The following is a 71,038-nucleotide window of genomic DNA, read 5'->3' as shown; positions in this document are numbered from 1 at the left end:
GGGTTGTGCTGCTGCATAAGGTTGGAGGTGTAATTTTCCCTCCCCGCCGCTAGGAGGCGAGTATGCCTTGAGGTGACTTTCTGTTAGTCAACATTTCCTGTTGTGGAAGCCATTACTCACGAGGCAACCGCTACTCACGAGGCAACCGCCAAATTAGCTGAAAGATCCTGGTAAGAAAAGCTGAAATAAAAGTTAAATTCGCAATTTATCTTCACATACTAGCTGTTAACAGATGGCTACTTATTAGGATCTGAGATCTGTGAAATACGGCCGTGGGAAGCTGCGTCAGCTGGACGAGCTATCTCACCACGAGCTCCGGTAAGGGATGCTACATGAATGTTAGCACCATAAAGACATGTAGTTGACTGCTGTTAATATATTTTCTGCTTTAAAAAACAAAACCAGTCAGAGTTGTGATATTCATGTTTAAAGTACTGTAAGATCACTGATGTGCAGATGTTTAATTTTAAGTGCTAAAGTATACATTAGAATGTGCCCAGCTAACCGCTAGTATTAAGCCACTGCTTAGCGATCTCTGTGTTCTAACATTACTGTGATTCATCTGAGTTTGTTAGCTTTCCAAAACGTTGGAGAAGCAGTAATATTGTCATGTAGTGCTTAAATGCACCCTTTCAGTTTTGTTGACTTAGAAGTTAATTCATTTGATGAAGATGCAAAAAGTTCATAAAATGTGATTATAAAATGTGAGGGATCTCATTACCCTGTTGATGTATTAATGTTTAAAGAAGTTGATATATTTTTCTGAGAAATAATTCAGGTTGAAATATCTTAAAAAGAAGAACAGTTAAAAGCGAGCTGTTAAAAGGATAAATATGGGAGAGTGAATCTTATAAGTTTATTTATTCCCAAAAAGGTAAATATAAGGTATATTTTCTATTGCACTAAGACCTTGTGTGATGTAACTCAAGTTATTTTATGATGGTTGAGACATTGTATAACTAAAATAATTTGTTATACTTGAGCAATACTTGACTGAAAGATGAGTGATGGAAGAAGAATAGATAAAATAGTAATGTATGCACTCTGCACTGTGTGCATAGATTGGTTTTTGACCAGGACTGGATCATTTGAGATCTGAACCCTGTGGGTTCAGTGGCGAGCCAATCCCAAGAGAGTGACTGTCGACGGACCCGAGTGCGGTGTGGCCAGCCGTGGGATCCATCTTCAGCCAACCTCAGGACTATTACTACCTTCCTTGATACAGATAAGACTAACACTTTAAAAATCTACCCGGGTAGTGTTAGAACCAATGGACAGAAACACACACACACACAAGGAACTCTAATTTCTCTTCCCAAAGAGAAGTGGACTGAGCAACGGGAGCGGAAGCTCTTTAATTGAAACTCTTTGGAGAATTTCCTTAAAGAGGATGTTGTTTTGATTTTATTTTTGGGCCCTTTAATGTGCGTTTGTGCACTGTAGGAAGCCGGCTTTAGACAGGCAGGGTTTGTAAACTTTACAACTTTCAATACAGTTTCTATTCAAATCACATCTTATCTATCATTGTGTGGTTCCTTCTCTGCTGATCCTTTCAAGGCTCCATAGTCTTACCTAGAACTTTCTGATACTGGTCCAAAGTTGTCGAGACAATAATTTAATGCATATCTCATGTTGTTTAATTGTAATACCTGTTACACAAGCATTTGCAGCACCGCAAAACGTTCATTCTCCGGTTCCAATACCTTCTTGTTTTTTCTTTGCCGCACAAAAAGGTTATGTACAAAACGAAGGAGAACAATACCGGTCCGTACAAAGACAGACTCGACGAAAAGACAAAGAAAAGACACGAGGAAAAATCAAAGGAGTGAAAGGGTCAGACCCTCACGAGCTCACAGAGTGGACAAAAGATGTTAGCGTGCTGCCCAACTTTCAACACGCTCATATTTATAATTATACGGTTCTTGGACTGACTGCATACACTCGTGAAGTTTAGTAACTTCAGGTCACTGCAACAAGCCCAGGTAGTTTACCGACGGATGGGTATGTAACCCAGTGTTAATTTGGTTATCTGATATCCATCCATCCATCCATCCATCCATTTTCATCCGCTTTATCCGGGGCCGGGTCGCGGGGGCAGCAGCCTAAGCAAAGAGGCCCAGACCTCCCTCTCCCCGGCCACCTCCTCCAGCTTATCCGGGGGAATACCAAGGCGTTCCCAGGTCAGCCGAGAGATATAATCTCTCCAGCGTGTCGTGGGTCTGCCCCGGGGCCTCCTCCCGGTGGGACATGCCTGGAACACCTCACCCAGGAGGCGCCCAGGGGGCATCCTTGTCAGATGCCCGAACCACCTCAGCTGGCTCCTTTCGATGCGGAGCAGCAGCTGCTCTACTCTGAGCCCCTCCCGGATGGCCGAACTTCTCACCCTATCTCTAAGGGAGAGGCCAGCCACCCTTCGGAGGAAGCTCATTTCTGCCGCTTGTATCCGCGATCTCGTTCTTTCGGTCACTACCCACAGCTCGTGGCCATAGGTGAGGGTAGGGACGTAGATTGACCGGTAAATTGAGAGCTTCGCTTTTACACTCAGCTCCCTCTTCACCACGACGGACCGGTGCAGCGTCTGCATTACTGCAGCTGCAGCCCCAATCCGTCTGTCGATCTCCGGCTCCCTTCTCCCATCACTCACGAACAAGACCCCGAGATACTTGAACTCCTCCACTTGGGGCAGGAACTCATCCCCGACCCGGAGTGGGCACTCCACCCTTTTCCGGCTGAGAACCATGGCCTCAGATTTGGAGGTGCTGATCCTCATTCCCGCTGCTTCACACTCGGCTGCGAACTGTTCCAGTGCGAGCTGGAGGCCCTCACCCGATGAAGCCAACAGAACCACATCATCTGCAAAAATCAGAGATGAGATTCTGAGGCCACCAAAGCGAAAGCCCTCCGCCACTTGGCTGCACCTAGAAATTCTGTCCATAAAAATTATGAACAGAACTGGAGACAAAGGGCAGCCTTGGCGGAGCCCATCACCCACTGGGAACGAGTCCCACTTATTGCCGGCAATGCGAACCAAGCTCTTGCAACGGTTGTATAGGGATCGAATGGCCCGTAGCAATGGGCCAGACACCCCATATTCCCGCAACACCTCCCACAGGACAACCCGAGGGACACGGTCGAATGCCTTCTCCAAGTCCACAAAACACATGTAGACTGGTTGGGCAAACTCCCATGCACCCTCAAGTATCCTCGAGAGGATAAAGAGCTGGTCCAGTGTTCCACGACCAGGACGAAAACCGCATTGTTCCTCCTGTATCCGAGGTTCGACTAACGGACAAACTCTCCTTTCCAGCACCCTGGCATATACTTTCCCAGGGAGGCTGAGGAGTGTGATCCCCCTGTAGTTGGAACACACCCTCCGGTCCCCCTTCTTAAAGATGGGGACCACCACCCCGGTCTGCCAGTCCACAGGTACTGCCCCTGATCTCCACGCAACATTGCAGAGGCGTGTCAACCAGGACAGCCCTACAACGTCCAGAGCCTTCAGGAACTCGGGGTGGACCTCATCAACACCAGGGGCTCTGCCACCAAGGAGTTGTTTAACTGCCTCAGTGACCTCGCCCCCGGAAATTGGCGGGTCATTCCCCTCATCCCCAGACTCTGCTTCCTCCTCGGAAGGCGTGTCAGTGGGATTAAGGAGGTCCTCGAAGTATTCCTTCCACCGCCTGACAATTTTCTCAGTCGACGTCAGCAGCGCTCCGCCAGCACTATACACAGTGCAGGTAGAGCACCGCTTTCCCCTCCTGAGACGTCTGACGGTTTGCCAGAATCTCTTCGAGACAGTCCGAAAGTCTTTTTCCATGGCCTCTCCGAACTCCTCCCACACCCGAGTTTTTGCTTCAGCCACTGCCCGAGCCGCATTCCGCTTGGCCTGTCGATACCTGTCGGCTGCCTCCGGAGTCCCACAGGCTAACCAAGCCCGATAGGACTCCTTCTTCAGCCTGGTGGCTCCCTTCACCTCTGGTGTCCACCATTTGGTTCGGGGATTACCACCACGGCAGGCACCAACCACCTTGCGGCCGCAGCTCAATGCAGCAGCTTCGGCAATGGAGACGCTGAACATGGTCCATTCGGACTCAATGTCCCCAGTCTCCCTCGGAATGCTGTTGAAGCTCTGCCGGAGGTGTGCGTTGAAGATCTCGCGGACTGGGGCCTCTGCTAGACGTTCCCAGCACACCCTCACTACGCGTTTAGGTGCACCAGGTCTGTCCAGCGTCCTCCCCCGCCACCTGATCCAACTCACCACCAGGTGGTGATCAGTTGACAGCTCAGCCCCTCTCTTTACCCGAGTGTCCAGAACATATGGTCGCAGGTCTGCTGATACGATTACAAAATCGATCATCGACCTACGGCCTAGAGCGTCCTGGTGCCACGTGCACTTATGGACACTCTTATGTTCGAACAGGGTGTTCGTTATGGCCAAACTGTGATTAGCACAGAAGTCCAATAACAAAGCACCGCTCGGGTTCAGATCAGGGAGGCCGTTCCTCCCAATCACGCCCCTCCAGGTCTCGCTGTCGTTACCCACGTGAGCATTGAAGTCTCCCAGCAGGACAACAGAGTCTCCAGGTGGAGCACCCTCCAGCACCCCCCCCCCCCCCCCCCCCCAGGGACGCTAAGAAGGCTGGGTACTCTGAACTGCCACTCGGCGCATAAGCGCAGATGACAGTCAGGACCCGTTCCCCGACCCTAAGGCGCAGGGAACAAACCCTCTCGTCCACCGGGAAAAACCCCAACGTACCGGCAGCAAGCCGAGGGGATATTAGAATACCCACCCCAGCCCGCCGCCTCTCACCAGGGGCAACTCCAGACTGAGACAGAGTCCAGCCCCTCTCCAGGAGACTGGTTCCAGAGCCCAAGCCATGCGTAGAGGTGAGCCCGACTATATCTAGCCGGTACCTCTCAACCTCACGCACTAACTCAGGCTCCTTCCCCACCAGAGAGGTGACATTCCATGTCCCTCTTGCCAGTCTTGGCAGCCGGGGGTCAGTCCGCCAGGGCCTCCGCTCCTGGCCGCCACCCGGCACACAATGCACCCGACCCCTATGGCGCCTCCTGCGGGTGGTGGGCCTGCGGGAGGATGGGCCCATGTCTCCTCTTCGGGCCATGCCCGGCCGGGCCCCATGGACTAAGGCTCGGCCTCCAGACGCTCGCCCTCGGGCACCCTCCCCGGGCCTGGCTCCAGGGCGGGGCCCCGGTAACCCTATCCCGGGCAGGGTAAACTGTTCCCTCGGTGTCCCTTTCATAAGGGTTATCTGATATTGTGTGATATTCAGAATATATGTATATATCTATATTGGGTGTTATAAAATGTTCTTCAATGATTTTGAGTTTTCTTTTATTGCTATTGGTTTGCGGCTGCTTTACGACAGTCGACTGTGGTAGTACATCCTAGCGGGAGGGGCTATGAGCTCACGTGGCTTGTAGCTGTGCCAGAGAGCAAGCTTGGGTGAGCTAGCGGGGAATATCTCCTTCTGTAGTAGCCTTAAAAAAAGACTACTGTTCGTTCTCCTGCCAGACGCCTCGCTGCTGTGCTGCCTTACTGCTGTGCTGCCTTACTGCTGTGCTGTCTCGCTGCTGCCATTAAAGGACAAGCGGCTGCCATCCCTTCATCCATCCGGACTTCGATTATTTGGACCGAAGTACTCACACACGCGCCCGCACTCAGTGCCATACAGTCTCTTTATTTTGCTGGCCAGCTAATACCATTGTTTTTTTTTGTTTTGTTTTGTTTGCATTCACAAAGAGTATCCAAAGACATTTTGGTTATTGTCAAATAGACACTCTCTGATTACGGACTGAGGAGGTTGTGGTGTTACAACCCCAGGACTGAGAAAAAGGACTCTTTACATAATATATTCACTTGTCTCCTGGTTAGGAGAAGTGACTATTGTTGGAAATATTTTTCTTCTTCTTGTCTTTGTTTACATTGTATCCCAGAGAAGTTTTAAGTTGTTCAGGTTGAAACATTTGCACTTAAAGTCGGTTAAGTTTCCTTTGATATATCAGTGTCAAGCTGATGTTTAAGAGGGTATGTTAAGGACAGATGTGCTCCAGTCCATCAATCCTTTAAAGTGCTGGACACCGATGGTAAATTGCCATCAGACCCTAAATAAATTGTCCTCTGCTGTTATCCATATTGCTTCACTCATTCTTCGGTGAGTAGACGTATTGGTTACAGGTACAGGACCTTGAAATGCACCGTGTAGAACGAAAGACCATCGTACATATAAGTTTACCAGTCTCACAAATCGTCGTCATAAATACACATTCGTTAACCGTTTATTAATAGGACCTTTGAGCTCAACGGTAATTAATTAGTAGTGGAAATAATTTCTGGTTCATTACAGAAATGTAGCAGTGACAATAATATTGTATGTTGTAATTGTACTGGGCAATTAGTGATACAAAACAACTGTTTTATCCTGTGAATAAAAGTATATGTTTTTGTCAATGTACCATGGTAATAACAGTACCGAAACGCAATATTGTGTCAGGACAATTCACTATTTATGCACAATAAACAAAGGAGCAGAGCGCAACAATTTCTGTTCAGCGCCAGACGTGCTTGTAACCTATACCACCAGTTGTGTTATGAAAAATGACGTATTAACTACAACAGCAGACTGACCTTTGTGGGAATGCTTGGAGCAGACTAACCTGTGAGCTGGAGTGTTCTGGGATGTTATATTTGGTATATCCAGGCCATCCGTCGGCTCTTACTTCGGAAACATGGCTTAAAAAATTTCTCTTCAACGACGTAATCCGATAAAAAAAACGATCTCTTTACCCGTCGGCTTCCCGTGGCTGTCACGCGACCGGCTATTGCAGTTAATAATACAACAGCTTCTTGCCATTTTTTGGGTTTCTTTTTATCGCTGTGTAACTGCGAAAGCCTGCGTGCGCTAGTACCTCTTGCCACAAGTTCCCAGAATCCTTTGCGGTTTCACCCCTGAATGACGTCACATTTTCAATCTTTATCCTGGTGGGCCGGTCTCTAGTCAAAATGCCCGGGCCGATTTTTTGTCCCAGTCCAGCCTTGGAGAAGTGGATAAGACGTTTCGAGCGTTTTAGAATGGCAAATAATCTGAACAGTTCAACAGATGCTAACCAAGTGAACAGATTAGTTTACTGCATGGGAGACGAGGCTGACGACGTCCTAAGGGGACTTGACCTAACAGACGGACATCGCCAGCAGTACGATGTGGTCAGAAACGCATTTGATAGACATTTTGTCCCCAGAAAGAATGTGATTTATGAAAGAGCAAAGTTTAATAAGTGAGTATAACAGCCAGCAGAAACAGTTGACTCCTTCATAACAGCTCTATATGCTCTCGCTGAAAACTGTGAATATGGTGAACTTCAGGATGAACTTTTGAGGGATAGGCCCGTTGTGGGTCTTAAAGATTCATCACTGTCGGAGAGAATGCAGCTCAACAAAGATTTGACCCTAACCAAAGCTATCACAATGGCGAGACAATCTGAGGAAATAAAAAGACAGCAAACTGACCTAAGAGGTGAAAGCAGCACTGGCAAAACAGCCGTGGATGCCGTGCATGTCAGAAAATCACAGCCATATAAATTCAGAAGCAGAGAGCAAAAGCAGTTCAAGCCACAAAAACCACAAATAACAAAACAAGAGAATAAAACATGTTCTAAATGTGGAAAAGCACAGATGCACCCAGCAGCACAGTGCCCAGCTAAAAATGCAGAATGCCACAACTGTGGGAAAGTGGACACTACGGGAGAGTTTGTAGGTCTACAACTGTGCATGAGGTGGCAGACTGTGCAGATGGACTTTTCCTAGGCGAACTGGATTCAGGAGAAGACCCGTGGCTTGCTAACATCTACGTGAGAGGCAAAAGCATGACATTTAAATTAGACTCGGGGGCAGATGTCAACGCTATCTCAGAGGAGACATTCAAAGACATTAAGCAGCCAAATGAACATTTGCAAAAAGCTGAAAAGCCACTGTATGGACCAGGAGGTGCAGCACTGACTGTACTTGGGTCCACAAAGGAGGACATTTCCTACAGTGACAGGAGCACTACAGAGACAATCTATGTAGTCAGAAATCTGCGTGTAGCTCTCTTAAGCAGGACAGCTTCTGTGAGACTGAAACTAATTGCCCGAATGGACAATGTTGACCTTGAGACAGTGAAGAAAGCGTACCCGAAACTATGTGATGGGCTCGGGCTTGTTCAAAAACCATACACGATTAAGCTGAAACCCGACGCTAAACCTTATTCACTGAAAGTGCCAAGGCATGTTCCGCTGCCACTACTGGGCAAAGTCAAAACAGAGCTGAGAGGACGGAACAGTTGGGAGTAATCAGTCGTGTGGAAGAGCCCACAGACTGGTGTTGTGGCATGGTTGTAGCCCCCAAAAAGGACAAAGAGAAAGTCCGCATCTGTGTGGACATGACACCATTAAATGGGTCAGTGTGTCGTGAAAGATATATCCTTCCATCTGTAGACCAAACGCTAGGCATGCTCACAGGTGCGCAGTATTTCTCCAGGCTCAATGCTAACATGAGCTTTTAGCAAATACCGCTGTCCAAAGAATCTGCTCTCCTCACCACATTTATTACGCCATTTGGTAGGTACCATTTCAATCATTTGCCATTTGGTATTTCCAGTGCACCAGAGCATTTCCAAAACATGATGGTGACGGAAGTGACAGCCGGCCTCGCGGGAGTCGTGTGCCACATGGACGACATCCTGGTCTGGGGATCCACGAGAGAGGAGCACGACATGAGACTCAACGCTGTCCTCGACCGTGCAGAGAAGGCGGGCGTCACCCTGAACATGTCAAAATGTGAGTTTGGCAAAAGAGCAGTGAAATTCTTAGGATTCATTGTGTCATCTGAAGGCATCTATATGCTCTCGCTGAAAACTGTGAATATGGTGAACTTCAGGATGAACTTTTGAGGGATAGGCCCGTTGTGGGTCTTAAAGATTCATCACTGTCGGACAAAACTGACAAAACTAGCGCGGTGCAGAATATGAAAGAGCCAAGCACCGTGAGTGAGCTTAGGAGCTTCTTAGGAATGGTGAATCAGCTGGGGAAATTCATCCCAAACCTCTCCGAAAAAGACAAACCACTGAGAGACTTGCTTTCAACTAAAAACATGTGGTACTGGGGGCATGAGCAACAAAACGCGTTTAACAGTTTAAAACAAGAACTGTCATCTGCACCAGTACTACAGCTTTACAACCCAAACAAACCCCAAAAGATCTCAGCAGATGCCTCTTCATACGGGTTGGGGGCAGTTTTACTACAGAAAGACAATGACGTGTGGTCGCCAGTCGCGTATGCCTCGCGATCATTGACAGCCACAGAGCAGCGCTATGCTCAGCTGGAAAAAGAAGCGCTGGTGCTCACCTGGGCGTGTGAAAGATTCAGTGACTTTATTCTAGGGCTACACTTTGAGCTTGAGACCGACCAGTGTGTGAATGTGTGTGTGAATGGGTGAATGACTGAATGTAGTGTAAAGCGCTTTGGGGTCCTTAGGGACTAGAAAAAGCGCTATACAAATGCAGGCCATTTACCATTTACCATAAGCCACTTGTGAGCCTACTTGGAGGACAAGCCTTGGATTTGCTTCCACCGCGGATACAGAGATTCCGCATGTGCCTAATGAGGTATTCTTACACTATAAGGCACATTCCAGGCAAAAGCCTCACCACAGCCGACACGCTGTCACGGTTACCGCTGGCAGGCAGCGTGATGCCCAGAGACAATGATCTTATGGAGGACACCGATATTTACGTTGACGCAGTGCTGGAGGGCCTTCGCAGGGCTCTAGACTAACTTTTTGCCATGGGCGTACCGGTACACCTAACTTTAAAAAGTTAGGCGTACCGGCACAAAAGTTAGGCGCACACAAATTTTATAATAATTTATATAATATAATGTGTTTTTCTGGTGCCAGGGTTCGAATTTAAGGAAGAGACAAACGACTGCATGGTCTCTCAGTAGATGTCAAAATAGTGATTTTATTATACATATGTACATATGGGGAAGATGAGCATCCCAAGCCTTTTAAGAGCTGATCTCCCCCGAACAACCCTATCACAAGGCTTTTATTGCAATGATGACGTCAAATCACATGATAAGTATATCAATCAGTTCTCCCTTCTATGTCCTTCTATGGCTAAGAACAACAACAACATGTTCCAGATGTTTCCACTCAGCCCAGCACTCAGAGACAACAGTGTGTGTGGTGTGTATATCTATTCGTGTCTATTGTGTGTGTATGTGAACGTGCGTGTTTTACATAACTCTGTATGTGCATGTTTGTGTAAGCCTGCAAGTGAATGCAGGAGGCCCAACTGGACCGTCTAGCTCGAGAGGTGCTTTCGCCAGATGATAGAGTATTGTATCTAGAATTCTATTGTAGCAGATTTACTAAATGATAAGTGATACATGATAATATTGATGATAAACTGATGCAGACTAATGAAGTAATAATGAAACAATAACAGTGCTTTATGAATGATATATATTGACCGTAAAATAAGATGTCTTCCCCAATACTGGATACACTGTGCTTTTTCAGCATTCAAAGATTGATGACACCGTGTCAGAGCACTGGCTATGAATTTCAGAAGGATCAGGCCTTAACTTAACAGAAAAGTTAGCAATAGTTCTTTTCTTATTACAGCTACATCCACGTCTGTCGTGCCTAGGCTGCTCACTAGGGCTGGGTATCATCACTGATTTCTATAATCCATTTGATTCCGGTTTTCAAAGTCCCGATTCGATTCAACTTAGCCTCAGACAGTCAGAAATATTATAATTCTGATCATTTATCAGTACTGACTGATGGGTTTAGATTTTGTTATTGTCATTTGTATTAAGAAATATGTACTCATATATGCTTAGAAGTATATAATCATTTGTAGATTGAAAGAATGTCTCATCCTAGGATGTCTGTAACAACTGTGTAGCATGAAGAGGGGAGTGCGTTCACTCCTCTACAGAGTGTTCTGGCATAGAGTACACACCTCCTAGGAGAGGTCGTATCTTCTCTTGCTGATATATGGTATAGCAAACAATCGTATATCTGTGTGAGTGTAAGAGCCTTTTGTTTAGAGGGACCGCTAGACTCCTGGCACCAGCTATGGGGAGTCTTCACAGGGTCACATGTTGACCTCACACAGATCACACACACACACACACACACACACACACACACACACACACACACACACACACACACACACACACAGGTAAAGGTGAATTGGAAGGACAATTTTTTCAAACAAGATTTTTGCAACACTAAACGGACCCCCCTTTCCGCTTGTGCTAGATAGATGAAGTGCATCTTTAAAAATCCCATTTGAGTTGTACAACACAAATCTCACTTCAAAATTGTGAAAAACACACCAGAACTCAAAATATAAGAACCTGACAACATGGTGTAATAAGAGGACAACACTAATTAGGTAACTTGGCTCCTCCCCCTGACATGAACAGTAATTGTCAGGGCTAACTTTATTAACAGGACAAAGGCCATACACATACACAAACATGTATTTTGTGTGTATTAAAAGGGCAACAGGTGAATAAAAGGAACAAATTGAGTGCATTTTACAAAAACAGGATTGTTTTGTTAACAGAAATGAAAATAACTGGCAATATAAAATTATATGTCCTCTTAGATCAGATGCACTAAAACAGTGTCAACAAAATGAATTTACCAATCTTCTAATAGTAAAATTCGAAAATAAATAAATGAGAAACCAAAACATACAAAATATCTTTTGTAACTCCTCCAAGAAGTACTTTGGAGTTACGTAGACTCCTCTACATAGGATTTTCTTTTTTCTTCAACGACACGCCCCGATTCCTCACAAAATCTCTGATGTTTTGAATAGAACGACCAGCCAGAGCAGGATCTTCTGCAGTTTTGCATTGCTGGCATTCGATAATAGTGGCCAGTTTTCCTTTTTTGATATGTTCGCCAAAATACTTCATTATTGCAGCAACCTCCGTGGGAGACCAAGGATGCTTTTTGACCCTCCTTGCATTTTCCAGAGAAGCTAGAAGCAGAAAAAAATAAATGTAAACAAACTACTTTTTAAACAATTTTTAAATTAAAGGGGACGTATTATGCTCAATTGTGTGAGTTGACATGGTTGTAGGATGCAAAAATATAATGGCGATAATCGGCTTCCTTCAAATAAGCCGAAGAATTGAGTTCTGCACACACTAGTTTTACAGCCCTGCTAAGAACAGTTAGTGTTTAGTCTACACAGCCCAAAGACGGCCTTTGCATTGTCCACGAGGACAGGTGCTGAGGCTGTGATTATGCTGGATTGTGCAAAATACACTACCTGGGACCTAAAAGAGCTCCTTTTTTAGTTGTTGAAAACCTACACTTAAGGAGTCGGGAGGCAATTCATAACCAAATATACATACAAAAGCAACAAAAAAAAGTGGGTTTTGCATAATATGTCCCCTTTAAGGTGAATTTGTTGTAACAGTGTTTCTTTGGTATAAATCCTGTAATGCTGACTGTTTAAATACTTATTACAATGGATGAATACATTTATTTAAATGTAAAATTCTGAAAGGTAGCCCACATTAAGTCAGAATTCCAATAAATAGCTATGGCAAATCACTATGGATGGAGAGCATTTTATTCCACACACCGTTATACAACAAAAAACATGTATAGCATGATATTGTAATAATTTGAAATGTATAACATATACTCAAACATTTCATATATAACTGTCTGACTCAAATGTTTATTTAAAAACAAGGGTGGACCCTGCCTGACCATGAGGTGGGCCTTCAGGTTTTTTCAGTGAACATAATTTTCTTCAAGACGTTCAGGTTACAGCCCACAATTAGCCAAACCAGCCCAAATTTTCCAATATTATCCAGATTCTGCCTATGGGAATAAGATGATGTTCAGAGTATGGAGATAATGTAGAAGCCCAATGGTTGAGGAATCCTCAAAATTAAAAACCCAAATCATAATATGTTCTCATTGCTTTGTTTATTAATTGTTTTGGTGCATTGCTGTTTTGAAAATGATAAGTATTTAAATGTATTACAGATTAAAACAGGCATAGGGAAAGTAATTTAAACATTTATCCCATTACTTAATACAAGGTATTGTTCCACATTGAATGTGATTTATGTTTTACCTTACCAAGTAGGTTAATATAATTGTCTAACCAAGTTGTAGAATTATGGTACGGTCCCTGGCAGAAAGATGAGCATAGTCACCATACTGGCTTGGGTGGTGTGGATAACTGGGTTCAAAAATGCATGAAGTTTACATTTGTGCTTAAGTGACTTTTGTATGCATGTCACCATTTACCAGATTGTTTATTTGTTTTCTTCTTACTGCTTGGCTTCATCTCCTTGTTTAGTATTCTGTTGGGTTCAATGACCTTATCCGCTCCATTTTTACTTTGTGCTGAAAAACAAAACAAAACAGTAAGCATATATTTGTTGTATTAAATCTCTTATAATGTAATGTCAAATGCTCCTGAATGTGGTCAAGCAACTAATGGACCTTGAAATCTTGAATATGGTTTCTAAGATAAATCCAGAGTCGCAACTATGACTTTTAGTTTAAGGTGACACATGTGAATGTGGAATATGGCTAGAGCTATTACAGCTGATATTAAAAGATACAAGGCTGAATTTTTCTCCAAACAAGATTCCGGTGTAGTGATGGGATTTCCGGCTCTTTTTAGAGATCCGGCTCTCTCGGCTCGGCTCACTAAAAAGAGCCGGCTCTTTCGGCTCCCGAACCGGCTCTTCAGGTTATTTTGTTGCTTTCATTCATTTATTATTAACAACAATATAAAATTATGCACAAAATGAATTACTAATGTTTAAAAACGTGTTTTCTATGTATATATGTTCATTATATAAATCTGCTTTTATTTATTCACTCCACATAAAATTTAAAAAATAAATTATAAAATACAAAAACCTACCATTTACAATTTAACTTTTAAAATTTAAACTTTAAATTTAAAAATACCAAGTGCCCAGTGCTCAGCTCAGTGGGTAGACACACTGGCAGCTTCACTTATATCACACTTAATTCACTGTGTTTTATCTTCCCATCGCACTGATGAGTGGACAGTTTTCAGGTGCCCGTGCACCGGCTCTATATGATATCCTTTTCTTGCAGACTCTACACTCTGCCTATGTATTGTCAGTAAAATTTAAATGGTTCTAGATTTTGCTTCTTTTCTTGGTGTCACTCATTTTCTTTACTCCACCTTTCTAATGTGACGACATTGTCTCTTGTTGTTGCTCCCGGCTCTCTTTCTCTCTCTCTCCCTGCTGCTCTTTTCGTGTGCTACTGCTGTTGCGAGTGTAACTACCGCCCCTAGCTCCTCCCTCTGCTCAGAGGCGGGAGGGGTGCAAACGCAAGGCTCTGTTTGCGCCCCTCCCGTCTCTACTCAGCGCAAACACAAGGCTGACGTGCAGCGAAAAAAGGGAGAGAGAGGGCAAGAGAAAGTAAAAAAAAAAAATCCACGGCTCCCAATAAGGAGCCGGCTCGCATCGTTCACTTCAAAGAACCAGCTCTAAGAGCCATTTCGTTCGCGAACGACCCATCACTACTCCGGTGACTGGTCAACTTTCCACTCACCACTGATTTACTGTAGAAAGAGGATGAGAGCGTAGAGGGAATACTTCAGAAGCGCAAACCAGGTAAATAAAGAGTAGTAGATCAGCCCTCCACACACCAACTATTTTCATCTCTCTTGATTAATCTCATCTCCTTCTGTCTCCTGCAGGGCAGCTTCCTTTCTAACATCCTTCAACAAACCTTCCTCACTGTCCCTTGTTTGCACATGCCCAACACAACCTCAACCTGGCCAATGTAGAACAATGTAGACATTTTTTCCAACATGTGCAGTCCCAATGATATTGTTCTTCCTAATCCTATCCATTCTCTCCACCCTCAAAAAGAATCCCAGCATCTTTGCTTTCCCCAAACTCACCTCCAAGAACTGCAATCTATTAAGAACTCTGCTGCCCCCTTACTCTACTGCACTCACTCTAGAGACTATATCACCACATCCTAAAAAGAACATTACTGGCTGCACACTGACTATAGTATTGAGTGCAAACTCCTAATCAACTTTTAAGCCTTCAACAACCTCGCCCCCGCCACCCTGAGGGATTGTCTTTACTGTCACTCTCCCACAACACTGCTAACACTAACCTCCTTACCCCCATCATCAAAATCATAAATCTGAGGGTACAATCCTTTGCCACTGCTAATTGCACCCTCTGGAACTTCCTCTGCTCATTAGATTCTCTCTAGAACTTTAAATCACAGCTCAAAATCACCTGTTCAAACTAGCATTTCCTACCTGACCATCCTCCAAAACTGACCTTTCTATTCTGTTGAGCTGGTCTTTAGAAAGATCCTTGACTTTCTTTAAATTACCATTTGGACAAAGGTAACAATCACTGGAAAAATGATAGTAATGAATTATCTTTTTTTTTTTTTTTACATAAAGATAGCAAAGATAGCAAAAGTGTCTAGGAAGTAGTTACAAAGGTAAAAGCTTCAATAAATGATGACAAACACATACCTGGAGGTTCCTTGACAACTTTCTTCATCATTCTAGTATCTATAGAATCTGTAATAAAGTCTATTAGTCATGTGATTTCATAAATTTAACAAAGTTGAGACTAATCACATTGTACTTACCAATCTGTGGATATACAAGATTTCCTTCATTGACCTCACGCTCCGCTCCGACCTCCTCACGCTCCGCTCCGACCTCCTCACGCTCCGCTCCGACCTCCTCACGCTCCGCTCCGACCTCCTCACGCGCCGCTCCGACCTCCTCACGCGCCGCTCCGACCTCCTCACGCGCCGCTCCGACCTCCTCACGCTCCGCTCCGACCTCACTTTCTTCACTTGAATCTGTCAACTGTAGGTTATCTAACAAAATAAAAGATTGTCTTAATGAATTATAAGGTTATAGTGCAGGAAACGTGTATAATTCTTAACCTTAACACCACTTTACCTTCGATTTCAATCTCTTCAAGTGTTTTGCCTTGAAGCCTTTTGAGAGACCCTTTCTCCATGGCAATCAGTAGTTTGGATATTTTGGCAAGCTGGGTAGTAGCCTCTGGAAGTCTATAATATTCGCGATGAACACGAATATCATGACCTAGGAAGTTGGCAACTTGGTCTAACTCGTGATTCTTGAGGTTTAAGATCTGAGACAAAGTTGCGACATGTTTGCGCAACTTCGTTGAACGTAGGTGTTCAGGGTTTTCAGCCCCACATTCAGTCGCATAAATCCTCAAACAGTCCTGTCCTCTGTAGGGAGTCAGACAATGAGGTCTGGCAAACAGGAATATGTTTTCTGCCAGAACACCACAGTCTTGTCTTTTCTCTGTCAGCCGTGTTATGGCATTCACCATGTCTGGTGAAAGTAGCACTGCAACCTTGCGTCCTCGTTTACCCCTCAATTCTACACGACTGAAGTGTTGACAAAGGTAAAGTTCAAATTTTGTCAGTCCAATTGCAACATCCTTGTGCAGGGTACTAGTGTCTCTCTCCTGGAAGCCATTCAGTGTCATCTTTGAAATTTCTCCCCCTCTTCTCCTGTTAAATAGTATTACATTTGCCATGGTAGCTTTACAAAGTTCACTGTATGATTTTGGTGAACTATGCTCTTCCAAGTCCTTCAGTGCTTGTTCTGTAGTCTTCTCCAGATGTCTATGAAGACGCTGAACATCTTCTGTGAAAGGAAGTGTGGAAGGCTTGTTGAAGTGCCGCTCGTTTAGTGTGGTTAATGCAGTATGGGAGATGAGTTCTGACCACTTTGTAGCATAAAGGGTTTTGAAACTCTGGGTTGACTTTATCAGTGCACTGTCTTCTGCCATCAGTGCTCTGCAATGTATAATATCACAGACTTTCTGCAGTGAGTGTCCCAACTTTAAAGCAAGGCTTGGAGTCGAGTAGCAGTTCTTTTCTTCATCATACCCACACACCTTCTTAACAGCTTTGATAACCACATTGAAATTTGCAGGTCTTACAGCATCCTCAAAAGTGTGTATTGAGCATTCTTTCCGAAGTGTGAGCAGAAGTCTTCCACATTCTCGGAGTGTCTGGCGAATGTAGTCAAATTTGGTGGGATCTTTCCCATGTTTGTTAAAGAATGATTGAGCAAGCTGAAGAATAGAGAAGTCACTTCGCACAGTAGAAGTTATTTCATCATCTTTCATGACAGCTAATATCTTCCAAACACCGGGGGAAACTTGCTGACACAGAGCTGACTCACTCATACAGGCCAGGGACAAGACCTTTTTTCGTCCCCCCTCTGAATTGGCCTCCACTGGTTTTGAAGAACATTTACGAACATGTCTCCAAAGATCTCTTTTAAGATATAATGCCTCGCAATAAATGCAGTGAATATAGTCTTTTCCTTTGTAGGGTTTTTTTGATGTGCGTCTGGTTTTTAATGATCCAATCCCACTTGCGATGACCTCCGAGTTATGTCTGTGGTTTCCTTTGTTTCGCAGCTTAGAAAGCATTTTCAAACGGTCTTTGGACTTCTTGGGAAGACTTAAAACTCGAGCAACATCTGCATGTGATTTCTCATGAGTTTTTAAATGACGTGTAAACTTTGTCTGTAGTTTTCCACAAATGTAGCAGTATGTTTTGTTTCTTAGTGAGGAGGATGTTTTTAAGGAATCTTCAGCCGTAGTATTAGAGTCATCAACAATGCCTTCAGCATCAGACTTTTCTGCTGTGGCAATAACCCCTGATACGTCGAGCTGTCTTGTGCCAATTCCATCTTCAGATATTGATTCGGCATCTTCTGAAATTCTTTGTCCTACTCTCTCTAAAAAACTTTCTAGGCGAGGTCTTTTCGTTTTGCAAGCAGATTGACTGCTGGAGATCTCAGAGTTCTGTACTTGTTTGCAACTTATATTTAAAGGCTCTGATTTGTTGTCCCATGAGCTGTCTGAGTCAGCTATAGAATCTGGCACATATTCCTCTTCTGATGAAGCCCCCTCACTTGAACTATCTTCACTAAAGACCTAATAACAATCAAAAACACAAAGTAAGACTTTGTTTACCTTACATATTTTACTGAGAAGAATTCTGCAAAAACACTTACCTCTGGAAGAGGTTCAGTGAGGTTCACCTTGTGGCTAACATAACATCTTTTGTGCCAGGACTGGTAGCAAACTAGACAGAGAAAAATTAAGTTAATAAAAGAAAGGTAGTTAAAGCCGCTTTCCCCAATTTAAAAAAACAGGCTAGATGGAAGCATAAACACAGTCAAGAAGGCTCCCCCCTCCCATTGGATATTATCCATAGGCCACACCCCCTGGTGTGCTTTGCTGCTAAACAGGCCAGTGCATAGTGTGGTGGAGCCATGTTAATGTAGAATTTAAGGAGTCAGGAAAGACTGTTCTATCGTTTTTCTGGACTGAGCCATGTTATTGGCTGATGGTTTTAGACAAATGCAACAGAACCACTTCATTTTTTTTTCTTTAATCTCCAAACAACATTTGTAGCTATGCTTTGTTAAAATGTTGTTATGAACATGAAAAAAAAATATGTTAAGCTAACTTGTTTTTGCAAATTGGGTATAGCAGCTTTAATAATGACATGGTAAGTAAATATGTAAAAAGTGCAGATGTAAAAGGTTCATTATGAACATATATCATATTTACTTATGGATTAGTTTGTATAGTGTTCCTTATGGATCATATTTAAGATATTCTAATGTACCCAACCTTCCATAATTAAATAATTACCTTCACATCTCACACCACTCCATTTCAGAGGCGAAAAAGGTCCTCCACATGCAAAACATTTTTCTAAACTTGACATTTCGTCAGGGACTAGATCATGATCGCAGTCCTGTTTGGTAAAAAAAAACAAAAAAAAAACAGTGTAATCAAAAACAAAATTCATACTTTTGTGATGTAAAATATCACAACCAAATAGTTGTTTTGGTTCCTCTTTAAAAAGGAGTTAAGGACGGAAGAAAAAAAAAAAACAGGTTCAAGTGTTACTAAAACTATTAAATCAATTTTTGTAACTTTTGCAATGCAAAATTTAAAGGGAAAAATACCTGCTGTATATAGATCAATTTTCAAAACAATTTGTTCTTCTAGGTTTTATATTATGGTATATATTACAAAACCACAATGAAAAGAAAATTCATTGTGGACCCACAACACCCAAAAAAGATTAGACTTACAATTTGTTCTTTCTGAAATGAGAAGATGTGTCCAAAGTTTTGACTGGGAGTGTAAAAAAGTATAATTAAATCATGAAGTCATGAATCCATCAAGACATAACGGATGGCCTTTACACAACAATGTTACATAAATGTGCTTAGCATTAACAGGAAAGAGTTTAGCGATTGTTTCGGTTGTATTTACATGCTCCTTCCTATAGTAAGCTTCATTCTTGCTCCTTGATCAGCTGAAATTCAAATATGCGATCTAACTACATCAGAGTTCATTTCAACCAAGCCGAGAACTACGTCTTTATGCAAACCAGATTTAGGGTTGGGGTTTCATACTTCTTGTTTCAAATCTCAGTCCTCCTAATGCGTGCATCTTACTTGGTCAAGATAACCAAGGACCCACATACCTCAATACTGCCTAATAACTAGCACCTCAGTCTACAACTAAAACAATCTGACACTGAAACTCCAATTTACCTTTGTTGCGTCGTTAGGAGAGGAACTGGCTGCATTCTCATCCACAGCCTGAGATGCCACCATGTTGGATTTCTAAAGAAGAAGCGTGAATAATGAATGGCAGTCTTTGGGTCTAGCCAAGATGAATACAGTCCTCCTAATGTCTGGACCTGTCCAGTTGAGTATTACACAGGACCCGTGTGTGTATGCACAATTGCCAGAGTAACTCTCATTGATCTGAATTCATTTCTAAACTCAGTCCTCCTAATGTCTGGACCTGTCCAGTTGAGTATTACACAGGACCCGTGTGTGTATGCATACTTTTCAGTATAGTGTTACGTTTCGGTGTTGTCAGTGTGTTGTTTTTGGCGTGACTGTTATGTGTTTCTTGTTTTACTTTGAAAGTCTGTGTTATCTTAGTCTTTTCAGTTTACGTTTCCCTGTCTCGTCAGTTCTGAGTTGCCCCAGCTGTGTTTCCCTCTTGTTGTCCATTTTCCTGATTGCTCCCTCTAGGTATTTAAACCCTGTGTTTCAGTGTGTCATGGTCGCGATCTCCCCCGTGTTGTAAATAGTTTGGTGTGTTTGTTGTAAATAAATAGTCTGTTGTACATAGTTGTAAATGGGTTTTGTCAATACTTTCGTTTTGAGACACTTCCGTTTGGGATTTTGGTGGTGAGCTTTAGTGGGGGGTTTTTTGTGTGTTTTTCTTTCTTTATTTTTACTTTTTTCCTGCGTTGCACTCCGGTTGCCTAGGCCGGGGTGTAACATATGGGGGCTCGTCCGGGATTGCCTTCGCTGGGGGGTCCGGGGACCGCCCCAGCCTTTGTCGTCGCTGGAGGGTCCGTGGGACCGCTCCAGCCTTCATCCGCCTTCGCTGGAGGGTCCGAGGGACCGCTCCAGCCTTCGTCGTCTGCTGGAGGGTCAGTGGGACCGCTCCAGCCTTCATCATCTTCGTCTGCCTTCGCTTCAGCTGTCCGTCTCCGCTGGAGGGTCCGAGGGACCGCTCCAGCCTTCATCCGCCTTCGCTGGAGGGTCCGAGGGACCGCTCCAGCCTTCGTCGTCTGCTGGAGGGTCAGTGGGACCGCTCCAGCCTTCAGCTTCGTCTGCCTTCGCTGAGGGGAGGGTCCGTGGGACCGCCCCACCCTTTGTCGTCACTGGAGGGTCCGTGGGACCGCTCCAGCCTTCATCCGCCTTCGCTGGAGGGTCCGTGGGACCGCTCCAGCCTTCGTCGTCTGCTGGAGGGTCAGTGGGACCGCTCCAGCCTTCATCAGCTTCGTCTGCCTTCGCTGAGGGGAGGGTCCGTGGGACCGCCCCAGCCTTTGTCGTCACTGGAGGGTCCGTGGGACCGCTCCAGCCTTCATCCGCCTTCGCTGGAGGGTCCGTGGGACCGCTCCAGCCTTCGTCGTCTGCTGGAGGGTCAGTGGGACCGCTCCAGCCTTCATCGGCTTCGTCTGTCTGGATCAAACTTTTCACTTGGTGTTAAATGTTTGATTTTTGGGTGGGGGGAACTGTTACGTTTCGGTGTTGTCAGTGTGTTGTTTTTGGCGTGACTGTTATGTGTTTCTTGTTTTACTTTGAAAGTCTGTGTTATCTTAGTCTTTTCAGTTTACGTTTCCCTGTCTCGTCAGTTCTGAGTTGCCCCAGCTGTGTTTCCCTCTTGTTGTCCATTTTCCTGATTGCTCCCTCTAGGTATTTAAACCCTGTGTTTCAGTGTGTCATGGTCGCGATCTCCCCCGTGTTGTAAATAGTTTGGTGTGTTTGTTGTAAATAAATAGTCTGTTGTACATAGTTGTAAATGGGTTTTGTCAATACTTTCGTTTTGAGACACTTCCGTTTGGGATTTTGGTGGTGAGCTTTAGTGGGGGGTTTTTTGTGTGTTTTTCTTTCTTTATTTTTACTTTTTTCCTGCGTTGCACTCCGGTTGCCTAGGCCGGGGTGTAACAATAGCCTTTATTCATTTAATACTATTTATACTTATACTGTACTATTTACATTATACCTTGCTTCTCCATGGCCAATTGGAATCACCATAGTTATAGGTGATTTCTTCTCCTGGACCAATATCTTTGATTGCAAACAAACAGAGATGGGGCCTTCCATCCACTCTGGTAACTGTCATTTTACTGTTTGGATTCACATTATCGTCATTTACAAGTCTGCCAAGTGAGCCGTCCTCTCTGGTAGCATCAAGTATACAAAAAGTATACAATAACAATTACACTCTGTAAAGAAAGTCATTAAGTATATTAGGTTGTAGAACGTCTGAATAACATTTTAATATTCAATTCAAAATATTATTTGAATATTATAATTTGTAAACCTCATGTATTTTATCCTTTATCAAAGCAGTTACATACCATAACTGTTTTCCATTGAACTTGAAATCAAATATGAAAACATTGAGTGCATCATGGTAAAGTTTCATTCGGTTTTCTTGTTCCTCTTTAGTTATGATTTGTCCTCTGTACTCAAAAAGAAAATCTCCCTTTTGAAATGACCGACAGCTGAACACACCGCGACCTAAAGACACACATCAAAAACAAATTGGGCAATAAACTATAAACCATTTAATTAAAATCCTTCTTGTTTTTAAATATGTTTTTTATTTGATTATATTGTATTATTTATTTTGGAACATGTAACATGTTCATAATTCCTTGGGGAAAGACAAGGAAAAAATAGAAATATAATAATAATAATAATAAAACAAGTATAATTATATTCGTGATTATTAATTTTCTCATGCATGGTATGCTACAAAAAAACTACAAAAAACATAAAAATTTCTATTTTGAGAAGCTGACTGCATTCTTTGGAATCAACTCACCTTTAAATGAATCAATATACCTCACATCAAATCCTGCCTTGTCTTCACCTAAGGAGCAGTAATACCTAGCATCTTGTATGGGATTTATTTTAGCTCTCCGTGGCCTTGTTGCCGCCATCCCCTGCAAAGATCAGGTATTAATGACTTTAGAAATAACACATTATACTACAAAATGTATGTAGACATAGAAATAAACAGATCGAAAAATCTATTTATGTTGGGGAGAGCTCCCCTAAAGGTTCCAAATATCTGTGTTTCCCAACAGTTCCTCCTATCTTGTATCACTGTGTGTCAGAGGCTGCATGCCCTACCTGTGGAAGTTCTGTTTCGTATATTTTATTTGGTCTAAGGTTACTGCAAATCTTAATGAGTTAATTTTCATATCCACATTTCCTTAACCTTTTATATTTCTTAAAGTTATAAATTAAAATAATGATTTAGTATGGTTGAACAATAAGCATATTTGTCCTACAGTTTTTGTTTCATTTGTAAAATATTTTCTGAAAACAGATCTCACTAGTTTTAAAACCACAAGTTTTGTGATGCTAAAACCAAAATTAATCAAACCAACAGCAACAGAATGTCAAACTTTTGCTACTAGCATGCTGGCTAGCTAAACTGTCAAAAATTAGATGCTTTGGTGTATCCGAACGTAATATAATAACCTATATTACTTTGCTTTATTGGATGAATTTATATAAACATCATGTGTAAGGGAATTTGTATGGTTCTCACCTGATCTTCCACGAAAGCAGTAAGATAAAAGCTGTCTCATTAAATCCTCATGTCGTGCACCTGAACTCTTTAGTGTCCTCTTCTTCTTCTTCTGCTCTTTAAATGTTCATGGTGGTTGGCAACCAGCGTAGATGTACATTAGCGCCCCCATAGTGCTGAGGAGTGGATATCATTGGCCAAGAACAGTGGATTAACACTGGGATTCTTGCAAATAGAATGCTATGATGTAATAGAGTTAAATTGCTCTAGTGCATTCTGACATAACTCACTTGGAATATGTAGACTTAATAATACTGTATAAAATGTAATTTTTCCAAAAGACTGATATTTATGCTTCTAAATTTTTAAAGAATGAAACAAAAGTAGTAAATGGGGATGATGAGCTTTAGTAACAACTTCAAAGTTATTTGGCTAAAAGAGTTTTAAAATTCAAATAATTAACTTGGACCAAAAAGGCATATTATTGCTACAATGAGATTGGTGAATAAAAATAGATTAGACCACAGATATTTAAGTATTGCAGCAATACAATTAATTTTCATGACCTTAAGTGTTTTTGTGATGCTTTCTTTTTCTTTTTAAATAGTAAAAACTCATGACATAATTAGGACAAAGTTTATAATGAAATAGAAAAATCTTTATTATTGTGGCTGGTCTGGGATGCTGCTGCAGGTGAGATGGACTCACCTGCATTGTATCTACAATCTGTTACAGCAACCGTATAATTATTGTAATTGTTGGACAGCGCGAGGGAACGACCGGCTCAGGTGAGCCACAGGCTGGTGCGCTAGCGGGATGGGGGTGCCGCTGGAAGCGTGGGCGGTCCCTGGAACCACCTCGTCACCAGCGCCGCTAGATCTACAGGCGAACGCCCAGGTAGTCACTTCCCCGTGGCTGGGCTGGGGCGCTGATGCTCCAGGCCTATTCCCTCGCTTGCTCATGGAGGGGGGGGGGGGGGGAGGTGGCTCCTTGGTCTTAGTCGGGGGAAGAGGGTATGTGGCGGGGCGTGTTCTGCGATGCCGCTGCATGTGAGATGGACCCACCTGCACGGCATCTATAATCACACCACGCTGGCTTAAAACTTGTGCTCTGCTTGTGGTGTTGTTTGTGGTGATGTGTACGGCAGACACAAACATACCTTCCCACCCTCATACACACAACCACAAACACTCGGCCCTCACCCAACGTGGACACAGACATAAATGGACACTGTACACACAATCACACTCCCCAAACATTCTCTACATCCCAGGTCCAGGTATTCTTGCCCCGGAGGGGGAACTCATACCCAGACCCAGATGTTGCCCTCCTCCCTGAGGTGGAAATCAAGCAGACCGTCCCCGGCTCCGCAGTGGCAGGGGGCCGCTGCAACCCAGGCCTCGATCAGATGGCCAATTCCACCTTCAGGCCCCCCCGCCCGGACGGCTGGCAGAGAGTGGGGCTCTGTGAAGACCCCATGCCTCCCTCCGCTCGCTCATATGTAGTGTTGCTGCGTGCTGTTCTAAAGTGCATTTAAAACACGGGAGGAGATGTCATCTGTTCTTTTGATATTCATCAGAACCCTGGCTGCAGCATTTTGGATCAGCTGAAGACTTTTAGTTGCATTATGTGGACTTCCTGATAGTTAAGAGTTATAGTAATGCAGCCTTGAAGTAACAAAGGCATCAACTAGTTTTTCAGCATCACTCCTGGATGGGATGTTTCTAATTTTAGCAATATTACGGAGGTGGAAGGAGGAGACCCTAGAAACCTCTTTCATGTCAGATCTAAATGACATGTCTTTGTCAAAAAATAACACAGAGGTTCTTTGCTTTATTAATGGAGGCTAATTTAATGCCATCCAGATGAAGGGACTGACCAAGTAATTTGTTTTTCTGAGCTTCTGGTCCAAAGACAACTTCTGTCTTGTCGGAATTCAAAAGGAGGAAGTTTGAAGACATCCAGGTTTTTATGTCTTCCAAGCATGCCCGTAATCTTTATAACTGATTAGGTTCATCAGGATTTAGGTGTGCATAGCTATGGAAATTTATCCCATGCTGTCTAATGATTTTACCAATAGGGAACATATATATAGTAAAAAGGATCAGTCCAAGTACAGAACCCTGTGGTGTACGCCACAAGTAACCATAGAGGTTGAAGAGGATTTATCATTTACGTAAACAAACCTTGAGTCTGTTGGACAAGTAAGATTTAAACCAGCCTAGTGCTGTTCCTTTGATCCCTGCAACATTTTCAAACCTTTCTATGAGAATATTGTGATTGAATGTGTCAAAAACAGCACTGAGGTCCAGTAGAACCAGAATGGTCACCAGTCCATTATCTGAGGCCATGAGAATATCATTAGTAACTTTCACCAGAGCTGTTTCAGTGCTATGATGAGCTCTAAAGCCAGATTGAAACTCTTCAAACAGGTCGTTATTGTTTAAGTGCTAACACACCTGATTGGCAACTATTACCTCAAGAATTTTAGATATGAAGGGAAGATTAGATATAGGTCTATAGTTCATTAAGTTGTCTTGATTAAAAGAGGGTTTCTTAAATAGAGGTTTAATTACAGCAACCTTAAAATCCTATGGTACGCATCCATTTTCTAAAAATAAATTCATTATATCCAAAACTGGAGCAACAATTAAAGGAAATACCGCTTTAAATAGTTTGGTTCGGGATTAGGTCTAACATGCAGGTATGTATGTAGACCATGTCTACATACCTAAATGTCATAGTTCAGCTGTGTGCAGGCAGGAACGAGGAAAAGGACCCAAAATGCAGACTCTCGGAAGACTGGAGTGAAACTCAAAAACGGCAGCTTTATTGCTGGTTGGAAAATAAGAGACAATACAAAACTAATCCACGGGGAGACACACAGCACAGGATTAGTGCCGTTTACGACGCGACAGGGAGCACAGAAAATACAGGGCTAAAATACACAGGGCATAATGAGGGGAATGAGAGGCAGGAGGTGAACACTGGTGGGAGACATCAGGGCTAACGAGACCAAGGAAGCAAAACTGAAAACACTGACATGAGACAAAGGCTGTATCCCAATTCAGGGTCTGCAGCCTTAAAGTACGCAGCCTCAACGATCCTCAAAGGCTGCGTACTCAAAGACCGCTAAGGCCGGAAGTAAGAGGCTTGTGAAATGGGACGGTCTAGCCTCCATCGCGCTGCCCAGGTTGCCTAGCAACCATAACACCAATCGCTGGAAACGTTTCATACAGTTTTGTTTGACAGAAATGAAAGAGAACATATTTTGTTTGTGTGTTTGTTTCTACACGAGCTTTGTGTGATTTAATAAGTATCTGAGGCTGAGACCACAGGACTGTAAAACATGATTGTTGGCCTTCATATTTGTACTGCAGTCATTTAAGATTAGCTAGTAAATAACAATTAGCTAATGTTGTTCATGAGACTAAAGTCAGTGTAAATATGATATGGCCAATATTATAGTTATTATATTAATCATCATAAGCCATTACAGCAGTGAGTTTGAACTCTCAAATCAAATCACTTCTACAGCACATGTGAGTGAAATTCATGTGAGTGAACTCTGTGTCAAATACTGATTTTCAGTAAAGATTCAAGTTGCAGTTATTTATATGTCCTATGACCTTAAACCTTCACTCAAAGACAAGTATCTTTGACAGTGTATATACAGATGTATCATATATAAGAGACAAATATTGTCCGTTTGATATGTTGGCATTACTAAATTTGGCTCAATGCTTACATATATGTGTAAAAAGAAAATGTACGAGCTGTGATAACTGTTTCTGATAAACAAAGAGTAGACTGATATATTAAATATTCCTTTATTGGGTGAGAAAATCAGACCATGTCATAACTGCTTTAGGTCATACAGAATAGATATCAGAGCCTTAAACAGGCTGACTTCTGCTAAATGGGTCAAACTGGACAGAAAGTAAACAAACACATAACATCCTTATAGAATATGATGTAACACTATAGATCAACTTACCTCAGAATATATAAAGCATATAAACAATTACAGCAATATGATGCAACAAACACAGCAGTGCTACTAATCCAAAATACTCAAAGCTTCATAGAAGTGAAACAAACATTTATTTTGAGGTCCATTTTGCTGCTGATACATACTTTAGGTTTCTGAATATTAAACTTGTTGCTGCCTTTCGTAGTGTGTAACTTGAAGGCCCTGAGTACTTTCTCCCACACTGAAAACACTGGAATGATAACATTATTTGAACATTACCTAATAAGACTGATTCAGGACAGACAATTAGTTATTTTAAACTTTTCTAGCAGTCCTTCATAAACAGGGAACAGTCTGTCTATTCTCTCCATCTGTCAGCTGCTGCTGGCTCTTCCTCCTCCTCTTCCTCACACACTGCTGAGTTTGTCCTGGTGGATCATCAGGGCTGCAAAGCCTCACAGATGGTGTGCAGCAGTGGATCCCTCAGTCTGTCGTCACTCTGGACACTTGCAGTTGTCACACATGGAAATCAAATGTGTGATAAGCTGCAGGATTCAAACACAAGTGTAACTTATAAATACATGTTCATACTTTTATTCCACAATCAGAGAGAAAGAAACAGAGAGAGTGCAGGACAGACAGACAGGTGACAGTCTCAGGTGTATACACTGCTACAAAACAGCACAAGAGAAGGAGGATTTAGTGTTTGTGTTATTACGAGTGCTAAACAAGAAGAGTTCCCAGATGGTGCAGTGGACACATGTGTGACTCCGGTGATTAAAGCATCTTTCTTTCAGCTTAACGAGTGAACCGTCAGCTCGTTCAAACACACGTTAAAGTCCGTTTGGCTCGACACCACCGAGCAGAGGCAGCAATATAACATAGCTAACATTAACAGTGCAGTGAATCCTGCTTGTGCCGTGATATTCAGGACTGCAAACCGAGCAGCATCACTGACTTTCAGCTTGTTGTGTTTGTGGATATATGACTGACTTTAATTTTCCATACAATCATCACATTCTCTGTAAGATTAAGGTCAACTATTGTATTATTATATTTTAAAGGCTTTAAAACCAAGTAAACGCTAAAAGTACAAACATCGCTAATGTCATAACTTTGCCGACATGTGGCCAACAGTAATGTTTTAATGTTCCTCATTATTAAACATTTGCACATAAATAAGTGACATAATATTCAGTACTTACGTTTAACAGTTTACTCTTCGGCCGCTCCGCTTCTGCCGTCTGCAGCAAAATTGTCCACAGTGACTGCCGCGCTATGAATTGTGGGATATGTTGGGCCACGAAGTCTACATCACCACAGCCTTAAAATTCAGGGAAATGAAGGACGCATTTCAGGGCCGCATTTCGAGCAGCCTTTGAATTGGGACAGCCTTCGGCGCGCCGCTGTGACGTAATCGGCCTTAAAATGCAGCCTTTAAGGCTGCAGACCCTGAATTGGGATACAGCCAAAGACCTTGAAAGTAAAGCAGGAAACACAAAATCACAGAGACAGACTCAGAGACATGGCTTCACACAGGGATTTGACAGAGAACACAGACAGGGGAGAGCAACAGGGGCTGTATCCCAATTCAGGGTCTGCAGCCTTAAAGGCCGCATTTTAAGTTTCAATTCAAAGGCTGCTCGAAATGTGGCCCACAAATGCGTCCTTCATTTCCCTGAATTTGAAGGATGTGGCTGTGTAGACTTCATGGCCCAACATATCCCAGAATGCATAGCGCGGCGTTGGGTGTGGATAATTTTGCCGAAAAAAAACAGCGGAAGCGGGGCGGCCAAAGAGTAAACTTGGAAAAGTAAGTACTGAATATTAATTCACTTATTTATGTACAAATGTTTAATAACGAAGAACATTAAAACATTACTGTTGGCCACATGTTGGCAAAGTTATGTGACATTAGTGATGTTTGTACTTTCAGCGTTTACTTTGTTTTAAAGCCTTTACTTTAAAATATACGCCGTTCAATAGTCGACCTTAATCTTACAGAGAATGTGATGTTTTTATGGATAATTAAAGTCAGTCATATATCCACAAACACAACAAGCTGAAAGTCAGTGATGCTGCTCGGTTTGCAGTCCTGAATATCACGGCACAAGGAGGATTCACTGCACTGTTAATGTTAGCTATGTTATATTGCTGCCTCTGTTCGGTGGTGTCGAGCCAAACGGACTTTAACGTGTGTTTGAACGTTTGTTTCACTCGTTAAGCTGAAAGAAAGAAGCTTTAATCACAGGAGTCACACATGTGTCCACTGTACCATCTGGGAACTCTTCTTGTTTAGCACTCGGAATAACACAAACACTAAATCCTCCTTCTCTTTTGCTGTTTTGTAGCAGTGTGTACACCTGAGACTGTCACCTGTCTGTCTGTCCTGCACTCTCTCTCTTTTTCTTTCTCTCTGATTGTGGAATAAAAGTATGAACATGTATTTATAAGTTACACTTGTGTTTGAATCCTGCAGCTTATCACACATTTGATTTCCATGTGTGACAACTGCAAGTGTCCAGAGTGAGGACAAACTGAGGAACCCACTGCTGCACATCATCTGTGAGGCTTTGCACCCCTGATGATCCACCAGGACAAACTCAGCAGTGTGTGAGGAAGAGGAGGAGGAAGAGCCAGCAGCAGCTGACAGATGGAGAGAATAGACAGACTGTTCCCTCTGTGTGAAGGACGCTAGAAAAGGTTAAAAGAACTCATTGTCTGTCCTTAATCAGTCTGATTAGGTCATGTTCAAATAATGTTGTCATTCCAGTGTTTTTAGTGTGGGAGAAAGTACTCAGGGCCTTCAAGGGAAACACTATGAAAGGCAGGAACAAGTTTAATATTCACAAACCTAAAGTATGTATCAGCAGCAGAATGGACCTCAAAATAAATGTCCATGTTTGTTTCAGTTCTAGGAAGCTTTGAGTATTTTGCATTAGTAGTACTGCTGTGTTTGTTGGATCATATTGCTGTAATTATTTCTATGCTTTATATATTCTGAGGTAAGTTGATCTATAGTGTTCCATCATATTCTATAAATATGTTATGTGTTTGTATACTTTGTGCCCAGTTTGACCCATTTAGCAGAAGTCAGCCTGTTTAAGGCTCTGATATCTATTCTGTAGGACTTAAAGCAGTTATGACATGACATGGTCTGATTTCCTCACTCAATAAAGGAATATTTAATATATCAGTCTACTCTTCATTCTATCACAAACGGTTATCACAGCTCGTACATTTTATTTTTACACATATATGTCAGCATTGAGCCAAATTTAGTAATACCAACATATTAAAAGAACAACATTTGTCTCTTATATATAATACATCGATATATACACTGTCAAAGATACTTGTCTTTGAGTGAAGATTTAAGGTGATGGGAAATATAAATAACTGCAACTTGAATCTTTACTGAAGCTCAGTATTTGACACAGAGTTCAAGTTCACTGCTGTAATAACAAGTAATGATTAATATAATAATAACTTTAATATTGGCCATATTATATTTTCATTGCCATTGCCACTTTAGTTTCATGAACAACATTAGTTAATTGTTAATTACTAACTAATTTTAAAATGACTGTTCAGTACAGAAATGAAGCCCAACAATCATGTTTTACAGTCCCGTGGTCTCAGCCTCAGATACTTATCACATCAAAGCTCATAGAAAAACAAGACATGAACAAAAACAAATGAATTTTCTCCTTTATTTCTGTCAAACAATACTGTATGAAACTGTTAGCAGAGCTGCTCTGGGCCACGTCATGGCATAATATTTTTGAGGGAGAATAAAAAGTCAACACACATATCTTATTTCTAACTGTATTTACTTAGTATAACTGTGAATAATTACACAAAACCTTAGTGTTTCATATAAAAGCAAAGCTTCATATGTCTTCTTTCCAACAAGGTAAAGCAGGCTTTTATTACAATTAAGTTCAACATACAGTGGTTCATTTGGTGTGGTCATTTTGGAACATTTACCAGTTATCTAACCCACATGTGAATTGGAAGGACTGTGTAAGAATTGGCGGGACAACTACACACAAGCCTCATTATTATTCACACATGTGTGAATATTCATGAGGTCCTGCTATTACACACGCTACCACCAGGGACACTCTTGGTGATACACAGATTTAACACAAAATCAAGTTTATATGTATTAAACCGACATCTTGATTTTTTTGTTTTTTTAGGGTTAGTGGACCAATAGAAACCACTCTACGTTGTTAGATTTCAGTCAAAATTAGCAGGACACCGCCTCTGTCCTGTTAATTCAAAATGTCCTTCTAGTGTGGTGTGTATTCAGACGAAATGTCCAGCTAATACATGTTTACCAACGCACACACACACACACACACACACACGTGTGTTTTCATGATATATCAGTACCTATGACAAAAATGTGACAAATGGGAACGTGCCTTTCCGAAGGTCCTAGAGGCATGGGAATCACAAAAAATTTGACCCATGCTTCCAGGAACACGCCCATCTGTTGAGATTTTGGCTAGGGTTAAATTTTGGTCAAACCTGAATTTACTGCTACTTATGAGGACACTGTCAGGTTTATGTGACTTATGAGTACCATAAGGTCACACACTGATATTTCATGTTTAGGTGAATTGTGAAGCCCATGGATACACACATAATTTTCAAGTATACATGACTTATAAGGACCAGGTAAGGGTAGGGTCTGTATTTTCAGCTTGGCTCCTTTTGAGATTACAATATAATAGGCATGGATGCACAATAGTAATGCTCACCAGTCGGGTAACTTCTGACAGAAATATCAGACATTCATGTGTTAATACAACACAGTAAATCTGAGCTGTATAGAGACTTAAAAAGAGACATAGCTCAAAAATGTGGTCAGTCTACTTTTTAAGTCTTAATATTGTATTGCATTAATTTTGCAGTGAATGTTTATGTGAATAAAAACATGGAACATTTTCTGCCTTTCTTATTTTTTAATTACAAAATGCACCCATAATAAAAACAGATTTATGGGTATAAACAATGCAATGCAGAGACCTGTAATACTGAAATAACTGTGAGTGACCTGCAATACTGAAATAACTGAGAGTAACAAACTATCTCCCTTGAGTATTAACTTATGATGGCAAAAACCAGGAGAAAGGACTGAGTAACTTAGTCATTACTAACCCAACAGACAAAGTCAAAAATTTAAAAAAAATAAAAATGAAAATCAAGTTAATTTTAACTGATGCAGCATTCCTGAACCTGCATTTTGTAATTTTATTTATTCATCTTTCTTTTCAATGCTATGATCCTGTTGTGGATGTAATACTTTATGGCAACCCAGTCTCTGCCTTTCAGAGCTGCCGGCTCTGCTTGGATGCAGGAGTCACATTCCTTTTTGCCAGGTACTTTGCAGCTTGTTATGAAATGAAGTAAGTGCCGCTCAACAGCCTTTACTTCATCATCTGTCCACTTGCACCTTGCCTTCCCAGCTGTCATAAATGGAAACAAAAAATATATATCTTAATGCGAATGTAAGATAAGAGAGAAAATATTCTAGTTTCTAATGTGAATACAAAATGTTCTTAAACCTTGCTTTCTACTGGAGCACTTTAAAGGAGCAATAAGCACAATTCATCATACTTAGGTTGAAGGAATTAAAAATGGCTATGTGAATAATTAGAGGTGTAATTTCATCTGGAGTACAGCATGAAGTCACAATCCCTCTCTCTGTGTTGATCTCCAGCCATAGACTTTGGTTTGGTTTACAGGCAGTGCAAAACAGCACACCTAGCAGTGAAAAGATATTGCTTAATGCTCCTTCAAGGATGCTTGGGATGAACCATTTGAAGTGCTGTGTTCTGCTGGGAATCAAAGAAGATGAAACGGATTATGATAAAAGCTCTTAATAGTGTCATGCCTGAAAAGAATAAACATGTCCATTGATAACAAGTATATTCACTTAAAACATTTTGTATATGGGTACCTTTACCCTTTCCTGGTGCAGTGTTGCTGATGTTTTTGCTGTCCAGGGTGGTTGAGGCAGAAGCGCCCTCCATATTGTCCAGGGTGGTTGAGGCAGAAGCGCCCTCCATATTGTCCAGGGTGGTTGAGGCAGAAGCGCCCTCCATATTGTCCAGGGAAGCTGAGTAAAGTGTGTGGCTTTGGTTCCCAGAATTCTTGGTCCTTGAGCCTTTGAAAAGTAACAGTGAAATATGAGAATTAATGAATTTTTTGTTTGCATTGTAGGCAAAGTCAGCATTGGGCAGTGTGTAATTTTACATTTGATATGAATATTTTACATGTGAACATAATCTACTAATAATACTCATCAATACTCAGGCATCTCCCTAGAAACACATTACTTGCATGCACTACCTCTCAACTTGTGTGCCTAATCTCACAGAAGTGGACCTCCTAATCCTTATATTTAATATTTGCCTTTGTATTGCTTATTTATGCATTTTGCCAGACTTCAATGTATCCAGATCTTTTAGTACCATATTAATGAATGGTGTCTACCATTCTGTCTAATTTATATACTGCTGTCCCTTAAGCCCATCTAACATGACATGAACCTATTAACTGTCTCCAGTCTCATAACTTAAAGATATTATCACACACTGGGCAAGTCAAGATACCTTTGTGTTGTTGAGGGTCAGTGATGGTTTCTCCACTGGAATCATCATCACTTGTAACTGCTTCATCTTGTTGGGGAAAAATAATCAAGACAAAATATTTATATTAGAATCTGCTGAACATTCACAAATGTTATATTCAAAGATAACTATGTTTCAAAAAAAAAGAAAGAAAAAGAATTCACCATCAGGATTGATCACGATGTCATCCAGCCCTTTCCCCTGCAGGTCAGACAGTTTTCCTTTCTCCATTGCAATCAACAGTTTGCTGACTTTTGCAAGCTGCAGGGTACTCTCTGGAAGCCGGTAGAATTCTCGATGGACACGGATGTCGTGTCCGAGAAAGGTGGCAAGTTGATCCATTTCATTTTCTTTTAGATTTAGTACTGTGGACAAAGTGGCAACTTGTTTCCGCAATCTTGTTGAGGTAAGGGCCTCTGGGTACTTTGCACCACATTTATTTGCATACTTGCGAAAGCAGTCAGAGCCTCTGTAATGGGAAAGGACACCTGGGCATGCAAACAAGTACACATTCTCTGTGTGGACTTGACACTCACTTCTGGCTTTTGCGAGGAGCTCCATTGCAGTGATCATGTCAGGTGTGAGAAGCACAGGTACCATTCTTGATCTTTTACCACGAATCTCAACTCTGTCAAAGTGCTTTGCAAGTTTCCTTTCAAACTCAGTTAGGCCGATCATAATGTCAGGATTCAACTCTGTGCGATTCCGGGATGTAAAAACCTGGAGCTCCATTTTTGAAACTTCTCCTTGCCCTTTTCTGTTAAATAGCACTACCTGCGTCAAAGTCACTTGAGCAAGATTTCCGAAGGTTGTGCTGTTGGGTTTTTCCTCAAGGTCCTTCATGTACATTGCGGACTTAGTAGCAAGAAACTTATGCAGCAGTGACACATCCTGTGTAAATGGCAAAATCTGTGGTTTATTCCATTTGGCTTGTTGAAGTGTGCCCAATGCAGCAGCTGAAATGGACTCTGACCACTTTTTTTCATACAGAGTGGCAAACTGCTTGGCTGACTCTGCAACATCATAGCGATTTGCAATGATGGCTTTACACTGCACAATGCTTGCAACTTTAGCCAAACTGTGTCCCAATTTCAAAGCCAAGGATGGGGTTTTATATGAGTTGCTCTCCTGCTCATAACCAGCAACAGCTCTGACTGCTTGTATGACATGGGGAAAGTTAGTAGGCATAACAAGGTCTTCTGTGCTCTTCAAAGGTGTCATAGCTCTGGCGGTTATCAATAACCTTGCGATCTCTCTCATTTTTTGGCGTATGTAATCATTCCTTTTCTCATTTGGTTTTCTGCCATTGTACAGTGACTCGCCAAGGCTAAGAATGTCTCTTTCACTCGTTACTACAAAGGAAATGTCATCCTGATTCATTTCACAAGCAATCTTCCATACAGCTTCATGAACTTGATCAGGTTTTGGTAATTGCAGATGCATCCGTCTTTGCCCAGAGGGAGCTTCCTCATTAAACCTCTGAGGGCACCTTCTCACATGCCTCCAAAGGCAATTTCTTGCATATAGTCCTTGACAAAATTTACAATGACGGTAGTCCTCAGATCCTGTTGCAGTAGTGGGTCTTCGACAAGCAACCATTTCTCCAGCACCAGAAGTTGCCACAGTAGCATTATGGTTAAAGTTTCCCCTCTTCTTAATAGAGCGCAACAAATCTCTTCTTTTGCAGGATCTTTTATCATAACTGAAGGCGCTTGCAACTTCCGGCACATTACCGTGGGCAGATTCAAGGTGTCTTGCCAATTTAGCAATGGCCTTTTTACAATATAGACAGTATTGCTTCTTGTTGTACTTGCTTTGTCTTTCCGTGTTTGGCAAAGGTAGGACTTTTATCGAGCTGTTTTTAGGTGATGTGACCCCTGATGAATCAAAACTGCGGCTTGTTACCGAAGTACTGTGACTGCTACTTCTCAGTGACAAACTAAATGTTGTAGGTTTCTCTGAACTGGTGATCTTCCCACTGTGTCCTGAAGCCGTCTCCAATGCCATGTCATTTAACGTATTTTGGGGAACCACAGATTCTGTGATTTTCATGTCCACACTATGGAGACTTGTGTCAGAGGAACTGCCACATGAATCTGGGAAATAGTCTTTATCTTCATAATCCGTACAATCTGAGAATTCATCAGTAGAGATCTGAACGAAAATGGAGAAAAAGCATCTTTGTATTTATTAATAGCTAGAATGTCATTCCCCCTCCAGTAGCAGAACATTCTGCAATCCATGACTTGATGAAAATGCATTCATGTAGTAAATATGCATAATTACATAGCATAAACAATTTGAATGAAGAAGAAAAAGGCAGCTGGCTTACCTGCTCTGAGGTAGCTGTCTGGTGAAAGGTGAGAACTCGAGATTTTTGTCTGGCCTTACATGAAACGTAACAAATTCAATGTTTGTAATTATAATTCATTTGAAAACTAACTCAAAATTATTATGCAATTCAGTATACTGTAAAAACATTGCTAGTAGGTTAAGAAATGAAAAACAATGCATTGTAACTTAATAGTGAGAATGATTTAACATACATATCACACACTTTGTGTCATGTCATTTTGACATAAAATCTTGGGTGAAAATTCATTTGTGAACCCTGTCAATCATTAATTATATTTGCTGAGATGAAAGGCTGCATTGAGTTCACATATATGTCACAGATACATTAGTGAACATTATTGACAGGAGGATCTGAGTTCCTTATTCTAGATATTATAGAAACTTAACACAGTACAGTTCTGCTACCCAACAATATGAGGACAGTGTAACACACACACTAGAGTTGTTGGTCCAACCATATGAGGACGTATTCTGAAACACACTCATGTTCTTCACAGCTTGAAACAATATGAGGACATGACGACTGAACACATGTAGAGCTCATGTTCCTGACTTCTAACTTGTCCTGCTGTTGTCAATAAAAGCTCTAAACCCAACACTGATGTAAAGCCATCTATTTCCCCAGAAATCCAATCATGTAAACTGATCAGTTTCAGGTTAAATGGACAAAAACATGCGTAAAAGGACAAAAATATTAAATTTAATTGGAATAAAGACCAAATTGATGCTTTAAAGGGAAAGTTTGGACTAACAACTGGTATAGCCAATTTCCTTCTCCTAATGCTAATGTTGATTTTGGGAAACTTTCACTCAAACTGATTGTTTTAATACAATCAAAGTGCATTTCATTTATGCACTAGGCCCAACTGACTCATATACTTGATTCCAAATACAAAAATTTATGCGTAACCTGTTGGAGGAATGAAGTGGATTTGTCACTCACTTCTTGGTCTGTAGGAGGTTGGGACAGGGTCTCAACACTTGGTGTCTGCAACAAAAGACAACAATATAATGTCAGAAACATTCTGTACTACAAATGCTGACTAGCTCATTAACTACAGATCATACTTGTTTCAGTGAACATTATTACAGAAGGATCTGACTTCCTTATGCCAGATTCTATAGAAACTTAACACAGTACAGTTCTGCTACCCAACAATATGAGGACAGTGTAACACACACACTAGAGTTGATGGTCCAACCATATGAGGACGTATTCTGAAACACACTCATGTTCTTCACAGCTTGAAACAATATGAGGACATGACGACTGAACACATGTAGAGTTCATGTTCCTGACTTCTAACTTGTCCTGCTGTTGTCAATAAAAGCTCTAAACCCAACACTGATGTAAAGCCATCTATTTCCCCAGAAATCCAATCATGTAAACTGATCAGCTTCAGGTTAAATGGACAAAAACATCTGTAAAAGGACAAAAATATTAAATTTAATTGGAATAAAGACCAAATTGATGCTTTAAAACCCTCGGAGGGTTTAAGTCAAAATAGGGACCCTTTGGATTTTTGATTCTCAATATATCAATCATTTTAAAGACTAGTTGCATGAAACTTGGCCATGAGGTGCATTTTAGGATTATTTTTAAAATTCAATGATCCCCTCTATGGTGTGGTATATAGCAAAGGAGATTCACATAAGTGTTACCTCCTGTGTTCCTCGTACCATTTTGGGTCCCATTATAATCACATATTTTCGATATACTGTAATCCTGACATGTGATGATGCCTTTCTCGTGAATACCTAATGGATCTAAGCCTAAGCCTTCAAAATAAAGGAAAAATAGGTTTTGGATCAAATGAGCAAAATATTAGGTACAGCACCACCATAGACATTTTCAGTGGTTTTGAATGCAGGACATGGTTATCTTACTATGCAAAATACATGACAATAAAACAGCTCACCACCATAAAATAGTCTTGATGTAGTGGAACTGATATAACAGAGTGGTGTGAATGTGATTGAGAATATATTTATACTGTGTGTCGGTCGCAAACAAAACAGCCTATAGAGCCGCCTTCTTGAAGTGAACAACGGCAGCCTGCTCCGTTTTTTGTTTTTTTTCCCTTCTCTGAACCTCTGTCAGTGTTATGTTGCTCCACTTTGCACACACTGGCTCTGAGCAAGTGAGTGGAGGGGTGCAAAAGCAGCCACGTGTTTGCAGAGCAGAGGGGGGGAGGGGTGCAAAAACAGCCACCTGTTTGCAGAGCAGAGGGGGGAGGGGCAGTTGTTACTCTCTCAGTGGCAAGTCAGCAGAGCTGGGGGAGAGACAGAGAGAGATCCTTTTCTATCTTCTTGGATTCAAGTGCACATTTGAAGTCTGTGAGAATAGTTTGCAGCCTTGTCTTGCGAGTCATTTCTGCACAGACGCCACGAAATGCACAGACGCGCGCACGGACAACACAAAGCGCACGGTCAATTTCGGGGAGGCTCTTGCTGAGAAAGAGCAGCAGTGCTCATCGTGCAAACAGCACATTATTATCGTAACTGCTGCAAAGATATATATATTCTGAAACACACTCATGTTCTTCACAGCTTGAAACAATATGAGGACATGACGACTGAACACATGTAGAGTTCATGTTCCTGACTTCTAACTTGTCCTGCTGTTGTCAATAAAAGCTCTAAACCCAACACTGATGTAAAGCCATCTATTTCCCCAGAAATCCAATCATGTAAACTGATCAGCTTCAGGTTAAATGGACAAAAACATCTGTAAAAGGACAAAAATATCAAATTTTGTCAATAAAACCCTGCACTGATCTACTCTGGTCTTCATAACTAGAATAATATCTATCTTTTCATCTACTAATATTTAACATTCCCTGTACTGCACAATCTATGAAGAGGATTTACTTACCAGAGCTCGCCATGGCCACATAGATTCTCCATAGTCATAGGTGATTTCACTCTCCGCTTGGATATTTTCAATAGCAAACAAGCAGAGATGAGGTTTATCCTGGACTGCCAGCTGTTTCATCTTGCAGTTTGGGTACTTGTGGTCATCATTAACCAGCCGGCCAAGTGAGTCGTCTTCACGGGAGGCATCAATGCTAAAAGTGAAGAAAAGAACATATGTTTTGTTCACTAAAAACATAATGTTGTAAAGAACAACTGATATTGTATATGCCTTTACTTACCACCATGTGCTATTTTTCCATTTAAAATCAAATAGGAAAGCAGTTTGCTTTTCTGTGTACTTTTTCTGCCGCTTGTCCCGTTCATGTTCTGAGATAAGCTCCCCACGGTACTCGACCACAAAGGATCCCTTTTCAATTGGTTCAGAGGCAAATACACCACGTCCTAATACAAGATGTTCAATAAGTAGCGTTAAGTAATACAATCCAAATCAGGTTTACTGCAGCTGATCAGCCACTGACAAAACATATGCAGAACAAACAATCACAAAATGTTTTAATTGTGAGGGGAACATCTAGATCAGGGGTGCCCAATCCCGGTCCTCGAGAGCTACTGTCCTGCAGCTTTTAGATGCATCCTTGTTCCCACACACCTGAATCAAATGAATGGCTTGTTATCAGGCCTTTGCCAAACATGATGGCATGCTGAAGAGATCAAACCATTTGATTCAGGTGTGTGGGAACAAGGATGTATCTAAAAGCTGCAGGACGGTAGCTCTCGAGGACCGGGATTGGGCACCCCTGATCTAGATGCTTACGTTCAGGGCTGCAACAAATGAGTTGATACAATAAATAAATGCTAATAATAAAAAAAACAATTATTAAAATAGTTGGCAACAAATTTCAAATACATGAAAATATAAAACATTTTTTAATCTAGATGATAGATAGATAGCTAGCTAGCTTTGGGAGGTTCCCTCAGGGAAACTGAAGCAATTGTTATATATTTGTCACGGTCCGGGGCAGCGGCCGTGTGGAGAGTGGAAGGAGGACCCAAAACGCAGCACTTATTCAGGTGTGAGGGTGATTTATTGATAATATCAAACACAAAGTGGAGATGGCAAACAGAACTAAGGACGAGACTAAACTGGGATAAACTACACAGAGGAGTGGGAAACCTGAACATGAAGGGAGAACAGCAGGGAGAGCACGCAGAGGATTACACCAGGTATGAACACAGACGACGCGACGAGGAACAGAGGCAAACACACACTATAAATACACAGAGAGACACTGGGAAGTCACACACAGGTGGGAGACACAGCTGGACCTGATTAACCTGATGAGACAGGGGAACACTAACACCAGGGACCAACAGAGGGAGCACAAACCCAGAACCCAGTGTCTAAAATCCCAAACACAAACCATCCCAAAACAGCCATGAATAATAATGAAAGTAATAACAATAAAGAACATAAACACAGGGCCATGACAATATTATTAAATATTATAATAAACATTAGTTGCAGCTCTGGTAATATTCATGCAGTAGCCATAAGGAACAACATATAACATACCTTTATAGTCATTGATCCATTGGGCCTTTAAACAAGTCTTGTCACTTCCAGATAAAATAAAGTGAGCAGCCTCTGCTTCAGGACGAAGTCTGAGTCTTCTTTTTGACATGTTCTTCACTCTCAATCTGCTCAACCTGTACACATCTTCATGAGAAAATGACGAAAAGTCAGCAAGACAAAACCAACCAGTACTTTCTTTACATGGTATTTTAAATAGTATTTTTCTGCCTTAAATCACAACGCATTTGCTAATCAGACTAATATTCAATTCAATTCAATTCAATTTTATTTATATAGCGCCAAATCACAACAAAAGTCGCCTCAAGGCGCTTCATAGATACAGAGAAAAACCCAACAATCATATGACCCCCTATGAGCAAGCACTTTGGCGACAGTGGGAAGGAAAAACTCCCTTTTAACAGGAAGAAACCTCCGGCAGAACCAGGCTCAGGGAGGGGCGGCCATCTGCTGCGACCGGTTGGGGTGAGAGAAGGAAGACAGGATAAAGACATGCTGTGGAAGAGAGACAGAGGTTAATAACAGATATGATTCAATGCAGAGAGGTCTATTAATACATAGTGAGTGAGAAAGGTGACTGGAAAGGAAAAACTCAATGCATCATGGGAATCCCCCGGCAGCCTACATCTATTGCAGCATAACAAAGGGAGGATTCAGGGTCCCCTGGTCCAGCCCTAACTATATGCTTTAGAAAAAAGGAAAGTTTTAAGCCTAATCTTAAAAGTAGAGATAGTGTCTGTCTCCCGAATCCAAACTGGAAGCTGGTTCCACAGAAGAGGGGCCTGAAAACTGAAGGCTCTCCCTCCCATTCTACTTTTAAATACTCTAGGAACAACAAGTAGGCCTGCAGAGCGAGAGCGGAGCGCTCTAATAGGGTGATATGGTACTACAAGGTCATTAAGATAAGATGGGGCCTGATTATTTAAGACCTTGTATGTGAGGAGCAGGATTTTGAATTCAATTCTGGATTTAACAGGAAGCCAATGAAGGGAAGCCAAAACAGGAGAAATATGCTCTCTCTTTCTAGTCCCTGTCAGGACTCTTGCTGCAGCATTTTGGATTAGCTGAAGGCTTTTCAGTGAGTTTTTTGGACATCCTGATAATAATGAATTACAGTAGTCCAGCCTGGAAGTAATAAATGCATGAACTAGTTTTTCCGCGTCACTCTGAGACAGGATATTTCTAATTTTAGAGATGTTGCGCAAATGGAAGAAAGCAGTCTTACATATTTATTAATATACCAGTGCAAACACTTTGCAAATGTAATGTGACATTAAATTACCTTCACGAATAATTTTAACATGCCAATACACGGACAAATACTGTAAACTGTGCACTTTACTACCATTACTGAAACACTAATGTCATTGATTTGTGCTAAACAGGAAAACATTAATATTATCATTTAAATCCCAGAAAACATATCTTGAAATAAAATGCGTGTTGCAGTAGCCTACACTTAAAAAGAGCTTAGACTGACTGTCTCTGCAGTTGCAGATGCAGAGAGGGCCGCAGGCCCTTTAACTCCAGTGGAAATTTAAAAACAATTAAATTTAACTTCTAATATCTGTTGCTGAAGATAAAGCTAAAGTATATTTATTACCATTTATCATCATGCACCATTTTAACTTTATTCAAATCGATTGTGTGTTGTTTCCATTCCATTTAGCTAACATTAATTAGCTTGTTAAACATACAACTTTACCTCGAAGCGTGCGTGAAATCATGGATATCAAAGGTAAATACATACGTCAAGATAAATCTCTCCTGAGTGCTGAAGGTCCCGGATGTGCCGTTCACGCAGAGCTCCGGCGAGTTTGTTGTCGTGTCCATATTCATGGGCTGCATTCTCCTGAGGCCGCATTTGTAGACCGATTACGTCACAGCGACACGCCGAAGGCTGTCCAAATTCGTAGACCCCTCCGAATGCAGCCGACAAATGCGTGCTCCTTTTTCCGAATTTGAAGGATGGGTCGGGTGTGTCCTTCGTGGCCCACCATATCCCAGAATTCATAGCGCGGCCCAGCCAAGCTCCAGTTTCCGGCTAATGGCGGCCGCTACTAAGTTTTAAAAATTACTCTTATTAATCTTTCTGGGTCACGAAATAAACTTTTAACATATTTTCAGGCGAGAAAGTAGCTGTGTAAACATCAAATATCTGCTCGGTTTATCAAGATATCGCATCTTTGCTAAAGTGCTTCGACGTTTTTGGAGACGTCTGCTACCCACCAGCTCGATAGCTAGCCGGGAGCTCGAGGGTTACTGATGCGGCCGAGAATGGCACAACTCCCGGCACATCATTTTCAGATCACCGCGGACTTTCGCTGCTCGGGTTAAACGTTGTCAGCCGGTGATCAGCTGTGATCAGCTGATCACGGGGCCGGGGTTAAAAGAGAGACGTCACCCACCTGTTCGCCGCTCAGACATCATTCTCTTCGTGTCAGGAGCTCCGAAACTCTGCCGACGTCAGTCTCCGCCTGATTCAGCAACCGTGAGTGATTATCCCTTCAATCCTTTTTCTCTTCCCGGCTCCGCTCGCTCTCTGTCGGTAACGACCGTTCCGAAGCCACGCTTCGTGCACTGATCGTTACTAGAATAACTGCGTGCCTGCTCCAAACCCACCGCTAGCCTTCGCCGCGCTTCGGTCTAGCCAGCACGCCACACGGGCACGCCGAATTACTGTGTGTAACCCGCCCGGCCGTGACAAACGTAATATATAAGTCACTTAGACAACCTAAAAATGTTATTGTTGGGCTTTTTTCAGTGTTTTGTTTGTTCGTGAGTAAATCGGTTTGGCTGAGATTAAAGTTATTAGATTAGATAAAATAAAACTTTATTAATCCCCCGGGTGGGTTCCTCCTTGGTTTTTACACAGCTGACTAAACGTCAAACAGAAAACTGATTAAACAGAAGTGTGAGATGGCCGAGAGTTTACTCCAGTGTCCTGTTATATTTTAGACAGCAAGGAGCAGACGGCTGAGTTTATTAAACTCCACCGAGACAGCGGTGACGCTAATCAGAAGGCTAGACCGTCCAATTTCACGGCCGTTTACTTCCGGCCTACCCGATCTTCTGAGGACCCGGCCCACGTAGACCGCGAAGGCCGGGTCCTCAGGAGAATGCAGCCCATGAATTTGGACACGACCTGTATCTTGCCGTGACCAGCAGCTCTTTGGTTGAGGCTTTCGAACAATCAGATGCATCTTTACTCACTTGTTGACCAATCAGAGACGTCGTTCTATGCTCCACTGACGAAATGCTGCATCCTCTCACCAGCCACGGTCTCTCCTCGTCCATTTAACAACAAAAACACAGCAACACGTGCTGTATTTGAGGTAGGAACACTTGAGAACTGTCACAATGTTTTGCAAACTGCTGTTACAGTTAATTTCGTTCCGTTAATTTGTTTGGTTCCTATTCTTAAGTAACACTTAATACACATGTGGTTAGCTTGCTGGTCTAGTTTAAGTTAGCATGGGCATGCTGTTCACTGATAGAGTAAGGCCAAAATTGTCCTGATATTGTCAGTGTGTTATCATAAACATGTCCTAATTTGTCATGAAAAGAAGAGCAGCACCCCTAGACCCCCAAGTGAAAATACAGATAATAGATAAGCAATTTAAGAAAATAAGTATAATGTATATAATAAATGATTTTACTGTCACTTTCCTGGGTCTGTTGACCCAGCGTTTTAAGTTTTAGTTTGTTTGGATGTCGATGTTTGTTTATAAGTTCTTTAGGTTTGCTAAGTTCATTTGTTTATTAGATTACCCTTGTGATGTCTGTTTTATTGGGAAAGTCCTTGGCCTATATGCAATGAGTCTAGTTTTGTTTCCCCTTGTCCCAGCTGTTCCTCATCCCCTCATTATCTCTCTGTGTACTCACAGTGGCTTGCAAAAGTATTCGTCCCTCTTTTCCACATTTTGTCACATTACTGCCACAAACACAAATTGTCATGGTCCTGGGTCGGTGACCTAGCACTTTTAGTTTATTATCATTTTCTAGTTTATTATTATGATGATGATTATTATTATTGTTTGAGTTCTATGTCTTATATTTGGTCTGCCTCTGAATCTGTGTCTCTGTCTATGGTGTCACCCCGTCTGTTTGTGAATCTGTCTGTTTAGTTCTGTGTCTTGTTTGGTTCCCCGTGTCTGAGTTTCCTGTTTTATTGTGAAGGTCTCTGTCTGATGTGAGTGTGTTCACTTTACGTTTCCCCTGTCCCGTCAGCTCTGATTCCTCCCAGCCGTATTGCCCTCCTGTCTCTCATCCCCTGATTACTGGTGTGTGTATTTAAGCCCTGTGTGTTCTCCTGCCTGTTGCCGGTTTGTCTGTGTTCCTCCGTGTCAGTCTGTGTTACTCGGTGTCCTGCTGGTCGTCGTCTCGGCCTCGGCCTCTCAGCCCTTTGTCGTATGCTCCCAGGTCTGTTATTTTAGTTCTTCCCAGTTTAGGTGTCTTCAGTTATTTGTCATGCCCCACTGCTTGTTTGCCACTACACCTTGTAAATAAACTTCACTAGCATTTTCATCCACTGCTTGCATCTCGGGTCCTCCTTCCTCCACACCACACGGCTCGCCTTCCCAGCCGTGACACAAATCAATTTTAATGGAATCCAATTGCAGCAAAAGGTGGTTCTACAAAGTATTGACTCAGGGGGCTGAATAATTGCGCACACCCCACTTTTCAGTTATTTATTTGTAAAAAATGTTTGGAATCATGTATGATTTTCGTTCCACTTCTCACGTGTACACCACTTTGTATTGGTCTTTCACGTGGAATTCCAATAAAATTGATTCATGTTTGTGGCTGTAATGTGACAAAATGTGGGAAAGTTAAAGGGGGGCCGAATACTTTTGCAAGCCACTGTAAGTCCTGTCCTAATTTGTTCAGTGTCAGGTCATCTGTTGTCTTTGGTGCCACGTTTCCATGTTCCAGGTATCTTTGTATCCATGTCAGGTTTCATGGTTTTTTTGTTTTTTTTTTAATAAAAAATATTTTCCCCAGGTTAGGTTATTGTTTATCTTCACCTCTGCCTTCTGTTTTGTAATCTTTTAATTAAATTAAATTTTATTTATATAGCACCAAATCACAACAACAATCGCCTGAAGGCGCTTTATATTGTACAGTAGATTGCACAATAATAGATACAGAGGAAAAACCCAACAATCATAGGACCACCTATGAGCAAGCGCTTTGGCGACAGTGGGAAGGAAAAACCTCTGGCAGAACCAGGCTCAGGGAGCGGCGGGCATCTGCTGTGACTAGTTGGGGTGAGAAAAGGAAGACAGGACAAAGACATGCTGTGGATTAATAACAAGTATGATTCAGTGCAGAGAGGTCTATTAACACACAGTGAGTGAGAAAGGTGACTGGAAAGGAAAAAACTCAGTGCTTCATGGGAATCCCCTGGCAGCCTACATCTACTGCAGCACAACTAAGGGAGGATCCAGGGTCATCTGATCCAGCCCTAACTATATGCTTTAGCAAAAAGGAAAGTTTGAAGCCTAATCTTAAAAGTAGAGATTAATAAACGGCTTGCTTTCTGTTAATATTCAAATTTTCTTTCACGTTCCTTTGTGTCTGCATTTTGGTTCCACTCCTCAAATTCATACATATGTCTAACCGTTTTTCCCCACTCGGCGACACACCCGTCGGGGGTCAAACTCTGGTAATTCTGTTCTCAGACATGTGAAGCTAGAGACACCGGCAACCATAGTCAATTGTCTTCCAGGGGCCAGAGCAGGCGACATTGAAGGAAATTTAAAACTGCTGGCTAAGGGTAAACGTAAATTCAGTAAAATCATAATTCACGTCGGCAGTAATGACACCCGGTTACGCCAATCGGAGGTCACTAAAATCAATATTGAATCGGTGTGTAACTTTGCCAAAACAATGTCGGACTCTGTAGTTTTCTCTGGTCCCCTCCCCAATCAGACCAGGAGTGACATGTTTAGCCGCATGTTCTCCTTAAATTGCTGGCTGTCTGAGTGGTGTCCCAGAAACGATGTGGGCTTCATAGATAATTGGCAAACCTTCTGAAGGAAACCTGGTCTTGTAAGGAGAGACGGCATCCATCCCACTTTGGATGGAGCAGCTCTCATTTCTAGAAATATGGACAAAGTAATTAAACCCCCCATAATATGACTATCCAGAGTTGGGACCAGGAAGCAGAGTTGCAGTCTTACACGCCTCTCTGCAGCTTCTCTTCTCCTGTTACCCCCCCCCCCCCCCCCCAAAAAAAAAAAAAAAAACATCTCCTTTGAGACTGTGTCAGCTCCCAAACAGACGAAAAACAAAATAAAAAACAGCAACAAACAACTTAAACATAAACAATTACAAAGAAAGAACAATCGATTTGCCTTACAGAAACCTGGTTGTAGCAGGATGATTATGTTAGTTTAAATGAATCAACACCCCCGAGTCATTCTAACTACCAGAAACCTCGAAGCACAGGCCGAGGGGGCGGTGTGGCAGCAATTTTTCACACCAGCCTATTAATTAATGAAAGACCAAGACAGACTTTTAATTCATTTGAAAGCCTGATGCTTAACATTGTCCACCCCAGCTGAAAAATTTTAGAAACCAGTCTTATTTGTTATCATCTATTGTCCACCTGGGCCTTACACAGAGTTTCTCTCTGATTTCTCAGACTTTTTATCTGATTTAGTGCTCAGCTCAAATAAAATAATTATTGTGGGTGATTTTAACATCCATGTAGATGCTAAGAATGACAGCCTCAACATGGCATTTAATCTGTTATTAGACTCAATTGGCTTCTCTCAAAATGTAAAAGAACCCACCCACCACTTTAATCACACTCTAGATCTTGTTTTTAACATATGGCATAGAAACTGAACATTTAACAGTGTTTCCTGAAAACCCTCTCCTGTCTGATCATTTCCTGATAACATTTACATTTACAATAATTGATTACACAGCAGTGGAGAGTAGACTTTATCACAGATGTCTTTCTGAAAGCGCTGTAACTATGTTTAAGAATGTAATCCACCCACTGTTATCATCTTCAATGACCTGTACCAACACAGAGCAGAGCAGCTATCTGAACGCTACCCCAACAGAGGTCAATTATCTTGTTAATAATAATTTTACCTCCTCACTACATATGACTCTGGATACTGTAGCTCCTGTGAAAACTAAGGTTTCAGATCAGAAGTACCTGATTCTGTGGTATAATTCTCAAACACGTAGCCTAAAGCAGATGACTCGTAAGCTGGAGAGGAAATGGCGTGTCACAAATTTAGAGGATCATCATAATTGGAGAAATATTTTGCTGATTTATAAGAAAGCCCCCCGCAAAGCCAGAACATCTTACTATTCATCACTGATTGAAGAAAATAAGAACAACCCCAGGTTTCTCTTCAGCACTGTAGCCAGGCTGACAAACAATCAGAGCACTTTTGAGCCAACCATCGTTAACTAGTAATGACTTCATGAACTTCTTCACAAATAAAATTCTTATCATTAGAGAAAAAATTACCAATAATCATCCCACAGATGTAATATTATCTACAGCTACTTTTAGTACCGTTGATGTTAAGTTACTCTTTTTCTCCAATTGATCTTTCTGAGTTAACTTCTATAATTATTTCCTCCAAACCTCCGTGTCTTTTAGACCCCATTCCTACAAAACTGCTCAAAGAAGTCCTGCCATTAATTAATGCTTCAATCTTAAATATGATCAACCTATCTCTAATAATCGGCTATGTACCACAGGCCTTCAAGCTGGCTGTAGTTAAACCTTTACTCAAAAAGCCATCTCTAGACCCAGCAGTCTTAGCTAATTATAGGCCAATCTCCAACCTTCCTTTCATATCAAAAATCCTTGAAAGAGTAGTTGTCAAACAGCTAACAGATCATCTGCAGAGGAATGGTTTATTTGAAGAGTTTCAGTCAGGTTTCAGAGCTCATCACAGCACAGAAACAGCTTTAGTGAAGGTTACAAATGATCTTCTTATGGCCTCTGACAGTGGACTCATCTCTGTGCTTGTCCTGCTAGGCCTTAGTGCAGCGTTCGATACTGTTGACCATAATATCCTATTAGAGCGATTAGAGCATGCTGTAGGTATTACAGGTACTGCACTCCAGTGGTTTGTATCATATCTATCTAATAGACTACAATTTGTTCATGTAAATGGAGAGTCCTCTTCACCCACTAAGGTCAATTATGGAGTTCCACAGGGTTCAGTGCTAGGACCAATTCTGTTTACATTATACATGCTTCCCCTAGGCAGTATCATTAGAAGACATAGCATACATTTACACTGCTATGCAGATGACACGCAGCTCTGTCCATGAAGCCAGATAACACACACCAATTAGTTAAAGTGCAGGAATGTCTTAAAGACATAAAGACCTGGATGGCCGCTAACTTTCTGCTTCTTAATTCAGATCAAACTGAGGTTATTGTACTCGGCCCTGAAAATCTTAGAAATATGGTATCTAAGCAGATTCTTACCCTGGATGGCATTACCTTGGCCTCCAGTTATACTGTGAGGAACCTTGGAGTCATTTTTGACCAAGACATGTCCTTCAATGCACATATTAAACAAATATGTAAGCCTGCTTTCTTTCATTTGTGCAACATCTCTAAAGTTAGAAATATCCTGTCTCTTAGTGACGCTGAAAAACTAGTTCATGCATTTATTACTTCCAGGCTGGACTACTGTAATTCATTATTATCAGAATGTCCTAAAAACTCCCTGAAAAGCCTTCAGCTAATCCAAAATGCTGCAGCAAGAGTACTGACAGGGACTAGAAAGAAAGAGCAGATTTCTCCTGTTTTGGCTTCCCTTCATTGGCTTCCTGTTAAATCCAGAATTAAATTCAAAATTCTACTCCTCACATACAAGGTATTAAATAACCAGGCCCCATCTTATCTTAATGACCTTGTAGTACCATATCACCCTATTAGAGCACTTCGCTCTCACTCTGCAGGCCTACTTGTTGTTCCTAGAGTATTTAAAAGTAGAATGGGAGGCAGAGCCTTCAGTTTTCAGGCCCCTTTTCTGTGGAACCAGCTTCCAGTTTGGATTTGGGAGACAGACACTATCTCTACTTTCAAGATTAGGCTTAAAACGTTCCTTTTAGCTGAAGCATATAGTTAGGGCTGGACCAGGTGACCATGAATCCTCCCTTAGTTATGCTGCAATAGACGTAGGCAGCCGGGGATTCCCATGATGCATTGAGTTTTTCCTTTCCAGTCACCTTTATAACTCAGTATGTGTTAATAGACCTCTCTGCATTGAATCATATCTGTTATTAACCTCTGTCTCTCTTCCACAGCATGTCTTTCATCCTGTTTTCCTTCTCTCACCCCAACCAGTCGCAACAGATGGCCGCCCCTCCCTGAGCCTGGTTCTGCCAGAGGTTTCTTCCTGTTAAAAGGGAGTTTTTCCTTTCCACTGTTGCCAAAGCCCTTGCTCATAGGGGGTCATACAGTATGATTGTTGGGTTTTTCTCTGTACCTATGAAGCGCCTTGAGGCGACTTTTTTTGTGATTTGGTGCTATATAAATAAAATTGAATTGAAATTGAATTGTACTTCTGTATACTGTGACATTTACAGTTGCTTAGTTAATTAAGTGACTTAATTACTCACTTTTATTTACTAATTGAATTACTAAATGAAGCTGGAATTGTGCATTCTGCAGTTTTTAATAGTGTGTTATTAGTTTTTAAAGAAACAATATGCATTTTATACCATATTGTAAAAAGTATAAGGTAAGTTGAATTTAAAATATAATTAATAAAGTGTTGACTTTTTTCATCAATTCTTGTAGATACACAGAGTCGAGACTGAGCCTGATGATCATACTGAATCAGATGACAGCGGCAGGAATCTCCAAGTTCAACTGCGGATTGCAGATGCAATTATATTAATTCAGATTAATATAAACTCTTCAAGGGTCAAAATCTGCACACACATCATTCTGCATAGTGAAGGTCAGACAATTTGTGCATTGATCTTGAGAAGTAAGACTCATTAATTAATAGTAATATAATTAGACAAATGTTGAAACTTTATATTTCGATACATTTTGTCAACAACAAAAGAAACCAAGCTGTGCAGGCACTGATCACTGAACCTAAAGACCTTCATTTTTGTCAAGATTTGCCTGATTTAACTGCTGTTACCCTTGTTTAGAGTTCACCTTAATATGTATAAAAATGTGAAAAGATTTTGATGTGTGTTAGAATGATTGTTTAATTGGCAAGGTTTGAACGAACAATTTTCAGAAGCCTCAAAATTCATCTGTTACTATTCCACGAATGTTTCAAATAAATTTCACCTCCATTTCAACATTGAATACGACTGTGGACATAAGAGCTAAAAGGTGCTGTCCACGCATGTGTCCGCTAAGCCCCAGAAGGGTATAACCTGGGTCAAATGTGTTATTGTGTCTGACACACCTACAATATGAGGACTCGCAGAGTGACGTCACTGAAAGTGTGTTTAAAGTGTGTTAAGTTCCAAAACTGGCCAGTAGGCGGTGAAACTGAAAGTGAGCAAAAACGCTAAACACACTTAAACACACTTTTTCATAAAATTGTGATGTTTCAGGACTTCCGAGATTTTTGGTTTGGGAGCATGTTGGGAGCCTCTAGAACACTTTAGAAGGCTCAGAAAAATGAGGACCTCAAAAATGTCCTAATTTTTCTGAGCGTCCTCATTTTGTGAGTGTGTTATCATAAAATTGTCCTAAGATGTCATGAAAACAAGTACACACACACACACACACAGGTTGTGTCCAAATTCATGGGCTGCATCCTCCTGAGGACCCGGCCTTCGCAGTCTACGTGGGCCGGGTCCTCAGAAGGTCGGGTAGGCCGGAAGTAAACGGCCGTGAAATTGGACGGTCTAGCCTTCTGATTAGCGTCACCGCTGTCTCGGTGGAGTTTAATAAACTCAGCCGTCTGCTCCTTGCTATCTAAAATATAGCAGGACACTGGCGTAAATTCTCGACTGTCTCATACTTCTGTTTAATCAGTTTTCTGTTTGACGTTTAGTCAGCTGTGTAAAAACCAAGGAGGAACCCACCCGGGGGATTAATAAAATTTTATTTTATCTAATCTAATCTAATAACTTTAATCTCAGCCAAACCGATTTACTCACGAACAAACAAAACACTGAAAAAGGCCCAACAATAACATTTTTAGGTTGTCTAAGTGACTTATATATTACGTTTAACCCGAGCAGCAAAAGTCCGCGGTGATCTGAAAATGATGTGCCGGGAGTCGTGCCGTTCTCGGCCGCATCAGTAACCCTCGAGCTCCCGGCTAGCTATCGAGCTGGTGGGTAGCAGACGTCTCCGAAAACGTCGAAGCACTTTTGCAAATATGCGATATCTTGATAAACCGAGCAGATATTTGATGTTTACATGGCTACTTTCTCGCCTGAAAATATGTTAAAAGTTTATTTTGTGACCCAGAAAGATTAGTATGTGTCACGGTCCGCTGTGGCAGACCGTGTGGAGAGTGTGTGGAGGACTCAGGTGCAGACACAAGTGATACGGGAGTGAACTTAAACAAAAGCGAGCCTTTATTGTGGCTGATGAACACAAAAGAAACAAACAAGAATGAGGGCAGCGCAAGAGTAGTAACTAAACAGAAACCTAAACTGGGAACAAACTATGGTAAGGCTATGGCTTGGAATACAAAAGACTGGGCATGGAAACACGGAGGGTGGGAAGACAGACGGCGCGACACAGACTGCATGAAACACCGAGACTAAATACACATGAGGGATGATTAGGGGAAGTGGCCACACATGGGAGCACAGCTGACACACATGAACCTAACGACAGGACAGGAGAGGTGAAACTAAATACACTGACATTGAATACAGACTTTCAAAGTAACACAGGAAACATGGAGATTAGACATGACCTGAACTAAACATAACCATGCAGACATGACAGGTAGACGCATGAACCAGGGAGACGGAGTACAGGGGAAGATGACAGAAGCGACAGCATGAACTTAACACAAGACACACAGACATAAACACATGAAGGGCTAGGGAGGCTCAATACAAGGGTAATATAATTACAAATGAGCTGGAATAACTTAATGAACCTAACAAACAATAAACATCAAAATAGACTAAACACAAAACACTGGGTCGCACGACCCAGGACCATGACAGTATGAGTAATTTTAAAACTTAGTAGCGGCCGCCATTGTTGGAAACTGGAGTTTGGCTGGGCCGCACTATGAATTCTGGGATATTGGTGGGCCACGAAGGACACACCCGACCCATCCTTCAAATTCGGGGAAATGAAGGACGCATTTGTTGGGTGCCTTCGGAGGAGTCTACGAATTTGGACAGCCTTCGGCGCATCGCTGTGACGTAATCGGTCTACAAATGCGGCCTCAGGAGGATGCAGCCCATGAATTTGGACACGACCACAGATAGATATCTCTCTCTCTCTAAATGTAAAAAAATTCCCCACTCGCCCCCTGTGGGCAGTCAATTCTTTTCTATATATACACACATATACAGGGTGGGCCATTTATATGGATACACCGTAATAACATGGGAATGGTTGGTGACATTAAAGTCCTGTTTGTGGCACATTAGTATATGTGAGGGGGCAAACTCCTCAAGATGGGTGGTGACCATGGTGGCCATTTAGAAGTCGGCCATCTTGGATACAACTTTTGTTTTTTCAATAGGAAGAGGGCCATGTGACACATCAAACTTATTGGTACTGGTAATATCACATATATATCATATATCAAGGTGATCCCTCACGTGATCCAAATGTTTTTTTAATCTGGTTAGTGTGCCAATTAGAAATGAGAAAATTACATTAAATACACATACATGCAGAGGTATCACAGTAAAAGCCATGCTTACTGTATTTCTAAAAAGGCACAAGTTCTCACCAATAATAAACTGAGATGATTAAACAGGTTATTTAAACAGTTTCTATTTACATTTATGTTCTCCCCCTAAATCCATAGCTGTGTTGTTGTAAGCAGTTATCCTGTAGGTGAACAGTACTATCCCCCCACAGCAAGTGACCCTCTCCTTAACTCATATTTAAATATTAACGGCAGGCTCCCCACACAGGTGTATGCTCCACACAATCATCAAGTATGTTAGCATGGAAAAAAACAGCTCTGACAGAGCCGCAGCTCTTGCACGTTACACACATGGAAAACCCACAGTTTTGTCCGTGCGTTTTGTTTACCTCTCTAACTGAGCCCAGGACTGAGACTAATTTTACATATGTGCGTACTAATGCTGAAGGCGCTGCCATTAAAGACTGCTGCGGTCTGGATCATCTAAAAAGGTCCATGGTGCTGGCCATTTACCAAACTTCTCTGTGGATCACAGAGAGACAAGAGACAATTACTGTGTAGCAGTGGGCAATATAGCTTCAAAAGTATATTGCAATACTTGGGCAAATTTGCGATAATGATAATTCTGATGATATACAAACAAAATGCTAATTAGCAATGGGTGAGTTCAGATTACAGGTAGCAGCATTTAATAGGGCCAACATGAAAAATATTTTCCATCCTTCTTTTCCAACAAGTTACTGTCATCGATGACACAGTGATACTGACACAGCATCATTTCCAGCGCCACAGAATAACACAAATGGAAGCCCAAAAGTAGCCAACCAGTAGGGCAACAAAATAACTCAACAATTGTTCAGTGTTCCTTTTATTTGTTTTTTTTTTTTTGTTTTGTTTTTTTTACAGAATGCTAATCTCACAGGAGCCAGGCTGCAGTATGTGTAAAGAGATTATGAGTTTCACAGCTTTTCTAAACCAGGGGTAGAGCAGTGCATAGATCAAAGGGTTTAGACATGAGTTAAAATAGAACAGATAGAGCAAAAAGGATACAGATGAACTATTGAGTAGGTCGTCCCTGGCAAGAGTAACACAATAATAAGGGCAGAAACACAGTAGAAACACAACTACAAGAACACCCAGAGTCCTGGCTGCTTTTAACTCTGATTTCTTTGTTGTTAGAGTCACTGAAAGCTGCAGAGCAGCAACTGTAACATGAGAGCGCATGGCTCGAGCCTGAGACACAGCCACCACAAATACTCTCAGATACAGAACTACAATGACAGTAACTGGAACAAAAAAGGTTAAAAGAAGGTCAATCGTTCCTGTAATTAAGTCAACATCAATTGTACATTCTCCATAGCAGGAATTATGCTTCCCTGGTTGAGTTAGATCATCCTTTACAAACAGGCTGCTATAGAAAACAGAGCAGAGCCAACACAGACAAACACAGAGTTTCACTCTTCTGTCTGTGATTCTGGTGGGGTAATGCAGAGGGTCACAAATAGCCACATAGCGGTCAATTGATATTAACACCATGTCTCCCACTGAGGTAGAGGTAACAATTAAAGACATATAATTGTACATAGAACAGGTGAGGTCACCGAGAAACCAGCAGGCTGTATTTCGGAGGATTTCTCCAGGCATCAACAGGAGACCAACAAGAAAGTCTGAGACAGCCAGAGAGAGGAGGAGGGTGTTAGTGGGTGTGTGGAGCTGCCTGCAAGAAGACACAAAAATTATTAAATTAACAGTCCTCAAATCGCTAAATTAAAGCAACCCAACAAACAATAAAACATTAGCTCTTGGTAAGAGAAAAACAGTTTTGATCATTTCTTGTCGACCACTTCTATATCAGATAGTTTAATTGTATACACCACTGAGGTCACAAAAACATCTTAAGTCAATTAGCTCACAGAATGTATAAGCTACACACAGCTATTAAAAAAATAACAACAACTCTGCCTGTAGTGGGAGACTGAGATGATGATGAGCAGGTTGAGAGTCACAGTTAGCAGCGAGATGGAGGACAACACAACATGAAGGAACACAAATTCTGACAGAGGAGGTTTCTTGCAGGAGGTGTTGAAGAGTTGTGGAAAACAGAGCTCTGCCACATCCTGTGTATCCATTTTCAGAGAGACCTGTAGCTCTATGTAGCATTACAAACTGAATTAGTTATATAACTCACCCCTTCTCACTCCGCCCCTCGTCTTTTTCTCAATGTCAGTTGGATATCTATGTGCTCCATCCCTCACTGTGGATTTCAATTTCTTTTCTGCAGTACCCTTAGCTGTCTCTCTCTCTGATCTTTCTAACTGGTATACTCAGCCTTCTTCACCATTTACAACTTCTTTTTCTTCTAAAAAAGAATGTCCTGTCTGATGCCAATATTTTCAGACTAAGTGACTTCTTACATTTGTGTGTCTCTAATGGCTGCTGAGGAGCACTTCCACTTACATTACAAATTTTTGTTTGCCAAGACCAGGGTGAAATTTGTGCCAGAGTTAAATTCTACTTCCAGTTGGCACTTGTTTGCCATTTGACTTACAATGTAATAATGTTGAATTTCAAAAGCAAAAATGTTCTCAGTAAAAAAAAAAAACCCACATACATATCAAACTTGGAAAACAGGCTGCTTTGATGGTGGACTATTTCTGCCTTTTATGGCATATCACCTGTAGAATCTATACTCCTTTGAGTTGCTGGAAGATGTTTCACCTGAAACATCGTCAAGCAACTCAAAGAAGTTCAGACGCTTGTCTTTCCAAGCTCCTTAGACTACAAAGACCTGGATGACTGAGAACCTTCACAGACATATCTATACTCCGCTTTTACCCATCTCTAAATCTCTGTACAGGAAGTGAGTAAAGTCTGTTTATTGAGATCAGCGGCAGCACTTTCAGAGTTTGAGAGCTAATAAAATTCAAAAACGATCCAGAATCTCATAAGTCAAGACTGTGTTGATGTGGCCAAATAATACTCTGTTTGAAAATACAGCTGTTACATTATCTGAGCTTTTGTTTCATTGCGTTGGCTAAAATAATTTTATGTTCACAATATTATTGCAGTATCTAGAGAAAATGTAAAAGATAAAAATTAATTTCACCCAGAGCACTTTTTTTTTTTTTAGTTTATTGCAATGTTGGATGGATCAAGAGGTTTAGCCTGGGGCAATCTGAGCTAGTTAAACACAAATTATCAATTGAGAATAAACAATTTAATAGAATGTGTTGTGTCTTTTTTGAAGGTAAAAAGATGAATTCTATGACGACCACCAGAATATCCAAAAATATGTTTAAATTCTCTACAGTCCTTTGTTTTTGCTTTTTCCAAACATATCTTGCCCCGAAATCAGTTGTGATTACAAGAATAAAAAAACCAAACAAACAACCAACTGTAGTGGCTATATTATTCTTGCTGAGTTTTCACTTTATTGTACATTTATAAGAACCTCAAAATCCCATCCTTTCGTGAACCTCGGGACCAAAAATGGTCCCGCCCCAAAAGTGCTCTAAAAATGTTATATATCAATATTTTTTTCTACTTTAAATTAGTCAATCTTTTAAAACTACTTCTGCTTAAAATATCCATGTCAAGTTTTAATTATATTTTCATTGTTTTAACCCTTTAAATCCCAGTTTTATTACATGAGCGCCCTGTTTTTTTAGCCCCAAAAAACAAAAAAACTAAATATTTTCCAAAAAAAACATTTGAAGTAATATTTGTTTGTTATTATAATTAGGCCTTTAGATGGACTAAAGATTGGCACCAACAGTCATTTCGATCGCCTTTTATTTTTTTTCCAGGAGCGCATTTCATAAGATGCACACTATCGACCACGCCCAAAAAGTGCTATAAAAAATTTATATATTAATATTTTATTCCACTTTAAATTAGCCAATCGTTTAGACCTACTTCTCCTTGAAATATTCATGTCAAGTTTTAATTACATTTCGTGGATTTTAACCCTTTATATCCCGGTTTCGTCACATGAGCGCACTGCTTTTTTTGCCCCAAAAACATAAAACATAAAACATAAAATATTTTCCAAAAAAAACATTTGAAGTAATATTTTATTGTTATTATAATTAGGCCTTTAGATGGACAAAAGATTGGCACCAACATTAATTTCGATCCGTTTTTAATTTTTTTGCAGAAGCCGAAAATGTCCCCAGGCGGCACTGCTGCTCCTGCTCCCCCGGGGAGGAGTGCCTCTGCCGCGGGTGTGTTTCGCGCAGCGCCGGAGCATATGGTTCGGTTCCCGTGTCTGCAGCACACACTTCCGCTACCACGTGAAAACAAATACGTCATTTCCTGTTGATTAAAAAAAATTAATGCACCCTCAAACAATCCTAAGGGCAGAAAATGGTCCGGAACGAGCAGCGGGCCAAGCTGCTGCTGCACGCGGGAAATTAGTCTGCCTTTTCCGGGTATCTGTCTCGAGCAGGCCGCTGTAGAAGGTGTGTATGTTCCAGCAGGCGTCACATGTGGAACAAGGGCGCCACCCGGTGGCCAAATAAAAAATTACAATTCTAAGGCCCTGAGTCCAGAATGAAAGTGAAAGTTAAGCCATCACCACGACGTTAATGGTAATAATTGTACAGTGAAAAATAACGTTTATAATGGGTTTCAATGGGGCACAAATCGGCCACGAGGTTCGATAGTGGATGTATGCCTTTTATTCAGCCATTTAAGCTCATTTAAAAAACTCAGACTGAAATTTTAAAATAAAATGGGGAAAAAAATACATGTTTGAAAATTTGGCTATACTCCATTAAACACAGTGGAAATGGCGTGGAATTAAAAAACGGAAAGGCCACGAAATGGTCCCAGGTTCTACCAAGGGATTTGGGACAGACAAACAACTAGTTTTATGCCTCGGTTTGTTAGCAACAACGACGGTGAAACCATAGTGTTGGCTCCGCCAGCCACTTGTTTATTTTCCACATAAACCTTTCACAATAAAGCTCAACATCCTTGAGATTTTTCAAAATAAACTGAAATAATGATAAAATGTAAAATATTCTCAAACATCAATTTTCTGAATATGCATCAAACAAGTTACCTCAAGTATGAACATGAAATGTAAATGTGTGTATAGTGCGTGTGGCACGCTCCTGACTCATTGTCAGGTGGTGAAAAGAATACCACTGGCATGTCTTTGTGGCGGAGGTGTGGTCCCGGGCGCGGCTGCAGGGGAGGAGTGGTGCAGTGAGCTCAACGGGGCGGTGCTGGAGATGCCGGTGAGAACAGCTGATGGCGATTTGGACTGATGGTGGTTTCCTTCCCTTTTTATAGTGAGACGGAGCGGAGGGGGAGGGAAATCAGCTGGGACCGACAGCTGTCAGACTGTGTTCAGTCATAACCCAGGGAAAACTATAAATAAATGTGGAATCTGGTGATAAAGACCTGTGTGTGTGTGTACCTGTGTGTAGTGCATTTCACAGTCTTCTTTGGAGGAAGCAGTCTAGGGACAAGGGCAATGACTCGTCTATCTCCAGGGTGAAGCAGTTAAACAACAACTCCTTGGTGGCAGGGCCCCTGGGGTGGATGAGGTTACGCACGTCTACAATGTTTTGTGGAGATAAGGGGTGGCACCTATTGATTGCCAGACTAGGGTGTTGGTACCCATTTTTAAGAAAGGGGATCAAAGGGTGTGTTCCAACTATAGCCAACCCAAAAATGCTGATTCTGCTCATTTGGAAGTACAGCTTTCAGTGGGAGAAACTTTGGGAAGGTTGGGGAAACCTGCAGTCAGCTCAGACTGAAGTTGGATGAGTGATGAAATGTTTCTCCCAAAGAAAACGCTACGTCCAGATGTACAGAAAGAACCTTTTGGGATTTACTCATCTGGATGATTGAGCATGCATCAAGATATAGATTTTGTGCGCAACCAGCGTGAGGCCTGTTACAATTGCTCCTGCTTTTTTCTCTTTAGTTTAGCTTTTTTCTTACTTATTCTTTTTCTTTACTTGGACGTTGGTCTGTTTGAATATCTTTCGTTCAGTCATGTGGATCAAGAGAACTTTTGTTCTGCTTGTGACCGCAGAACTGTTACCTTTATTGAGCAATGGGACCACAACACAACTACTACATACACACAGGCTGCTTACTCGAGAGATAAGCTGATCGCACTGATGTCGCCTGCTCAACGGTCAGAACCACAGATGTACCAGCTGAAATCTGGAGGAAAACACACCGAGGATGCAGAGGTGGAGGACAGAAGAGGACAAGGAAGGAGACGGTGAGACAGGAGTATTTCTGACTTCTCCACGGAGTCAGAGGAAATACCGGGAGTGTAGCTCGATGTGTTTCACTGAATCATGGATGCACCAGGATATTCCCGACCACAACACATTCGTGGAAGGGAAGGCTTCCACGCTGTTCGGGCAGACAGGGACAGCGCCGCAAACTAATAGCCAAAGTGAAAGGACGGGGGCTTCCTGTTCTTGTTGACAACCGTTGATGTAACCCTGCCCACGTAACAATCAAAGAAAGGATTTGCTGCCCGGACATTGAACTGTGCACTGTCTCTCTCTCTCTCTCCACATAGTTGCCTCCGGTGAAAGTCCTGACACCTCTCCCCCACATCATACTGTCACTCATGACCGGGTTCAGAAGCAAATGAGGAGACTCCACTCAGGCAAGTCTGCTGGACCAAATAGGGTGAGTCCCCGTGTCCTTAAGGCCTGCACCTCCCAGCTTTGTGGAGTCTTTCATAAACTGTTCATGTTGAGTCTGAGTCTACAGGGGGTCCAAGTGCTGTGGAAGACATCATGCCTCATCCCTGTACCAAAGACGCAGTGGCCCCCAGCATTACAGGCCTGTGGCACTGACCTCCCACATTCATGAAGATTCTGGAAGGACTTATCCTGGACCAGCTCCAACCCATAGTCAGACCACATCAGGATCCCCTTCAGTTTGCTTACCAGCCCCGCCCTGAGGACACCATCATCTACCTGCTCCATCATGTCTACACCCATCTGGACCAGCCAGTGAGCACTGTGAGGGTCATGTTTTTTTACTTTTCCAGTGCATTCAACACCATCAGGCCAACCCTCCTGGGTGATAACCTAACATAAATGCTAACCGCGAAGACCACAATATGTGCGTTTTCCACATTGTGTGTCTGACAAGGTAATCATAGGGAGGGAGCTCAATGGAGTGCTTTGGGGGCTTTGAGGTGGTGACCACCAGGGCCACCACAAGGGAATGTCCTCTCCCCCTTCCTCTTCACCCTCTACACCACAGACTACAGCCACTGCACAGACCTGCTATCTTCAGAAGTTTTCTGATGACTCTCTGGTGGTTGGATGCATCAGCAGGGGTGATTAGTCAGAGTACTGGGCTGACCAGGTTGATTCCTTTGTTACATGGTGCAAGCAGAAACATCTGCAGCTCAACGTGGCAAAGACCAAGGAATTGATGGTGGACTTAACCCCTGTTTCAATCCAGGGGATCAATGTGGACATTGTGGAGGACTATAAATACCTTGGAGTATACTTAGATAATAAACTGGACTGGGTTAAAAACAACACTGCACTTTACAGGAAAGGCTAGAGTCATCTCTATTTTCTGAGGCGGCTGAAGTCCTTCAACATCTGTCAGACAATGCTCAGGATTTGTCTGTGAGTCTGTTGTGGCCAGTGCTATGCTCTATGTGGTTGCATGCTGGGGGAGCAGGTTAAGATTCGCAGATGCCAACAGACTCAATAAATTGATCCACAAGGCTAGTAATGTTATGGGGATGGAGCTGGATTCCCTTAAGGTGATGTCAGAGAGGTGGATGTTGTCCAATTTAAAGACAATGTTGGATAATATCTCCCACCCACTCCATGACATGCTTGCTAGCCACAGGAGCACGCTCAGTGAGAGACTGAGATTATCAAAAAGCACCACTGAACAACACAGGAAATTATTCTGCTATTGGCCATCTCCCTGAACAACTCCTCCATCTTGTACACTGTAAACACTACAATAGTTTCATCCTTTTTGCACACACTCTTTTCTACTCAGTAATGTTGCTGTCAGTATTCTTGATATTTATTTACAAACCCCTCTGTCAATCCTTCATATATATTATTGAGTGATTTGTATGTATTGTGCTATTTCTTAAATTTGTGAATCTGCGACATATTGTATTGTTAAATAGCCTAGTCTGTTTCTGTTACTGTTCTGGAGCAACTAAACCTACATAATTTCCTTAGGGATTAAAAAAGTATGCTGATTTTGATTCTGATATAGGGGGATCACACTCCTCAGCCTCCCTTAGAAAGATACAGGAGGAACAATGCGCTCCACTTGGAGCAGGAACTCGTTCCTAACCCAGAGTGAGCACCCCACCCTTTTCCTGGTTGTGGAACATTGGGCCATCTCTTTATTCTCTTGAGGATACTGGAGGATGCATGGAGTTTGCCCCACCAGTCTATATGTGTTTTGTGGATTTGGAAAAGGCATTTGGCCGTGTCCCTCGGAGTGTCCGGTAGGGAGGTGCTCCAGGAGTATGGTGTGTGTCTGGTCATTGTTACGGGCAATTCAATTCGTTGCAAAATCTTGGTCCACATAGCTGTCAATACATTGGACTTGTTGCCGGTGGGTGATGGACTTCACCAGGGCTGCCCTTTGTCATCTTTGTCACTGATTCTGTTCATAATTTTCATGGACAGAATTTCTAGGTGTAGCCAAGTGGCGGAAGGCTTCCACTTGGGCAGTCTCAGAATGTCATCTCTGCTTTTTGAGATGACTTGGTTCTTTTGGCTTCATCAGGTAATGGCCTCCAGTTCGTACAGGAATAGTTTGCAGCCAAGTGGGAATGAGAATCAGCACATAGAACGCAAGTACAGACTTGCGTACTTGAGAATTGAGTCTTCGGCTGGAGTCTTCGAATTTGGACAGCCTTCGTCAGTCGCTGTGACATAATTGGCCTACAAATGTGGCCTCAGGAGGCCTTTTTTTCGGTACCGGTACTAGTTTTATTTTGTTGTATTTATCCGTGACACCTTAAAGGCCGGTCTGTGAAAATATTGTCGGGCATAAACCGGTCCATGGCGCAAAAAAGTTTGGGGACCGCTGGTTTAGAGGGTCTACATTGTCTGCACTGTATATAGTGAAGTTTTTGAACAGTGAAATTTGTGCCCAAATAAATTTGCACATCATTAGAATGAAAGTTATTGGCCATGTTTGCATAGCCCTTTTTAAAAAAAAAAAAAAAATACATGACATATTGTGTGTCGGGTGGTGGACAGGGCTATCCAGATTGACATCCTCCCCTCTCCGGTGGGGAGGGGGCCTGAGATTGTCTAAATTGGAGTCTGATCTATACGCAGTGCAGAAAAAATGTTTTAAGAAAGCAAATAAGTTGGTGTTCCAAAAAATATGATTGTTTGCTTGCAGGACACCAGGAGAGATGAGTCCTCCGTCACAGATGGTGTGGTCAGTGAAGATGGTCACCTGCAGGTTCAAGCTCATTGCATCTCCAATCCACATCCACTGCCACTGTACTTAAGGGAAGTTAAAGACTTTCCCCTGCACTTACATTTGGATCACCTCGATCCATGATAGTCACTCAGGCAATAATGCCTGGACTGGAAACAAGCCATCCTTAAAATATTATAACATTCCAGCTCATGTTTTTGAATGAAAAAAAAATGTGTTATGTAAAGTAGAGACTGCACTTGTGACTGAACAATAAATAAAAATTTTATTTTCATTATATAAGTAATGTAAGTACAAAAAAAAGCTGTGGAAAGCCTAAACTTAGTTTCATAATAATTAAATCTGAGACTTTGTTTCATTGTGAGATTATAACAATGATGGCAATATAATTGTTTGTTGTTCAGCAGAACAGTCTCCAGTACGTTGGCTATTATACTTTTTTGCATTTGAAAAAAAAAAAGTTTGGCCGATTTTAACATCATTACAAAAAGTGTTGTTAATTATTTTTTACTCATATTCAGGTTACCACAAATTGGTTTTTAATTTAGTTGAACTTGAAATGTTTGTCAGTAGGGTAAACAATTAGTATTGCACAGTCAGAAATATCAAGTTATTCTTAATACTGCAGACTTGCAATGAATAAGTTATCCTAACAGTCATCTTAAGTAAGCCTTACTTAGTTATGCATAGCTTTTTTGAGTTCTGGAAGCTAAATAGATTTTATACTCTGTACTCAAAGTGAATAAGTTGCAAAAACTTAGTCGTCTTAAATCAACTTTACTCAATTTTTTTTTGAGGCAACAAGTTTGCATAGTTTTTACAGTGCAGTCTTTCACATTGAAAGGAGCCAGTTTAGATTGCTTGGGCTTGACACACTTGGAGGAGACCCTGGAGCAGGCACTGGAAATGCTTGAGGTTACATCTCTCAGCTGGTTTAGGAATGCCTCTTAGAGCGTTTAAGTTGCTTAAAGCATTACAAAACTATATATTAACATAATCACAAGACAAATACTTTAGTTTTCTATTTGTAAAAAACAGACAACAATATTTTAGGTTTTCTGAGGAAGTACTGTACCTTTGGTCATATGGGTCCACATTTTTGTTGCTGTTCAGATAAACTTATTATGGTAGGCTGTCTTTTTTTTCTGTCTAATTGATTGTAAACGTTTCTCCTTCCTTAACAGGAAAATGAAAGTCTATAGACACAATTAATAATATTATCCTGTAAATTAACACCATCCACTATAAAGTCACAGGACTGAACGTCACAGAACGTTTGTTGCCCAGCTCCTTCATTACCATCTTTGGTTTACAATGAACCAAAGCCACTAACCACAAAGCTACAAATAACATAACAAAACCACAAATACTTTTATATAGGGAATAATAACAGTAGTAGAAAGGTTGAATTCAGTTGGGTAATTCAGCAAAGTGCAGTGGAGTATTAGTCTTCTGAGAGAAATTAGGTTTTGTATATAGTGTTGTAAATAGTTTGGTCCACTTGTAAATGAGCACGGAAGCAGAAGGGGGTGAACTACCCATTTGTTGTTTTCTTTTGCTTGTTAAATTAGGGCGCTAACATTAGTGCTTGTCTTTTGTTTAGTTTTGTGTCATGCAGGGTTTAGGTAGCACTTTTTGAAATAGCTTCTTTTGTTTATTATTTTGACCCTTGGTAACCCTGGAGTTAATGCTTTCAGTTTTGGTGTTATTGGTGGCAATAAACCTCACCTTTAATAGTATATTGGCTATTTGGGTCTGGTTTTGGGGACCCTCTTTAGCCTTTATGTTGCACTTGTGTACCCCTAGACCGGGATGTAACATGGACTCAGGAAAATATATTGTATAAAAGCAAGCAAAAAGTGCCAGCAGTGCAATGTAGGCTTTTGCCTGTAGCTTGAGAGGAGCTGCATTCGGAGCTATTCAAGGGGCCAAAAACACAGTGACTTATTTAGACAAAGATTTCCAATAACAAACCACATGGCCAAAGGTCACATACTTGATATTATTCTATATTTTACAGCTTAGAGTTCAAATTGAAAATGATATATATATATTTTTTACATATTTATGTACATTCTGAGTGCCTTATTCAGGAAAATGTGTTCTTCTGTTTTTAATCGTTGATAACACACTGATAGTGTACAGTAATGCCAAACAACTACATACCAGATGTTGAAAAGGGACCAAAGAACATACCGCTGATTTTATGACAGTTTTGGAGCTAAAACAACAAAATGATTCCAGGCATCTTGCATAACATTATACGGTTTAAGGATAAAAATATATGTTCAGCAGATTTCACTTATTCACTCATTTAGGTCCTCTCTATAGTATGTTGGCCTCATGGGAGCCACTGTGAAATATCTGAAGCATGACAATGTGTTTAATAGCTTTTCTAAACCAGGGGTAAAATAGTGCATAGATCAGAGGGTTCAAACAGGAGTTAAAATAGAAGAGATAACGGACAATTGATGTGGATGACTCACTGAGTGAGTCTTCCCCTGCAAGAGAGACGCAATAGTATGGACAGAAACACATTAGAAACACAACTATTAGAACACCAAGAGTCCTTCCTGCTTTCAACTCAGATTTCTTTTTTGTCAGATTCACTGAAAGCTGCAGTGTGACAGCTGTAACATGAGAGCCCATGGCACGGGCCTGAGACACAGCCACTGCAAATACTCTCATATACAGAACTACGATAACAGAAATAGGAACAATAAAGGTTAACAAAAGATCAACAGTTCCTGTAAAGTTGATGACAAAAACACATTCTCCATAGCAGGAATTATGCCTTCCTGGTTGAATCAGCTCATCTTTTAAAAGGACTACTATACAAAACACAACAGAGCCAACACAAACAAACAGAACGTTTAACTCTTGTCACAGTAATTCTGGTAGAGTAATGCAGAGGATAACAGATCGCCACATAGCGGTCAACTGATATGAGAACCATGTTTCCCACTGAAGCCGAGGTAATGATGAAAGACACATAATTAAAGAGAGAACACAAAAGGTTACCGAAAGCCCAGCAGGCTATTCCTAGGACGATTTCTCCAGGCAGCAACAGGAGCCCCACAAGAAAGTCTGACACAGCCAAAGAGAGGAGGAGGATGTTAGTGGGTGTGTGGAGCTGCCTGGAATAAGTCAAAAAAGCACCATTACCAAAAAAATCTTCCCTTAAAAATAGAAACTTTATGTTAGTGCCACAGAACTTGCCATAACATTATGTTAAATTTAACTTTGTAAAACAATTAAAATAACCTGTTTTGGAGAAAGGTGTAGTGGTGGTTTTCTGTACATCAGGTTTTGCACGATCATATTTCGAAAACTTCCCAAATTAAATCTAATAGAAAATGGAATCTGCCTGAAGTAGGAGACTGAGATGATGACAAGGAGGTTCAGAGCTATGGTGATTACAGAGATGGAGCACAGCAGGGTATTCAGGGGCACAGCTTCAGACCAGTGAAATGCTGGTCTCCTGCAGGAAGAGTTGAAGACTTCTGGAAAGCATATACTGTCCTTGTTCTCCATCATCTAGATGAGGACAAGAGTATCAGCAGACACAGTCTGTTTAAGCTTTCAAATCTGATGAAATTAGCTGTTTCCGGACCTTCATTTGTTGTTGGGTGCCATCTCCAACAACGATGAGGCGGCCTACATGGATGAAGTGAAGAATCTGGCATCGTGGTGCCAGGACAACCACCTCCAGCTGAACGTCTGCAAGACCAAGGAGCTGGTGGTGGACTTCAGAAGGGGTCAGCACAGAGACTACAAGCCCATTATCATCAATGGAGCTCCAGTGGAGAGGGTGCAGTCCTTCAAGTATCTTGGTGTCCACATCTCCTCAGACCTGACATGGGCTGCCCACATTCAGGTCCAGACCAAAAAGGCTAGGCAGCGCCTGTATCACCTACGACAACTGAGGAAGTTCAGGGTCTCTCCAAAGATCCTCAGGATTTTCTATACAGGCGCTGTGGAGAGCATCCTCACACAGAACATGACATCGTGGTTCGGGAACAGCTGTGTGAAGGACCAAAAAGCTCTCCAGAGAGTGATCCGTACAGCAGAATGCTGCTGCAGGATTGCTCTCCCCCCGCTTCAGGACACCTACACCAGGAGATGCCGGACTAGAGCAGCGCAGATATTGAAGGACCCGTCCCATCCTGGCAACAAACTGTTCCAACTTCTGCAATCTGGTAGAAGGTTCTGCATCTTCCGGGCAAAGACAGAGAGACTCAAGAGGAGCTTCTATCCCCAAGCCATCCGTGCCCTAAACACACACACCCGCCCTCTCACATCATCTATAATTGACTGAGACAGGACTCTCTTCCAGACACTCTAAACCAAGGCACAATGTACATTTCAAATTCCTTTAATTTTAAATATGTTTATATTGTCTATCCTGTAAAATAGTCAGATGTCTATTCATATTAATGTACAGAATTCACCTGCTTGCTGCTACTATTGCACATTCACCCAGTGTGTGTGTGTGTGTGTATATATATATATATATATATATATATATAATGTTCTTCCTCTACACCCCCCCCCCCCCCCAAATTTTTTTGCACATGTCGAGGAGCGTGTCAAGCTACATTTCACTGTGTGTTATACTTGTATAACTATGCATGTGACAAATAAAGAACCTTGAACCTTGAATCATTTCTCCCCTCCCCCTTTCTTATGTGTTCTCAATGGACACTGATGTAACACAGCAGTGTGCCTTTAATTATTTTCTGTCCAGTGAACTCTCTTCTCCATCTTACACTGGTCCTTGTTCTCCAGCTTTAGTGTCCATGGAATTGGCAGCTTGCACATGTGGAAACACACCATTGGTGCTGACAGGTATGTAAAGGTTTTAGAGCAACATATGCTTTCTTCCAAATGGCATGTTTTTCAGGACAGGACTTGTATATTTCATTGAGACATTACTAAACCACATACTGCATCCATTACAGCAGCATAGCTTGGTAGTTGAACTGTCCAAGTGCTGAAGTGACTTGACTACAGTACAGACCGTTCACGAATTTAAATTATTTGGAGCATGATGAAAAATACAAGAGTCATGTTCTGGGACTTTGATGGACAGCTATCGGACAAGGATAGAATAGATCCTTCTCCCATGATCCAGCAACTGGTTCTCAGATGTTTTTAAGAAAAGGGGATGTAGCAGCCCTTGGCATCAAGAACGACAGAAGAGTCTCTAACGGGTGCAGCCATTTATTTCCTCACCACACACGGCTCATTCTCTGGACCTTGAGCACCGTGAAAACTATAAAATAAGAAAATATTGATACCCGTACAGTACCTTTTGAACTATAGATCTCTTTAGATCTCTTTGGCTCTCAGCGAAGGCGGTCGCACTTTTCTCCTCTCCTCCTCACCCTTATCTTCCCTGCTTAGCCTCTTATGTCCTTGCCTTGTCTCGTGTGCATTACTTTTCCCTAGAACAGTCTCTCACTGTCGTTCTCTAAAATCTAAAAGAGAATTATGGATTTGATCAACTGGTCTCTGAATGCTATTGACACCCTCTTCTCAACGAGAAGTCTGGGCTCGGGAGAACCCGAGTGCCCTGGAGGGACTTTCCCTGCCGGATACACGATGGATGGGTGGCAGAACTGGAGGATCTTGTGCCTGGCGGGACTGTCTATCGAGGACGCTGAAGATATCTACCTATTCGGAACCATGATAACAGGGTTCTTGCTGATCGGCGCTGGCTTGGCCCTGACTTATCGGAGAAATAAGAGAGCGGAACCGGCTGTTCAAACCCCCCCAAAGCTGACCGCTGGAATTGAAGCGATGGGACGAGGCGCGATCTCTCACACTGAACGCAGCATGGGCACCACCTTGGAGACGCTTACAGCTGCCGTGAAGACTCAAACCAACACCATTGAGCGTATGATGGGATACATCAGAGAGGGGCCTGCTCAAAATGACACCCTTGAGCGAAAGTTGGATCACATCGCGGAACGGCTCACTGCTACTGTGAGGTCTCAGAATCAAAAGAACGACAACACCACGGAACAGAAGCTTGATAACATCATGGGGAGGCTCGCGGCTCTCCAACGGGAGATCGAGAGACCAGTGTCAGAGTACTAAATTCGCTGCTCGCATAAAGGAGAAATCAACAATATTCTACATTTGGACACCACGGCGCCAGCTGCTAAGGCCCAAGGCTGGAGCCCACCAAAACAACTCCCTGATAACGACTGTGTGATGACCAGTGTTGGGTAAGTTACTTTAAAATAGTAACTTAGTTACATTACTAGTTAGTTCTCTCAAAAGTAACTGAAAGTAACGAGTAACTTGAAGTAACTGAGTTACTTCAAGTTACTCGTTACTTTCAAAGTAACTAGTTACTAGGGAAAGTGACTTTGGTTTTTGTCAGGGGTAGACATTTGTTCAAACACAAGTAAGAGAAATGAGACAACTGCAGACCGACTCAGAGTGTATAAGAGCGTGCGCACGGGTGTGAATGTCTCTGAGAAGACACACACACCGAGGGCAGGCTTGCTTCCTTTATTTATAGGGCAAAGCAGGTTACATAGTACTTCCTTTTTTAACAGAAGTTGAAGAGAGGTTAAACATTAAATCAGCTTATCTGATCTTTCACACACTGGGATAAGAATACAGAAGTATATTATGCTTTATCTGACATCACAGACACTGAAGTAAAGAATGCATCATTATATCATGTTTGTCAAACATCTCAGACACTGAGGTAAGGAATGCATCATGTTTTCCTTTAACAATAGACTTGGTTAGGTGATTCTTCAACAATAGGCTTGGCCATGTGAAAATATATGAACACACAAAATATAAGGCATACTTGGTTAGAATATAAGGCACACTTGATTATATTGTATTATAGAGATTTGGTTATAATGTATAATGTAGAAAATCTCTAACATTTCCCTCCTGATGTTAATATATTTCACAGGTTTATATCAATGCATAGTCACTTGTTAAATCACATTTTCAACTTGCATGTCATTCAGTGAAGTATTTAAACAACAGCTCCTAATAAGAATAGAAATTCTCCACTCTTTCCTCTATGTTTAGCATATCATACTGGCGAAAGGGATCCTCAATATTTCTCTGGATCAAGACATAATTTCCTAAAGTATGGTTAAACATATTCATCACCATGCGTTTCAGACAAGGGATAATGCAAGCAGCAAAAATACAAAATAGTAACATCATACTGCAGAGGGCCAACAGGCCTTTAATCAGCAAAGATTTCCAGGAGCCGTTCAGCAACCAGTCCCACCAGCCTTGCTCATCGGTTACGTAGTCCTGTTGCTGAGCGTCTCTTAGTTGTTTCAGAACATTCAAAGCATTTGTCATGTTTAATGAGTGTATGTTGTCAGGTATGTAGGTGCAACATGTCTTGTTAAACAGTATGCAGAGACCTCCTTTCTCTATGCAAGAACAATGTGCAAAGCTACTCGGTGTTGCATGACAGTGATGCGGATTGCATCAATTTCTTCATTCTGTGATTTGTCAATGCGGGCAGAAGCATTCAAAAACAGTCCAAAACGATAGTCTAAAGTCTCTATTCGTAGTGCGTGCTTTCCTACTCCTGTCCAAGGAAACAGAGCGTGTACTACCTTCTCGCCGGTGTTCCAGAGTTTGAAGTTCTCTGGCACGTCTGTTCCAAGAATTGAATCATGAGGCTTGATTTCTACATCACGCCTAACTCTGGTCTTGTTGTGCACTGTTATCTTAAAAGTGTGATCTGAAATGAAGATAGGTGCACAGCATCCTGACCAGTTGGGTGGCAGCATATAGTATGCACGCTGTCCGCACAGCCATGCCATACCTTGTACCCAATAGGTGCCATTTACCTGTTGATTTAGGTTGACTGTCCCATACCCTACTCCTCCATAGGTTGCGTTGCAGTTGCTGGTATGGCCCAGGGGGTGGCGTCCTTGCCCTGCCGCTTGGTAGGATGCCACTTCTCTGTATGGGTCATAAAAACAGGGAAAGGGACAGAAGCATTTCTGTTTTTTACTGTCATATCTACCCAGAATTTGTCGTCACAGGTTCCATTCTTCAGGCCTTTTGCACCTGGGAGTGAAGCTTTCATGCTGAT

The 71,038-nt window shown here is 41.7% G+C and overlaps 4 protein-coding genes, 1 long non-coding RNA gene and 1 pseudogene across 8 annotated transcripts; 1 reads left to right on the top strand and 5 right to left on the bottom strand.

Moving 5' to 3' along the window:
• Positions 1-4: 4 nt before the first annotated feature.
• LOC145421216 (uncharacterized) lies at positions 5-1,658 on the top strand. Its single transcript, XR_013902524.1, has 3 exons — positions 5-170; positions 248-318; positions 1,062-1,658. It is a non-coding gene; the product is annotated as an uncharacterized LOC145421216 (long non-coding RNA).
• Positions 1,659-11,466: 9,808 nt separating this feature from the next.
• Positions 11,467-20,266, bottom strand: LOC113008524 (uncharacterized). Of its 2 annotated transcripts, XM_080290605.1 has the most exons (9): positions 19,716-20,266; positions 18,799-18,904; positions 18,153-18,223; positions 16,044-18,072; positions 15,900-15,958; positions 15,722-15,836; positions 15,603-15,650; positions 13,355-13,453; positions 11,467-12,062 (listed from the first exon to the last, which is right to left on the bottom strand). In XM_080290605.1, exons 1-9 carry the CDS (start codon positions 19,776-19,778, stop codon positions 11,827-11,829), a joined length of 2,826 nt encoding a protein of 941 aa, XP_080146731.1. In that variant the 5' UTR covers positions 19,779-20,266; the 3' UTR covers positions 11,467-11,826. The 2 variants fall into 2 exon arrangements, with proteins under 2 accessions (XP_080146731.1, XP_080146729.1); XM_080290603.1 differs by having other exon boundaries at positions 15,722-15,958.
• Positions 20,267-31,108: 10,842 nt separating this feature from the next.
• Positions 31,109-35,169, bottom strand: LOC145421068 (uncharacterized). 3 transcript variants are annotated; one of them, XR_013902339.1, is made up of 4 exons: positions 34,020-35,169; positions 33,838-33,903; positions 32,788-33,389; positions 31,109-32,688 (listed from the first exon to the last, which is right to left on the bottom strand). XR_013902339.1 is itself a non-coding variant. In XM_080290823.1 (4 exons), exons 1-4 carry the CDS (start codon positions 35,113-35,115, stop codon positions 32,474-32,476), a joined length of 1,584 nt encoding a protein of 527 aa, XP_080146949.1. In that variant the 5' UTR covers positions 35,116-35,169; the 3' UTR covers positions 31,109-32,473. The 3 variants fall into 3 exon arrangements, 2 of the variants coding, with proteins under 2 accessions (XP_080146949.1, XP_080146950.1); XM_080290823.1 differs by having other exon boundaries at positions 33,183-33,389; XM_080290824.1 differs by having other exon boundaries at positions 33,189-33,389.
• Positions 35,170-35,326: 157 nt separating this feature from the next.
• On the bottom strand, positions 35,327-40,879 carry LOC145421185 (uncharacterized). The gene is made up of 7 exons (XM_080291084.1): positions 40,661-40,879; positions 39,366-39,528; positions 39,086-39,278; positions 37,154-37,198; positions 36,188-36,241; positions 35,666-36,009; positions 35,327-35,384 (listed from the first exon to the last, which is right to left on the bottom strand). The coding sequence occupies exons 1-7, from the start codon at positions 40,767-40,769 to the stop codon at positions 35,327-35,329; spliced, it is 966 nt and encodes a 321-aa protein (XP_080147210.1). The 5' UTR covers positions 40,770-40,879.
• Positions 40,880-54,363: 13,484 nt separating this feature from the next.
• LOC113008176 (trace amine-associated receptor 13c-like) lies at positions 54,364-55,634 on the bottom strand. Its single transcript, XM_026145414.2, has 2 exons — positions 55,468-55,634; positions 54,364-55,222 (listed from the first exon to the last, which is right to left on the bottom strand). Exons 1-2 carry the CDS (start codon positions 55,632-55,634, stop codon positions 54,406-54,408), a joined length of 984 nt encoding a protein of 327 aa, XP_026001199.2. The 3' UTR covers positions 54,364-54,405.
• A 9,631-nt stretch (positions 55,635-65,265) lies between these two features.
• Positions 65,266-66,477, bottom strand: LOC113008525 (trace amine-associated receptor 3-like; annotated as a pseudogene).
• Positions 66,478-71,038: the final 4,561 nt, after the last annotated feature.

The sequence above is a fragment of the Astatotilapia calliptera genome, chromosome 16 (assembly GCF_964374335.1).
Source record: "Astatotilapia calliptera chromosome 16, fAstCal68.1, whole genome shotgun sequence".
In the NCBI taxonomy this organism is placed as follows: domain Eukaryota; kingdom Metazoa; phylum Chordata; class Actinopteri; order Cichliformes; family Cichlidae; genus Astatotilapia; species Astatotilapia calliptera.
This window is presented reverse-complemented; position numbering and strand designations above follow the sequence as displayed.

Excerpts from the sequence above, each read along its gene's own strand:
- LOC145421185 (XM_080291084.1), bottom strand. The coding sequence starts at position 40,769 with ATGTCAAAAAGAAGACTCAGACTTCGTCCTGAAGCAGAGGCTGCTCAC. Across the intron at positions 36,010-36,187 it reads AGACAGCTACCTCAGAGCAG|ATCTCTACTGATGAATTCTC; the intron begins GTAAGCCAGCTG and ends ATTTTCGTTCAG. Across the intron at positions 35,385-35,665 it reads AACACGGAAAGACAAAGCAA|GACTATATGCAAGAAATTGC; the intron begins GTACAACAAGAA and ends AATTTTGTCAAG.
- LOC113008176 (XM_026145414.2), bottom strand. The coding sequence starts at position 55,634 with ATGGATACACAGGATGTGGCAGAGCTCTGTTTTCCACAACTCTTCAAC. Across the intron at positions 55,223-55,467 it reads ATCTCAGTCTCCCACTACAG|GCAGCTCCACACACCCACTA; the intron begins GCAGAGTTGTTG and ends GTCTTCTTGCAG.
- LOC113008524 (XM_080290603.1), bottom strand. The coding sequence starts at position 19,778 with ATGGTGGCATCTCAGGCTGTGGATGAGAATGCAGCCAGTTCCTCTCCT. Across the intron at positions 15,959-16,043 it reads TGAAGAGATTGAAATCGAAG|ATAACCTACAGTTGACAGAT; the intron begins GTAAAGTGGTGT and ends TTATTTTGTTAG. Across the intron at positions 12,063-13,354 it reads GAAAACAAATAAACAATCTG|CTTCTCTGGAAAATGCAAGG; the intron begins GTAAATGGTGAC and ends TTCTGCTTCTAG.
- LOC145421068 (XM_080290823.1), bottom strand. The coding sequence starts at position 35,115 with ATGAGAGAGATCGCAAGGTTATTGATAACCGCCAGAGCTATGACACCT. Across the intron at positions 33,904-34,019 it reads CATCGTGATCAATCCTGATG|ATGAAGCAGTTACAAGTGAT; the intron begins GTGAATTCTTTT and ends TTCCCCAACAAG. Across the intron at positions 32,689-33,182 it reads TGCACCAGGAAAGGGTAAAG|CTGGGAAGGCAAGGTGCAAG; the intron begins GTACCCATATAC and ends CATTTATGACAG.